General features: G+C 31.1%; 5 protein-coding genes across 8 annotated transcripts; 1 reads left to right on the forward strand and 4 right to left on the reverse strand.

The window, feature by feature from the left end:
- Nucleotides 1-2,156: 2,156 nt before the first annotated feature.
- On the reverse strand, nucleotides 2,157-6,978 carry LOC113857826 (adenylyl-sulfate kinase, chloroplastic-like). Of its 3 annotated transcripts, none has more exons than XM_027490051.1 (7): nucleotides 5,884-6,263; nucleotides 5,437-5,577; nucleotides 3,958-4,107; nucleotides 3,737-3,855; nucleotides 3,527-3,611; nucleotides 3,266-3,312; nucleotides 2,157-2,720 (listed from the first exon to the last, which is right to left on the reverse strand). In XM_027490051.1, exons 2-7 carry the CDS (start codon nucleotides 5,558-5,560, stop codon nucleotides 2,622-2,624), a joined length of 624 nt encoding a protein of 207 aa, XP_027345852.1. In that variant the 5' UTR covers nucleotides 5,561-5,577; nucleotides 5,884-6,263; the 3' UTR covers nucleotides 2,157-2,621. The 3 variants fall into 3 exon arrangements, with proteins under 3 accessions (XP_027345852.1, XP_027345851.1, XP_027345853.1); XM_027490050.1 differs by lacking the exon at nucleotides 5,884-6,263 and adding an exon at nucleotides 6,365-6,978 and having other exon boundaries at nucleotides 2,178-2,720; XM_027490052.1 differs by lacking the exon at nucleotides 5,884-6,263 and adding an exon at nucleotides 6,365-6,430 and having other exon boundaries at nucleotides 2,178-2,720; nucleotides 5,437-5,560.
- A 12,527-nt stretch (nucleotides 6,979-19,505) lies between these two features.
- Nucleotides 19,506-22,095, reverse strand: LOC113858134 (BTB/POZ domain-containing protein At3g49900-like). Its single transcript, XM_027490618.1, has 2 exons — nucleotides 21,553-22,095; nucleotides 19,506-20,171 (listed from the first exon to the last, which is right to left on the reverse strand). The coding sequence occupies exons 1-2, from the start codon at nucleotides 22,093-22,095 to the stop codon at nucleotides 19,506-19,508; spliced, it is 1,209 nt and encodes a 402-aa protein (XP_027346419.1).
- A 4,876-nt stretch (nucleotides 22,096-26,971) lies between these two features.
- Nucleotides 26,972-31,201, reverse strand: LOC113858476 (mitochondrial outer membrane protein porin 2-like). The gene is made up of 6 exons (XM_027491148.1): nucleotides 31,012-31,201; nucleotides 30,861-30,928; nucleotides 28,148-28,258; nucleotides 27,985-28,071; nucleotides 27,700-27,908; nucleotides 26,972-27,589 (listed from the first exon to the last, which is right to left on the reverse strand). Exons 1-6 carry the CDS (start codon nucleotides 31,058-31,060, stop codon nucleotides 27,283-27,285), a joined length of 831 nt encoding a protein of 276 aa, XP_027346949.1. The 5' UTR covers nucleotides 31,061-31,201; the 3' UTR covers nucleotides 26,972-27,282.
- Nucleotides 31,202-43,158: 11,957 nt separating this feature from the next.
- On the forward strand, nucleotides 43,159-48,271 carry LOC113858791 (calcium-transporting ATPase 2, plasma membrane-type-like). Of its 2 annotated transcripts, XM_027491544.1 has the most exons (8): nucleotides 43,159-43,335; nucleotides 44,594-44,648; nucleotides 44,735-46,394; nucleotides 46,617-46,677; nucleotides 46,791-46,949; nucleotides 47,207-47,378; nucleotides 47,545-47,843; nucleotides 48,032-48,271. In XM_027491544.1, the coding sequence occupies exons 1-8, from the start codon at nucleotides 43,159-43,161 to the stop codon at nucleotides 48,269-48,271; spliced, it is 2,823 nt and encodes a 940-aa protein (XP_027347345.1). The 2 variants fall into 2 exon arrangements, with proteins under 2 accessions (XP_027347345.1, XP_027347344.1); XM_027491543.1 differs by having other exon boundaries at nucleotides 44,735-46,677.
- A 5,858-nt stretch (nucleotides 48,272-54,129) lies between these two features.
- Nucleotides 54,130-58,465, reverse strand: LOC113857871 (formin-like protein 6). The gene is made up of 4 exons (XM_027490118.1): nucleotides 56,816-58,465; nucleotides 56,529-56,731; nucleotides 55,043-55,284; nucleotides 54,130-54,952 (listed from the first exon to the last, which is right to left on the reverse strand). Exons 1-4 carry the CDS (start codon nucleotides 58,243-58,245, stop codon nucleotides 54,158-54,160), a joined length of 2,670 nt encoding a protein of 889 aa, XP_027345919.1. The 5' UTR covers nucleotides 58,246-58,465; the 3' UTR covers nucleotides 54,130-54,157.
- Between the last annotated feature and the right edge of the window lie 4,907 nt (nucleotides 58,466-63,372).

Genomic DNA, 63,372 nt, shown 5'->3' on the forward strand with positions numbered 1-63,372 from the left:
TATAAAAGACTTACAAGTAAATTTTCTTTTGTTAAGATGGAAGTTCAATATCTAACATTAAATATATACAGAATGGCTTATTAAAACAAGATGCAAGGAAGCGAAATAAATATAAATAGTTGACAAAATAAATAAGAAATATTAGTCAAACGCTGTTATCTTTACGCAGTTTTTGTCGATCAATTAGTACAAATGGTTTTTGTATCACTGAGCATTTGGGTTAAAACAAATTAGAATATATTATATTAAAGTCGATGCATAATATTATCACTTCTATTTATTTCAATTTTCAATGAAATGAGTTGGCATCAAGCCTTTGCAGTTAAGGAGACGCAACGCAACCACAAAACTCTACTCTTCTGCCAAGTGCTATGGTAATTCCAGCTCGCATTCCCTTGTGGACGTGCATTGTGGGTAATTGCTGTTAAGGAGACCCCACTTTGCCCAGTCACTGACATGACATGGAAATACAACGTTGAATAAGATAAAACTTAGGAAGCATCGCGGAAGCAACCATCTCTTTATCTGCTGCCACTTCGCAACCAACCCTTCCCCTTACTGCCTTGCACTCAATAACTTTCCTCACCATTGCACTATTGCTGTTCAAACATGGCACATGTGCTGTCCCTGCTGCTAAACGGAGTTGGAGGGTTTGTCAAAACGCTTTGGGCTCTGCAAGAACGCCGTTGGTCCTACACTTTCGACTTTGTGGCCTCTGCTACCATGTCCGTAACCATGACGGTTGTGCTCTGCTTGTTGTCCATTCGTAGTAGTCATAGACAAAGACGAGGTGATATTGTATTTGCCTCTTTCTGATTTAACTATTCTTGGATATCCAATAACTATCTCTTATACATTCTGCATTTTGTTTTATCAAATTCTGAGTTAAGATATCTTGGCTGCTGCGCTGGATAACATGAAACAAGAATTAGCTCTGTTTTGCCCCTCACTTTAGCAAGCTTACACTCTTTTAGTTTGGATAATTCAGATGTCTAAATTCGTGTTTTTAATTATGTCCGTTATGGGCAAATATAGATTTGCATTCCCAGTAGAAATGTCGTGACTTTGTTAACTTGTTCTTTAGTCATTCCTCATTAGTCATATATGATCATTAATAAATCGGCAGAATCGCATACATCCACGGCATGGACATACAATGGATTAAAGGCAGTTGGTGTTTTAAGTTCATATTCGTAATTATCATCCAATAAGGTCAGGTGGTAAAGTTTGGATGAATTATTATGGAAGTATTTGTAGTTAATCCATCTGCGCATTTACTATAAAACAAATCAAGTAAACAGTACCAAAATTGTTCAACCTACTAGCCCATAGCATCTTTCAAATTAGTCAATTGCCCACTAAATTTGTTGAGTAACTGTTGTATTTTTCTAATATATCTTCCTATTAGTTTTCTTAAATACTCTATAGAATAAGTATTAAATACATTAAATGTATTCAATTGTTTCCTTTATTTAATAAATAAGATTTTATAAGATTTTACTGTTGATTTTGATTCAATTTCTAATATAATGTCTTCACATTATTAGTTTAAAACAACCTTGTTTTTACTCTACTCTGGTATTTCCTGGCTAGCTACTTCCTGCTGTACAAGCTTCAATAACACAGCTAAGCAATAAAGTCCATCAAATCAAAAGTACCCTTGTTCACCAATTCATAAGTACCCTAAACGATTCATAAGACTTTACGTTTCTTAAAAGGAAGCTTCCCATCCAGTGCATGCATTTAGAATTAATAGCTTGTCAGCTTTCCCAAGTATAACTCCTTGTTATCTTGTAAGTTAAAAGATATGGCTTTCTGGACAGTCAGTTGCTTGTTAGGTTAGCCAACGCTCGTTGCAAGTAATCATGTAGGAGTATGGGAATGAGACTAGTAGTACCACGTTTAATATATTAATACAATGTTTTTTGAAAAAAGATATAAATATGGCAAAAATATATTAAGTAAATTTTCTTTTTTGAATATATTTAATGTTTATATTAGTTTACCATATTCTACTACTATTAATCTTTAACCTCTCGAAAATTTTATTGAAAATCATGTTTATCATCAAATTTAAATAAAAATAATATATTCAAGTTATGATACTAAGCTCTTTGTTATCCAAAAAATTGTATAATCGTAAATTTAAAGGTAATGAAATAAGCTTTGGGATTGAGAGTTGTATAATATTCATACGGAGCATCTGATATGCGTACAATATGGGTACATTACCAATTTTGAAGGATTTGTGTGTCATAGCTGCACCAGAATTGGGTATCAACACAGAAATGTCAAGGGCAAGGATAGTGTTACCACCCAGTTACTATTGTGTGCTAGGATGACAGATCTTCACGGGCACTATACACTCCGCATCGACCAATAATTATTCGCTTAAAGATACAAATCAGATATAATAGGCCTGTCTTACTACGAGCTATAGCAATCAGCACTAATTCCTTAGTCCATCCTCATTGCTCCACATTATTTATTTAGTCCTGAAGCAGATGTGCAGGAAACGATGATTTCCTTGCTGCTGGAAGGAACACATTTTTATGCGCCAAAAATTACATTACACACAATAATATAACCACAGGTTACAAGGGAGGTCCTTTAAGGCGATGTCAAGCCCTAAGGTATCCATTCTCCTCCAAGTAGGATATCACTATTTCAGCCATATCACTTGGAGACTTGCAGTCATTTCCTTTCTGTTGTAATACTATCTGCAAGATAAAGAAGGCTCAATCTTTTGAAATGAAAGTGAAAGGCGGAATTGATAATATGGAAAACACAAGGGCAATGATTTAGACGATAGTTCAGCAGAAATTTCAAAGGCAAAGGAAACTATGACATCTGGCTTATATACTAAACCTATGTCCTATCCATTTAAGATCAGAAAAATGAAAGAAAAGGAAAAGAAATTAAAAAATGAATAGAATAAGCTGCCCTGTCCAGAAGACAAGTGTTCATTTCCACGGTAGAGGCAAAGAGAACTAAAATCTTTCAATTATAATCAGGATGGTATCTATTTGCTATTTGATAACAATAATTGAATGTTGAAGTTTTCATACCGTTTTTGCACGGGTTAATAATGACTCAATAATTGGTTAACATGTATAAATTAAGTTAACGGACTAATAACCTGTTCCAACTTGTCAGTGACATATTTGTTGTCCTTTATCCAAACTAAATACCTAGTTTGTCAATTATTGAGACATAATTAAGATGTAACTATACCACCAACGTACGCAATGCAACAAATACATACCTCACAAGTACACGGTGGTTCATATGGATCATCTATACCAGTGAAACCTGAACAATACCAGAAAAAGTAATTCAATCCCAATAGAAGAACTGTATTCCAGAATGATAATTAGAAAAAAGGAAAATAAGCATGATATATAGCTGAGCTGCTGATATTAACGTTGTTAAACAAAGAATCCAACAGTACATTATTGTTGCACACATGGGTACATAATATCAAATTAGATTGCAGGCAGTAATGTGAATATTTATACCAAGTTACCTTTGATCTTTCCAGCTCGAGCAAGCTTGTAGAGTCCCTTTGGGTCCCTAGCTTCACACACATGTAGTGGAACGTCTATGAAAACCTACGTGTGGGCATTGTTTTAACCATGATTTATGAAGAACCTCTTCTTGTTCAATAGTCGTACAGTACCCTATTAGCATATGCTAAACTAACTATACTATTTGGATCACCATAATAAGAATATACCTCAATAAAATCTCCTTCTGGAAGTAGTGCTCTGCAAGCATCTCTATCCTTTCGGTAGGGTGATATTAAACTAGTGATGCAAATAACACCAGCATCTGCAAAGAGTTTTGCCACCTCACCTGAAAATTTTTAAATCATGACGTGATTAAAGGGGGAAGAGCTAACAAAACGTAAGAACAAAATCTAGACATGCGTATAAATATTGTAAAAGGTAGACTCACCAATCCTTCGTATGTTTTCTGAACGATCTTCTGCTTTAAAACTAAGATCATGGTTCAGACCATGCCGCATATTGTCCCCATCAAGGATGTAAGACAGTTTTCCTCTGGAGTGTAAGCTTCGACTCAAAGCACATGCAATAGTGCTTTTTCCTGTAAACAATAAGGATGAGTCAAGAACTGAGAGCGAGGGAGGGCATAATGGTATATCCTGATATAAATACGATGTACAAACTAATCACATTATATTTCATATCTGCAATTATATCTGGCGATAAAATTGAAGTGCTTTGGCCAACACCGTGCTAAAAGTTACACATTTTCAATAAATGATGACAATATTTTTTAAATTGTATAGATTTTAATAGTCATATAGATCACCAAGAGAATAAATAAGAAACAGCTGCTCATAGGCAATCTAGCTGCTGATACTTGGACATTATGTTAACTTAGGGCTAAGTAACAGAAAGCAGGGTTCGATATGGATCTGCCCTATAATATACTTTAAATTATATAATTTGCCAGCATTGATAGGCAAAGAAAATTCATTCGGACTGGGTAGTTGATCTAGGGCTAAAGTGAGTTCAATTTTTATTCCACATGAATGTGTTAAATTAAGCTGTGCTTGAACCACAAAAATATAGATAGAGCATTGGTTGTGAGGTAGGCAAAAGAAAATCAGTAGTTTGAACTATGATGATTTCAACAGCATAACTAGCTAAGGAAGTTTTTTAGTGCCATTACATACTCCAAATAGGTGTTAAGTAAATTCTGCTGATGTAAAAATAGTAGAAGTATGCATTCTGTGACTGTAAGGGCCTATTATGGGTCCATCTAAATCTTGACCATTTAGAGTATGTTTGTTTACATTTTTAAAAGGAGTTTTCTCTTTTTAAAAATTAAAAATACATGTATTTTTAATTTTTAAAAAGAGAAAACTCTTTTTAAAAATGCAAACAAACATATCCATAGTATTTTATATTTTAATATTGTTTCACATTATATATCAAGTTCAGTAAAAAACAATTAGTCTGTAGTAATTTTGTTATGTCTTAGAAAATTTGTAAAGTAATTAGTGTTTCCTTCAGTTCATTTGTCAGGCAATATATTAACAACTGTTGTTACAATTAGGTTGAAGAAATGTAGTGCATAGTGCATAAGAAACAAGACGCTGGAACATTTTTAACTGCTCACTTATACAACAATACAAACAGTAATGAAACCGGAGCATATACCTAAATCAATGCTCATTGTTCCCGCTCATGCATTGAATTTCAGACAACAGACAACATATAAAAAGAATCATACAAAATCCATAGATACAAACGAAATCACCCTTAGAATCCTGGAGTCTTTAAGATAGAGAGATAAAGGAAGCAAGGACTCTACTCTTTCACACAATTGTGCTGTCATCTCATCTTTGCTTGATTTAAATGAACAAAAGCAGTCATTCAGAGAGAGTAACTATAAAACGCCACAAACCTGAACCACTGAGGCCAGTTAGCCATATAACACAGCCTTTTTGCTGAAGTAGATGCTGTCTATCTTGTTTCTGAATTGGACAGTCATGCCACAAAATGTTCGTCGAGTTTCCAACATTTGACATCTGGCGGAGATTTTTACCTAGTCACATAATAGATTGGTTAACAATTTGAGCCCTGATTCCCTTGAATGAAAAAAAAAAAGTCAACTTCCCATACGTATGTATCAATATTCAATCCGTACACTATAATTCAACAAAGTCAACAGATTTCCAGCTTCAACCCTTATATAACCTATAGAAGACCCAGGGTATTTCAAGTCTTAAAGCTTAAATCAAGATGAAAAAAAAAGGAAAACAAAAAACAAAAAAAAAACAGCATAACAGAAAGAACTCTACAAAACTTACCATTTTTTCTATTATTTATTAGAATCATTTATGATGCTCACCTGAAAAGTCACCTCAGCACCCTTTATCAGCTCTCAAGAGCCACTGAACAGGAATATGTGCGTTTTTATCATAGATGCATCGATCTTAAGTTGACTGTTTCGGCACAGCATAGACGTAAAAGGTTGCTATAGCTACACGGCACCGAAATATGACCCTACGTAGCTGAGTTGTACAAATTTTAAATGGCTCAACAGGAATCCCTTACTTCGCCGTCTTTTCTTCCTAATAATTATCTCGTTGAATTTGAACGTCCATGACCAATGGAAATAGTTGCCATTTTATTTTTAATTTTTTAAAAATAAAGTAAAACAAGGTTTTAGATTCCGAATGTATCTAAATAAATTCCCCGCACGGACTTCTACGGTATAACGAAGCTCGTTGAAAATTACCTATAATAATGACTCTGAGTATTTGCATTCCAGAAAAGGTATTCTAGATTCCAGATCTTGATACTGAATCTGAAAAGAAAAATAGTAGTACCAGAAAATGTAGCAGCACATTCCTCTGTCCAAGACGAGTCATAGTCCTCCTTTGCCTTAATTGGCTTGAACCAATTCCCAGAGCATTTTCGGTTACACTCGTCGATCAAAGAATTAACGGCGTCCTCCTTCGCCTTAATCGGCTTCAACAAGTTCGATCTCAAACCGTCGCCGTGGAGGACCAAGCTTCTGCGACAACGGTAAAATCCGGCGGCGACATTGATTCCGCAGAGCTTAGCGAACCCTAGCTTATCTGCTGGCGGCGACGGCAACGTCACCGACGGTCCGCATTCGATGTTGTGGAACATTCCGGAGCGACACGGCGGTCGCGGCGCGGCGGTGGTCGTAGGAAGAAGAATTAGACAGCGAAATGAAGATTGTGTTGTGAGTTTGAAAGAAAGAGAGAAGGGTGAAGAAGATTGAGTGGGTGTGGTTTGAAGTTCGGGCAGCAGAAAGTCCCTTCCGTAACCGTTTTCTGTTATGGCTAACATTTTATACTAAGCTTAGTGCGAACTCGATTTGGCATTAGTCATTGGCACCCTTTTAATAACAAAAGCCGTGCACGGGATTTGCCACCCTGTGATTCTGGCTCGTTGCTGAGAAATAAAGCTCGTCAAATCAGTATGTCTGTAACATAAATATTTATTGGTTTAGAAATTTGTTGATGTATCAACTTTTTATAAAATAGCTCTCTTGATAATTTTTAAAATTTAATTATTTATAATAATATTTTATTAATTTACATCCAACCTTTTAAAATGTTATTTTTTCTTACATTTCATTTTATTTTCACATCTTCCATTAAAAACATTAATCCTGTCATCTCCTTTTTTCCATTATAATTATAACATAGTATTTGTTGAATATTAATTTTAAGGATTAAATAATGTTTTATCTTTGAACTTCACTCAAATTTGTAAATTAGTCTTTACATGTAAAAAATTTATAAATCAGTTTTCATGCGTATATTTATTTTCAATTTAGTTCATGCCGTTAAGTTTAGAGTAAACGACATTAAATAAGAGACTAAATTAAAAATAAATATAATATAAAAATTAATTTATAAATTTTTTACATGTAAGAATTAATTTACAAAATTTTATATATAGAGATTAACTTACAAATCTGAATCAAAAGTATTTTTATAAATTTATAAAACACTTTTTGTTTGTATCTTAATTTTGCAATTCATTCACACTTTTCTTTTAATCTCTGCCTCTAACTTCACTATCTTCTTTCTCTATGTAAACTTTAACGGAGGTCATAGTCTCTTTTTCTTTTAACTTTTCCTCCTCAAAATCTAATCAACTCTTAACAATCTTTACCGAATTCTCTTATCTTCTCAATTATTTCATCATCTTCACCATCACTCTCACCCACACCACATCCATATCAACGTATCCCAAACCTCAATCCTTCATCAAAATCCTCTCCATCTTTGAATGCACCTTTATCAGTATTGCTAGTAACAGAATTACCAACGTATAGAGAATAAATTGAAAATAAATATGCGTATAAAGACTGATTTACAAATTTTTTACATGTAGAGACTAACTTATAAATTTGAGTTAAGTATAAAGATCAAAATATTATTTAAACCTAATTTTGATTTAAAATTTAAATTTTTTTTGTTGATAGCTTGCATACAGAAGCTTTTTACAAATCTCTCGCTCTCTCTCCTTTATAATAACTCACGCATATATGTTACCCATCACTTCCACATTTGTTTATATATATATGTTATATATCTATATCCATATCTATGATAGTGATATTTATAGATCATATTTTAATTTCTTTTATTAATTTTTATTCTCTCATGCAATAGTTAACTGAATACATTTTTTAAACATTTTAATAATTTAAATTTTATTATAAAATTTGATTTTTTATTAATTTAATTATTAATGTATTAATAGTAAATGATTTTTACTTGATGAATTGAATTTTTTATATAAATTACATGCCTTTGTGTATAATTAAATTGATATAGAATATTTTTACTACTGAGTCTTAATTAGACCTTAATTCAATTATTTTAGCATAGTATCTATTTTGTCATTATTTAATATTTGAGTTATAAGTTGAGTTTTAGAGCTTATTTTTAATGTGATTCTTGTTTTATAAGAAAACTAAGAAATGAGTCTATAACTCTCATGAAGAAATCAAAGATTTAATCTTAACATCTAGAGCCAAATTTGAGCCTAAACCAAAAGTGAGAGGAGATAAACATGAATTCTGATAAGTGTATAATATTTGAGTCCGATTTACAAATATCTGATTGGACTCATTTTAGTGACATTTGAAAGCTAACATACATAACTTTGATTCACCGTTAAACCACAAAGCCAAACATATGCAAATCCTAGGATGAAATCAAAGTGCAAATTATACATTCATTCTAAGATATTAGGTGGTTATCATTTAGGATACCTATTTTCTTAAATTATTGTATTTTTTCAAATTTTAGATTGGGTGCAATATGATTTTTTAAATTTTTATTAGGATTATTTATTATTAGGATTAGAATTTTTAGGATTTTGATTAATTCCTATTTTTAAATTTTGAACCTAATGAAAGGATGGAAAAAAACAAAGAAGAACAAATTTGATTTTCTTTTCTTTTGCATCTTCTTTCTTATTTTCTTAACTCCTAAATTCTGTGCTCTTCTATCTATAGAAGAGTAGTTTTTGTTATCTAATTCAAGAATCAAGAAAACACAACATTTTTTAGAATCAGTTTACAACATTTATTATCAATTCCAATTTTCTCCTCTTCTTTCTAATCTATTTAATTTCATGAATTAAAGATATTCATTCTAATTTCAATTTAGAAGTAAATGATTTATCATCATTTAGTTGAAGTGTATGAATCAATTTTTTAAAAATTAGGGTTAATTATGTGCTATGAAAATTAATATATTTTGATTAAATTCTAGAAGTTTTTGAATTTTAATTGATTTTGTGTTAATCAGATACATAAATGTTTTTATGTGATTACTTGGTTTGGATTGAAGTTTTCTTCAAATTTAACACTACTAGAAAATCTGCAAATATAGACAAATTTACAGACGAATTTTTTTATTATTATAGACAAATTTTAGCATTACAGACAGATTTATAGACGGTTACAGTCTGTCTGTAATATGTGCGTCGGTAAATAATTACAGATAGATTTGAAAATTCGTCTGTAATTCATTTATGAAATTTTTTAAAAATTGTTTCATTTTTTTATAAACCCCTAAACTAGAAAGGAGACGCAAAGCCTGATTGAAATTGTTCAAAATTGTAGACGATCTTTGAACGGACATTTTCCTTTGTTTCAAGAATTCTATGGCGCTGTGTATGCATTGAGGAGGACTTATTTTGCTCAAAATAACAGGTTCCAAACTACAAATCACAATATGAATACACACAATTAAATAATAAAAAGTAATATGAATACATCAATATAGAATATACAATAAGAAAAGGATGAAATCCCTAACCCTGTGTTATTTGATTTTCTCTTCCTTGAAGTGGTGGGCTTTACTTCATTTTTCTCCTCATTAGTGTCAGATATGAAAACTACTCTGCAAATGAATTATAACCTCTTAGATGCAAGCAATCATGCATAAATTGGACAAGAAAAAAAGAGATCAAAAACCTGAGCTCCTAGAGAGAGAGAGACGAGAGAGAAAGAGAGATTTATGAAAAATGAGGAAAGGAAAGGGGGAGGCGCGATTTTATGAGTTTCAGACATTACATACGGAAAAATCTGTCTATAAATTGTTTAATAAAATGGTGCATTTTAAAGGTCCATTTACAGACGGATTTTTCCATCTGTAAATTTGTCAAGTCCATTTACAGACAGAAAAATCCGTCTGTAAATAGCCAGATGAAAAGTCGCTTAAAAGGGGTAATATTTACAGACAAAAAAATTCATCTGTAACTCTCGCTCCCAATTTCCCTTCAATTTTCAAATTACAGAAAGAAAATTTCGTCTGTAATTTCTGTTTATATAGTTTCGCGCCAAATGACGGACAAACTACAGACAGATAAAAATCTGTCTGTATTACAGACGGATAAAAATCTATCTGTAATACAGACAGATTTTTCAAAAAAAAAATCATAAATTCATCTGTAAATCTGTCTGTATTATAGACAGATATTATCCGTCTGTAAATAGCGCTTTTCTAGTAGTGTAAGTTTTAACCATTGAATTAAAATATTATTAATTTTGAATTTAATGATTAGGTGTTCTTATTTTCTTCTTGATTCTTGAATTAAGTGTTTAATTATTTGATTAATTCCTCTTGTTTTAGATTTTGTTCTATCCATTTTATCAAATTTCCTCGTTCTAAACTTTAATTTCATAAACTGCTTTGATAATCCTTAAGAGACAATTATAGTTGCTGATGAGAATTTTGTGTACGTATGACAAGTGGACCATATCGTTCAAGTAACAAAAATAGGTGAAAATCGAGATATCGTCCACAAGGAGCTTGTTAATTTGTATTTTCTTAAAATATAAAAGATTTGAACATATTTACGGAGGAATGATTGATGAGTTTCATACTTTAAAGACTGTAAAAACATAAATTTAAAGAAAACAAAGAAAAAATGATTTTTAACCAAATTAAATACTATTGGAATTGAATATCATCATTCACCCTCTTTGTATTCTTTTGATTCAGTGATATATATATAGATTACGAAATCATAAATTCCTATACAATGCACTCAAATCATTTATAATGATTCTTTAGTTACAAAATCCTAATATAATTTCTTAAATATCGATTCCTCAAGTATTTAACAAATTATCCAGTAGTAAGATCCAACGTTTAAAGTAATTGATATATTGTTATATATTCCTAAAATAACAATATATCAAGTAATATCATTCAGATAAGATTCTAAATCATATTTTCCAATAAAAACTTAGATCCAACATTGAGAAACTAGCCACCAAATAGAATCAAACATTAAGAACAGAATGAAATTACCAAAATTTATAATAATGCCAACATCTATATATATCTGAATCAAAAGGAATACATAGAGTTAGAAGATTATATTCAATCCTAAACGTAAGAAAATTAGCCGCTCATCGCAACCATAACAACAAAAGACCAAAGGAGATCCAAGAAATTTAGTTCTAAAATTGTTTCCACAAACTTTTTTACCTTCTTTCTCTAGTTTCTCTCTCTAAAAGTATTCAAAAATGAAGAAAAGAAAAAGATACATTGCAAAACGTGTGAATCACCTTAAACAGGATTCAGGATAAGTGAATTTTCGTTGGAGTGAGAAAATCTCACTCTAGCAAGGAGAATACTTCATGCTGAAGAAAGGGGTTCTCGCTGCGCTCTAGTGAGAACAGGGGTCCCAAAATCACTGCTCTTTGTGCCCTTCTCACTCTAGCGAGATATTTTCACTCCAGCAAGATTGAGTTATCAAAAACTCCTAGTTTCTGTGGCCTTCTTGCTCCAACAAAAGATTTTTGCTCAAGCGAGGGGATCACATATTCTTCTTCTCTTATTGACTTTAACTTTTTGCTTGTTTCTTCAAAATCATTTCAATCTTTACTCTTCTCTTAGCTTAAACTTACCTACAAAATGAATATTTGGAGATCAAATGCAACTAACTTCCATTATATTCACAATTTATATATACTAATGCAACAATTCTAGATTTAAGGGAGTTTATGACAAAAATTCACCTAAATAAACACCATCAATGCTAAAAAAATACCATCAAATTAACTTAGATCTAACACTTATCAAACTCCTCCCAACTTAGAATCTTCCTTACACTAAAGCAAAGTGTTTAAGTGCAACAAAAAGGCAACAAAACATAAAAAATTCCTTTTGAAAATGGTTTGCAAACAGTCAAGCTTCACATTGTTAATGAGCAAAAGTTCCTAAAGATTTTTCAAACCGAAGAGAAATATTCATGATGAAGCACGCTGGTTCAATGATTCAAGAAAAACCAAGGTATCAATGCATGTCATGCTCATGAAAATAAAAGAACAACCATCTATTAGTCCAAGGAAAATCTCTCATCCTTACAAGGTAGGTGTTTCCTTCATCTCTTTCACTAAGCTTTTAGGTTTAGCTTTACTTTTTGTTTCTCATCAAACCATTTACATACACCAAAGGCATAGATCATAAGGCCTTTCAAAAGGGTTGTAATGTGGCTAAGTTTCGAATGAATCATTGTTTTTCTAGGAATCAAAATGAGTTAGAGCATTAAGGCAATCAAGACTATATTATTATTCACTTTGATGCTCTTTATCCTTTTTCTACCTCACCATATTATACCACAAACTCTTGATTCATTTTAGTAATCTTATCATAGTTTCATATGTTTTTCTTTTCTTTAGGTATTTTTTTTATGTTTTTCTTTTTCTTTTCACTGCGCAATGCCTATTCTATTTTACTTTTCTAAGAGAGGGTCCTATTATCTCTTTTTTAATTTGTTTCCACACATAGCCAACTTAACTCCTTCTATACAAGTCGTCAAATCTTATCATGTCCTAATGCTCCTCCTCAAAGGTATGAAAGATCAAAAGTTTATTTAGAAGCTCAAGGGACAAGAAACTTTCAAAAAACATTTGGCTCAAAAGGGCTTCCAACAAAAATTGAAATCATATTTTGCACAAAGGTCAGCTTTTGACTTTTAGGCTCTGTTTATTTTTATCTACACTATGCCTTAATCACTTCCTTGTCCTTGTGTGTTTAATAGTGATAAGAAACTTAAGCAAAATTAACCATCAAACTTTAGTGAAAATCACTCAAATGTTTAGGCTGCACACACTCACTTGGCTTTAAGTCCAAATCGCTTAACTAAGGATGTATTGTTCATTTCAATTCACCTACTTCCTAAATTTTATGGCCTAGTTGGAGAGAACTCTCACAAGCATGTAAAGAAGTTCTATATAGTATGTTCAACCATGAAGCCACAAGGAGTAGAGGAAGACCACATCAAGCTAATGATCTTTTCTTTTTCATTGTATAAGTCTGCCAAAGACTAGCTATATTATCTACATACATGTTCTATTACTTACTAGTAAGACATCAAGAGGCAATTTTTAGAGAAAATTTTCGTTGCCTCAAGAGTTGCTGCTATAAGAAAAGACATCAGTGATATAAGGTAGATAAATGGTGAGACTTTACATGAGTGTTAGAAAATATTCAAGAAGTTGTGTACTACTTGTCCACATCACTAAATAAGTGACCAGCTTCTAATCTAGTACTTTTACAAAGCACCTTTGCCTTTCAAGGAAACTAGTAGATAAACCCTATATTACAGCTAGAGAATTGATTGCTAGCATGACTGTCAATGCACAAAAATTTGGTACAAGAGCTATATATATTCTCAACTAGAGGAGTAAATGAAGCCCAGCTTTGATTGCTAACCAGTATGGAGAACCAAATTGAATACTTGACACCATTAGTCAAACAATTGGCTCTTGGTCAAAAACAACCCCAGCAAACCATGCCTTTGATATCCAATATTTGTGGAATTTACTCCTTTTCAAGCTATCTAACAGATCAATGTCAAAAACCGACAAAGACCAATGAGACAGTTGCTAAAATTTTTCCTAGTAAACTTTATTAGTAGCAACAATAAAGTTACAATCCTGGCTGGAAAGATCATCTGAACTTAAGGCATTTTAGCAACAATCTAATTAACAGTTTAGGCAAAATTTTACTGGTCCAAGCATAAGAAAATTTTCTCAAAACAACAATGCAAAACTAATATTGGCAAAATTGGTGAAGTGGATGGCAACTAACAGTGTTCAGTTCCACTAAAGAACAGAAGCTAGCATCAAATACAAATTAGCCATTTAACCACAACTGTTAATGAACTGAAGTCATAGAAATATGGAAATTTACCTTTTCAAACAGTGAACAAAATAAGGAATGTGAGTGTCATAAGCTTGAGAAGTGGAAATCATTTGCAAGAGTCAAACCAAATTGGAAAATCAAGTCCTAAAGCAAAATAATATTCAACAGAAAAATATAATTCTATAAAATAAAAAGAGATGATGTTGAACCATCTAAGACCAACAATAACAAACAATGTGAATCAAGCATCTTTCTTCCTTTCCCAAATAGAGTGACACGAAATAAGAAGATAGTAGAGGCATAGTTGGACAAAGAAATCATAGAAAAATTCAAAAAAGTGAAAATCAATATTTCACCCTTTGAAGCAATAAAATAGATTCCAAAATATGTCAAGTTTCTCAAAAACTTATGTACCTATAGGAGACTGAAAGGAAATATGAAGGTGAGTATGGATAGAAATGAATTTGTCATCATTCAACCAAACATTCCTCCTAAGTGCAAGGATCTTGAGACTTTCACCATAAGAAGCAAGCAATTTAGTCAAACTATTTGAATATAGGAACCGCAATAAATGTCATGCTAAAATTAGTATATTAGTCATTGCATATTAGAGAGCTCAAGGCAATAAGAGTGGTGATTTAACTTGCCAATCAAAGCACAACTCATCCCAGGAGACTTCTAGAAGATATATTGGTAAAAATAAATAAGTTTATTTTCTTTACAAATTTTTATGTGCTAGACATGGAAGAGGATTCACATGTTAATCAACCAACATTAATCTTAAATAGACTGTATTTTAAAAATATTAAAACTAAGATTACCGTGCATTTTGGGACATTATTCATGAAATTTGGAAACAGTAAAATATATTTTAATTTGTTTAATGCCAAAAGACATCTATCAGACGAGTATAACATATTTCATTTAAATATCATTGATTAATTAGTTGATGATGTGTATAAGAATTTCAATATTCAAATTGTGATAAAAAAATTCATGATATATATACTATTTGTATTGAAATTTATGCATGCCTATAAAGTTGAAACTTTTTTTTTTCTTTTTGCTGATGTATATGTGAACCTTGATGTTGGAATTTTAAGTTCAAAATTTGTTAGAACATATGCTGGTTGGTTGTGTGGATTCAAATTCTATTTTTTCATATTTTTCCGTTTCTAATAATTCTATTTTTACATATTCTGTTGAGTCTATAAGTTTTTCAAATTCTAATGCAGTTTCTAATTCTGGTCTTTATGTGAATTCTGCAAATAATTTTATGCTGATTTTTCCAACCTCTATTTATTTACCAAATGCTTCATTCTGCAAAAGAATTTAGTAGATTAAATCAATTTTTGCTTTTATGTTACTATGAATACATATCACTTGCCAAGTGACTAAAAAACTTTTAAATCTCTTAACAAATCATTTTATAAAGCAAAAAAAGGATTTTATTTTACAAAGCATTTTTAGCGTTACATGATGCAACAAATATTTCATGTATGTTGTTTTATTTAATTAAAAAAAACATATTTTTACTAAACACTAGAAGACAAATAGTATACATTTAAACAAGACTAACATAAATCTGTACAACATAAAATTATTCATTGCCAAAAATTGAAAACATATCATATAGTTTTAACAGGTATTACTTGTGTTGAGCTACAGTACAGTGAGTGGTTAATATTATCAAACGGTTAAGTTTTTAATTTTTTTGTTGCAGTGTTCTTTCTTTTATTTCATTATATAAATAGCTTGATATTTATGTAGCTTTTGCCGGAGAAAATAGGTCAGGCCAAGAATTTGCATCCCAAACTCTCAAAGGTTTATCGTTTGCATCCCAAGATTTTACTATATTTATACCTTGACATTTTTATGATATGCTATCATTGTTTGTTGTAGTTTTATTGTTTCAGAAACATGAATAAAAATTGTTTCAAAAGTGTGGGGCGAAAACTTGTCAAGAAATAAAAAATATTATAGCAATTTTTGTTAAATTTTCTATAATTTCTATCTCTAATTTTTTATTATTTTGAAATTATTAATATCTTTTGATTTTGAATTTTATGATTCTTACTTATATTATGATTCTCACACACATCAATAATATTAAAAAGACTTACCTAAATTCATAACTTTGACGTATTCTCTTTGTAATTTTGATGTTTTAAAATTTCTTCTAGCTTTTACTACTTTGTTTTATTTTTTCTTTAATAGTTAAGAGAAGGTAAATTTTTCTTATTACTATAAAATTGTACATTGAGTCAATATATTTACTCTTATTTTAATAACAATTCTTTTATCTAAAATGATTAGAGAATGTTTCCTTATAATTACATTTATAATTGTATTTATTTTAATTTTTTATAATTAAAAATTATTATATTAAATTCTTTAATAATAAGAATTAAGTCATAAGTTATACAAGTCATTAAATAGATTATTAAACTAATCTAACAGTTTTAATTGTAAAAATATAAAAATTTACATTAATTCAAATTTATAAAAGATATAAAATATATTAATTTAAAAACTGATGTATAAAATATTATCTTTTATATTCACTGTTTCTAGATCGGTTCAAAAATTGATATAAAATTTTAATTTTATTTAATTTAAAAAGTCTTTTTTTTAATGGTGTGATATGCAACTAAAAATTAGATTTTTCATGAAATGAGAATTGAATGATTAGTAAAATATTAGCAAAAGAAAGAGAGTAGAGTGGTGTTCCCCACTAGCATTGTAGAGTTAGGAAATATTAAAATGTGAATCTTTTAGATGTTTTTCGTATTTTTTTTTATTTTCATTTTTTATTAAATGTACATACAGGGGATTGATATCAATACAATAATTGGGATGGAATATTTAATGTTGAATTATTCAAGCAACAATTTGAAAGGAAAAAAATAAAATTTAAGAATGAGAAAATTAAGAAAATTTATTTTGACATAATTAATATATTAATTGATTGATTTAATATTTTTTATAAAATATTATGATCATTTATAAAAGATAATACAGAAGCATATAACAAGTATTGATACTAATGTTTGCGAGTTTTAAAAAAGTTGAAGTAAAGAATTTAAAAGATAAAGGAAAAGAAGTGAAAGAATGAGTAAAAGAATTAAGCTCCTCCTTTATTTGAAATTTTTTTTGAGTGGTATTAAGAAAATTTTAATGTACATGATTAAATGCTTTTAATTACTTTAAAAAATAAATATTAACTTTTTTACTTGAGTTTTAATGATAATAATAAAAAAAAAGTTATTTTAAGTCGTAATTTTTTAATTTTTTATAAATATTAAAATTTATTAATTTAACTATTGAATTAATTTTTTAAAAATATATTAAATATACAAACAATCGTATAAATAAAAATTTAATTAATAATTCACTGAATGATTTTATTAAAATTTGACATGAATATACCACTAGGCTATTGAAATTTAATTTTTATAAAGAGTTATTCTTTGGAATAACTTAATTCTTGTTAAGAATTGTTATTATCAGCAAGAAATGAAATGTTAAACAATTTTAAAATATTGAAAATTATAAAATAAAAATTTAAATTATAAGATAAATATATAATTAATACAAATAAAAAAGAGAAAGAAAAAAAGTGATTTATATTTTGCGAGAGGAAGACTTTGGCTTGGTGAGATATGAATTTTAAAAGTAAAGGTAAGGGTTTTGCTAAAAGTTGAAATAAAAAAGAATAAATATGTGTGTGTGTGTGTGTAATTTTTTGGTGCTTAATGATTCTAATTAAATTGTTCTCGAATAGATCAATTCCAAAACTAACTTAGCCAAAAATAGCCTGAACAATCAATATTTACACATCCTTATGGTCCTTAATGCAATAATGAACGTACAGTTATGGTAGAAGACAAGAGTCAAATGGAATGTAAAGAAACTCACTTTTAATAATATTTGCTTATAATAATATTTATAATACTGCTATATTTGCTTATCGAAGCATTCCTCAAATCAAGCATCAAAGGTAAACTATATTATCACACTGATAAATTACTTAAATCTTTATTCTATTTTAATGCCATTTTTTAATAAGAATAATCCTTCTATTATTAACATCTGCACAAAACTTTTTTATTTTTAAAATAAATTATTCCAACTTTTTATTTTACATTTCTTTTAAAAATCCTCTATTATATATATATATATATATATATATATATATATATATATATATATTCTCATTACTAAACAGATTTAGTTGTTTATTTTTATTTTAAAAAATAAGTTATAAATTGTTTATTAGTTTATGTTACAAATTAAACACAATCTTTCATGTTTCAAACCCCACTCTAACCATTCTAATCATTTATATATTTTCACTATGCCCTCTTTAGCTACGTCTCATTATGCGCCCATTTTGTTCCTTTGATTGCGGAATAATTGCCACATATCCCTCTCTTCCAAAGTTTTTGTTATATCAGTTGGGTTGTTATCGTATTCTCATTTATCATATCATAAAATATTATTAGTTACATATAAATATATACATATAATCATGAAAATTAAAATTAATTATCTATAAATAATTATACAAATAAAAATTATTATTCTCTTTATTATATTGAGAATAATTCTCACTTAATATTTATCTCGTGTGTGTAATTAAATTGTATTTAGATCCTAGATAGTGTGACATAAAAAAAAAAAAATGCATTGACACAAGTATTTTTTTGTGCAAAAGAGAAGTCGTCCTTCTTTTTTAAATGCACATTAAATTCGAATAGTTTTAATAAAAGAACCAGTCATATAATAAAGGTTTCTATAAGAGTCTCTTCTTATGACAGAAAATAAATACGAATATATTTATAGATCCAAAATAGATTATAAGGTCCTTAATAATGTAAATAATTATATTCCAATAAGAGTGCGATGTTGGTGACCTAACAAATTCTAAAACATTCATCAAGATGTAATTTCTAATTTAGTGCAGATCATTTTTACTGAATTTTAAAAAGTGAATGATTATTAATTCTTTTAAATAGAAAATATCAAACATATGGACTTGTACTCTTATTTTTTTATATATTAAAATTTCATCTTCCTTCCCAAAATCATAACTAATCACATTCTTGCATTAACTCCTTAAAAATCACGGGTATATATTAAATTGAACTACAGAAAATCTACAGAAACAAAACATTTTCAAGAAAAATATTATACCATAATTGAGATACCAAGTTACTAATGATCTTGACACTCGATCAACTATATACCGTAACTGCTTCGAATCTTTCGTCCAAAGAGGTCGCTAACAAAAGCAACATAATATCTTCAATCAAATTGATACCCGAAATGCATTCTTGAGTCCACTCATCAATCTCTGGCGAAAAGTCTTGGTCATCTTTGGATTCACGTTCTCATCATCAACGGAGAAAGAAGACCTACCAGCTTGATGGTTCTCCAATATTCTTGCATCAAACCGAATCCTCGAAGACGAAACAGACCATCTTTCAGCCCTCTCTATTCTACCATTCTCCCCCGACGCAAAATGGAAACTCGCCGAACGCTCTGACCCCAACACGTTCTTCTCCTCTTCCTCCTCCTCCTCCTCCTCGCGTTGATGCTCTTGCAAGACTTTGTTCATGTTGCTAAGCTCTTCTTCCAAGCTTTTAATGCGAGCGTTAGTGGAATCCATGGCTGCCTTAAGTTGTGCCGTTTGGCGCAGAGCCGCGTCGCGACGCAGGAAGTCCCCCAGTGTCATGGAACGACGTTGTCGTTCAGTGTTGCTCTGTAATTGGAGTTGATGGTGTTGAGCACCTGCTAAGGTGATGGAGTGGCGGGCGTTGAGATGTTCTACAAGCACCGCTCGCACCACCAATCTCAGTGGCATTCTTGGGTTTTGAACACAATTTACAAGGCTTCTATTTGAGAGCTTCCTACACTCTATCCAATTGCATATTCCACTTTTCTGTTCCTCCGTTAGTTTCTCAAAGTTCTTTTCCTTCACAATCACCAAATTTAATCACAAAACGTAATAGCAATAATGACTTTGTTTGATCCAATACATGGTTACTACAGTTAAAATAAAGGGCTACTTAATCACTAGTTAGCTTTCATAACCTAGATAAAATATAATGTGTAGATTCAAACTGCATTAAGTTAACATTTGTGGGGAAAAAAATAAAATCGTACAAGTTTCTTTATAACTCAAGCAAATGATATTACAAGTGTCATGCGAGTCCATTATGTTAGACAATGATAATGTGTGTCTATTTTATAATCGCGAACCAAACACTTAATTTCTTTTATAAAGTAACATGTAAATTTATTATTTAATGTTTTTCATTTTTAAAACTGTTACAAATTGTAATTAATATGATCAATACTTTCATATCATGAATTTCGTAAAATTAAATTTTGTGATTAAAATTAGAAACAAAATTCCTATGCTAGCTTGATGCTTATTGAAAAGTAATATTTGTAAATACATTTTATAAAAACAAGACAACAAAGAAAGAAACAGAAAAAAAGATAGGATAATTTAGTTGATTCATTCATGTTTTAGAAAAAAAAAATTATTATAAGTATAATATAACTTATATTTCTTCTCCCTTCTTTCTTTCTAATATATTATAAATATTAAAAAATTATCACACTCGATAATTTTTGTTTAACTAAAATCTCACGAAAAATTTAAGCAACAAAGAAATATTTAATTAATCATTTGAAGACTACACTTTATCAACGGTGAACCAATTGAGCGGTGCCTTGCAACATATTTTTAATGCTAACTAAACTAACTAAACTCTCCAAAAATAAATGCTAGTACCACTGTCTAATGTATTTTTTTTAAAGATTTATTTATTTTAAATTAAAATATTTATTTTTATAAATTAATTATTTTTTAAAATTTATTTTAATTTTTAAAAGATTTGATGAATCGTGTATTAAAGAATGTATTTAAAAAGAATTTGATTTATCTGAAATAGAAAAATGCATAAAGTGAGAAAGTAAACATTTATCTATTATTAATTTTTAAGCTAATTATATTTATTAAATACTTCAATATAAATTGAAATTAAATAAAATTTATTTTGTCACTTTACATGTTTCTTCTCCAAAAAGAAACAAACAAATAATTTTATTAACCTCAATTTTAAAGACTAAATTAAAATAAATATATTTTTATTAAAAGTATAATATTTTATATTTTTACACTATTAATATATTAAATAATTTTTTAATAAAAAATTATCACTTTTATTTATTTATTATCAACTTTAACAACTTATGTTAAAATTTTCCTTACAAGAAACAACTTATGTTAACATTCTTCAACTCTCCGAAGTCCAAAACTGAGATAAGAGTCGTGTGCTACGTACCTTAAGATACAGATCAATGATCTTATAGAGGACGTCGTGGTTCTCGTATCGTCTGCTCATGGATTCAACGACGGTTTGAAAATCTTGCGGCTGCAATTCCGTCACGACATTCAAACGACTAACGCAACACTGCTTCCACTCACCGCAAACCAGCGCTTCAATGCATCTGCTAACAAGAAACGCCGTCGTTTCGACCTCCGGAAGCAGAGACAGGCACGAACGCAGAACCATCGACGCGTACTCTTCGCTGATGCCAATAACTTCTCGGAAATGCGTTTCCGCCACGTGGCTCAGACTCTCTCCACCGTCCTTCATTCCCAGCAGCTCCGCCGCCGTTCTTATGGCAGCGACGTTGGTCAGCGTCATTTGGACTTTGCCGTCATAGCAGAATTCGGCTACGGTGGAGAAAGTCTCGGCCGTTATGTTTAACGGTGGGGATAGGATGAGGTCGGAGGTTGCCGTTAGACGGCGTTTTAGATATGAGCTTTGTGATACCACACGATCCTGAAAAGTAAAAATGAGAACATCATGAGTATCTATCATTTCATTAAGAGCGCAAAAAAGTGCAGCGCTTATTTCTATGTAATTATGAATTAGTTAAATTAAAGGCGTGTCCCAACGTGTTGGGACTTAAAAGCAGCGCCTTAAAAAGCAACATCAGTTCAGTGATCTAAAAGGGTCGTTAAAGACAAAATAGAGCACATGAAATGGATTACTGTATTATTATTATCCACTAAATTAATTAATTATATCGTTTCGTCTAATCATCTTTTGTTTCTATAATCTGTATTATTTGATTTAATCAAGACAATGTTCACGATTAAGCACAAATTAGCAGCATTTTTAAGCGAAGCCCGTTTAAGAATCATGAAAATATGTTGCGAAAACTGGCTGTTGGGTATTTATACAAAGGAAATGGATAATCTTGTGCAGTAGACAAAAAGAAAACGACTTGTTGGGGTTCCTCTAGCTTTTAGGCACAGGACAATGACAATTTTGTGTTTATGTGTTTTAAATGAGATGATACCTGTTCAACCGTAAGTTAGCTGATAGATACATGCATGTATTGAATTTTGAATATAATTAATTAATGTATGCATGTTAACAACATTTTGAGCTGAAATGTTGAAAAATAAAGGTAGATTAATTTCCCTTGTTAGGGTAGATTACATAACCTTTTGTTAGGTTTTTCCATGCAAATACGATCTTATATAATCGAAACAAAACATTAATTTCGTCTACTGTCACAGTCAATAATTAATCTAGATCGTGTTTGAAGTTTTGCTAAATTACATTACTATTGCATTTTCCAAGATTAGTGTTACAAGAAACAAACACTATTAACAACAGGCAAGATATTGTTAAAGAATGTAAAGGATTGAACAGACCCAGTACTATCTGAAGAACATAATAAACTAGCAATCACAATGGTGAATCAGCACACCTTGTGTAGACGAAAACACATTCCTTGAACGCGTATCAATACGTCTGTTTCACGCCCAGTTTTCAGAGACCTATTTGAATATATTTTTAGTATAAATGAGAAAAATACAATAATTGAAAACCATATAATATGAATAGACCCAAAAATATGTATGTGAATAATGGAGAGAAGGAATAATTACCAGGCCTCTACTCTGGAGTGGAGGGATGCAGGAGAAGAGGAAAATGAAGGTGAAGGGGAGAGAGAGGAGGTAGAGGAAAATTCGCATTCTTCCTCGTAGATGGTCTCAACCACCCCTAATTGATTCCAACCTCTCATCTGTTTTGAATTGAATCACACTCTGCAGAGTGTCCTGTTGAGTTTTCAAAAGCTTTTTCAATGCTGCTGTTATTAGTACTATTGAGTTTTGGGAGCTGTGAGAAATTCCCTGCAAGAGGTCATAAATATGGTTTGGGAAGGCAATTAATGGCACATGTGACGTCTCTTAAATGCTCACCTTAATTTCTTCTTCCTCTATCTTCTATGTCAAAAATACCGTCCAACCCCCAAATTCTCCCTAGCAGGGTAATTTGCAACTATCAAGTTCATTAATCATACTCTTTTAGTATTTAGTATCTCTCGGCTTATATAGAAAATTTCACCTACAAAACAGGAGAAAGGAAATACAAAAGAAAGAAATATAGAGATAAAAAAAATAGAATAAAAATAAAGTTAAAAAATTAATTTTTGAACGACTTAAAATAAAAAAATTTCTACTTATTTAGATGTATAAAAAACAATTATATTATATTAAAAACAACTATGTTAAATTAAAATTTAAAATTTTAATAATTTATTGTAATACTTTTTAAATTTTTTATATTAATATCTACATAAATCTCTTAGCCCCTACACTTCCTCTTCTCTTATCATTTCTTTCATTTTAATATTTTTTTTTAATTATTAATATCCTCAATGTTAACAATATACTTTTTAGTACATTTTTTTTTCTCATCTAATTTATCTGGATCATATACTTAAATGTGATTAGTAAGTTTATCATAAGAAAATTTTGTTACTTAGACTAAACTCTGTTAATAAATTATGTTAGTGTCATTTCTAAATTAATATTTTTTATATTTTTTTAATTTTTAATAAAATTTAACCAACAAAGTGAAAAGTATGTTAAAATGTCTTATTAACACTTATCTCTCTATATATTTAAATACATCAAGTTTTTTTTTTCTAGATTTTCTTTACTCTTCTCAATCTTTTTCTCATCCAAATATATGGTTGAAGTTGAACATTTATTAATAATATTTTTTATTAAAATATTATTTATTATAGTTTATTTTTTAACATAATAAGTACTGTTTATTCTTAATAAAAAATTAATTTATCTAAATATTTAAATTCGATTTAAGAGTTAAAGTTCACGGAATGAAACCGATTGGTAAATGTTGATGTCATGACAAGTTTTCCTTTTGAGGAGAGTCATACCAACAAGATTCAATAACATGAGGCAATTATTTCCCGATCTCCTACAAGGCACATGATAAATTGTTAACTAGTGCTTTTCAAATAACTAAAATAAAAAAAATTAATAAAGTATGTCTAATTTAATATCCTTAGGATACTCTTTTAAAGCCTAAAAGCCACTAATCAATGCACTGCATTCCAAAGTTGTTCACAATTAACAAGTAAACTAAAATTGATCCAACATTGCTTCAACTTGAGTTTGGAGCATGGATGTTTCCTTTTGTTTTTTTAAAGGTTTTTTAATGCGTACTCACTGTACATGTTAAGAAAATATTTAATATACTTTATTAAATATTTAAAATTATTATAAGAGTTATGTATTAATTATTGTTTATGATTTTCAGACAATAAACATTTTTATTTTTAATAAAAAAATCATTTTTAACTTGCTAATATATGCTTTTGAATACATTATAAAAATATTATTTAATAATAATATATTCTCTTACTATTTGTTTTTGTTAATCCTTCTACTTGACTACCTGGTTAAGTAAGTAACATCTTTCTTTCCATTTATTTATCTAGAGAAATAAGAATTGTATTCCTATAAATATATTTATTCATTTAATATATATATATATATATATATATATATATATAAGAAATCAATTAATATTATAAATAATTTTATAGTAAAGTATAAATTTATGACAATTATTTTTTATTGGTCTTAATAAATTAAGTATTTGTATTCATTGCTATTGTTTCATTAATATTCAATTTTGTCCACATACAATATTTATATTATTTGAGTAATTGAAGAATCAAAAGAAGGTCCATATAATTTTTTCTTTCTCTAGATAGATAAACAGGGACAAAGATATTGTTAAATAAAATTATGAATGCATTTTAATGTCTTAGAAACATAAAACGAATTTAAACGTTTCTTCATCTGACAAATAGGGAGATTTATAAAAAGAAATAGTGGAAGGATTTAGAGTTGATTTTTTTTTTTTACTTGATATGAGAAATAATTTGTGGATTAACAGGTTTTTGCATGCTTAAAAAAAACTCCTATTATTTTTTTAAAATACATATAGGTCCTTTGTTTTAAGTGAAGATCTACATTGCCAATGCAGAGATCTCCGATGTCCTGAAGAACACGATCCTCCAAGTCTCCATATGGTCCCCAACGAACTCTTCACCTACGTCTCCAACCAAAGCCACTCTGACAATTGGGTCCTCGCCAACGTCGCACCCTTCTACCCTCAAACCCTCATCTGCCACCTTGATTTGTGGGACAAGATTGAACTGATTGAGAAATACTTTGAGAATAGTTTATAAACATTAGATTTCTATACTGCATTGGAGAATTGTCTAAAGCGCGAGCTCGTAACAGCTAATTGCTTCTCCTTGTGGCTCTTCAATTGTTTGATGAGGAATCAGTGTTGGGAGACAACTACGGTGTTAAGGACATTACAAGAAATTGAAAATTTTCAAGGCTGCTGGTGACCTTGAAGAATTCTTCCAAATCTTTCAATTTGTTTACCAGTACCATACCATTCAGCATTGTCGACGACTAATACTTAAATTATTAAACGGTCATGATTAATTCTCTTGTTTCTTTTTCTTTTTTAATTTTTTTTATTAAAAGTGATATATTTATACTATTTTAGCCTTTACGATTGGCAACAGTAAGCCATTTAACAACTCCAATAAAAATATAAACTATAAAGAATTACAATAACTACTTGTTCTGTAGAGAATAGGTAGCCAGCCAATCTTGTCAATTGAATAAATTATTTTTATATCGATGGCTATAAGAACATGAATCGTGGAAGTGTGAAGCACAATAGAAAAACTATAAAGTATCCAATATCGTACCATTGTTTTAACAGTATATAATGAAATGAAAATACATTTAAAAATAAAAATAAAAAATCAAATTACTTTCAAAAAATTAATATGTGCCATTTGCAAAATCTTTTTAATTTGATATGTAAAGCAAATTTTAAAGTAATTAATTTGATATTTTTATTATTATAAACTCTTATGACCGATTTTAAACATAAAGTTGATAAACTTTTTATAAACGTTTCTTGTCAAAACAATACAAAGGAAAAAATAATAAACATTTGTTGATCCTTAACCTTGTATGTTTGGGGGACAGTTGAATTATGAACCGGAGGGAAAGCTGGAACAGAGGAAGAATCTTTGTCAGGGGAATTTGTCTACTTTGATTTAAAATGGCCTCTCTCCCTAAAATAAACTAGGGAGAAAAACATCTTTCGTTTCCCTTATTAAAAAGTTTCCATCTCAATATCATCCGAAGAATTAATCAGATGAGGGATCCCTATCGACTCATCCCTCCCTACCATCCATGAGTGTTCCCTTTCTTATTAAATAGATGGCCATCAATTAAAATTTCTAGGACCAGTCCGACCCTGCTTCCATCGTTCCACATTATTCAAAGAAAGACAACTCAAGTTAACAATAGCCGGACAGTATAGAAAGACCATACAAAAGAAAACATTCTAGCAATTAGATTTAAGAAAACAAACACATGGTTAAACTCAACCTAGAGAACATAATTACCATATCTCCCAAAACATGATGTCTACTACAACAGAGGCAAGCAGAAAATGAAAGCAAAAAGTGGGCAAACAGAAGCCAATGTTTGACCTTAAGATATCTAAATATTCATCGACAGTCATGAAGAGCCTACAAACACTCGTGCGTGGGAATAATTATTTTGCCCTTCCTTCGAGGGTCATCCAAAAAGAATTAAATTAAGTTTGGAATTCTAATTATGCACATGAAGAAGACCCTTAAGGTTTAAGGGCAATGGCCAAACCAAACCTGGGAATTTTATCCAGGGCTTTGGTGTCAACCTCACTGGATATTATCAGCACTGATTTTGGTATGACTTCATGCTGCAGGAGGGCCCCAAGCATTCCATGACTGTTGAACCTTGCTTTGACGTGAGTCAAATGGTCAACAGCTAAAGATCCTCCAACAGTAATAGTGTTCTGATTTGTCGAGAACTTCCTAGTGACCTCAGCAACAGCAGCACTCTTCTTCAATTGGTCTAGATAATGCACGTATGACGCTTTAATACTGTCTCCCTTATCACAACTGAAAGGAAAGAACAAAAACATCGTAAACAAAAATAGTGAACTATCAACATGGTTGTATTTGCTAGAATTTTGGTATATGAATCTTGCTTACAGGTACAAGAAGCTTACAGAATTATTGAAGCAGATGAATCAGGTCTTGTCACGTTAATTCCAGCAGTGTATTTAGTAAAACTACCAGATGTAGTGTCGTAGCCTGCCTCAGCACCCAATGCAATGCTTGGGGTACCAACCGTGGCAGAAACATCAATAATTGGGGATTGGTTCAATGCAATAATTGTTGTTAAGGTAGCATGGTCATGGAAGTATTGAACCTCTAACTGCCATAACACAGCCAATTTTCAGAAAGAATGCAAGCAGTAAAATTTCCAAGCCAGAAAATGCAAATTTATGTACCTTTCCAGAATTATAATCAGGTAACTTAAATGAAGCAATAGCCTTGGTAGATGGAAGAATGTCAGTGAAGGTGAGGGTTGTTGAGATCTGCCAAAAAAAGGAAGAAAATAAGATGATTTACAGAAGGACATACACAAAAAAACTGAAAATCAAAGCAACCCACATTTGATTCTGTGTCAACTTTGGCATCAAGAATTGTGTTCTTACGCCTGTACTGTGCTGCCACATCACCAATTGAGAGTCCTGATTTCTTCACAGCTGTTGAGGTAATGGGCTGAATGGAGGGAGAGAGAGGGAGGAAGAAAGAAATCAGATTCAAAAGCATATTTGGTATATTTTGCTCCATGCAAGTGACCTGAAATGATTATGTGCATAGTTGCACATTACATGGCACTACAAGACCATCATGAATTCAAGACAACTAGATATTACAATAACTAGCCACATTTTAAGATGATTAACATAGAATTAGACACAAAGATACAACTATTCAGGAATACACAGAAGATTAATAGTTTCACTCCAACTCCTAAAAGTATTTTTCACAGTTACCGGTCAAATGTAAAGCATTAGCTTTAACATGAAATTGCTACATTGAGAATAGATTATTATTCCTTATGTTAGCTTGTTATTGAACGGCCCAAAGCAGAAATGGATAATAATACAATATATATATATATATATATATATAAATTGCATTGAGATATGATGCAATTTAAGTTACCCGTCATTGCCATTAACACATCTACTTTCCCCCAAATGCTCAGACAATAAACATGCAGTTTGTATTAACCTAGAAGAAATTTGAAATACAAAGTAAATAAACCATTAACAGAAGCAGCAATCTTAAAGCTGCATTAAATTTTCTAAAAAATGTAGAACTGGACAGCACAAAAATACTTATTCCGAGTTTAATTTTTTCTGAAAAAAGGGGTCATGAGACAACAAAATGAAAGATGAAACATACAATAAAAAAAAAATTGTCACTCAACTATGAAGCATCTTTTTGTCCTACACACCCAATCCTTCCTTTCCTTGATAATCCCATTCCTTGAGCCACCTTTTCTCCCAAACAACAGAGACAAAACAACTTTGAGCTGTGACTCAGCTACTTGTCCCTCAATATGCATTCAATGAACCAGGGCGTTTCAAAGTTAATCAGTGGCCATTGCCCATATCAACCCTCTTTGTCAACTATATATTAGCATATTAGTTTACAATGGATCGAACCTATGACTATGTCCAAATCATATATCAGCTCTATCACTTGATCTCAGAGAATATTTATTTCCCCATTTCATGAACATGGCACATGACCTAAACTCCTAAAATAATTCTTTTCATTGAGATTAACTTGGACAAACATCCAAACCATGTTGAAGGGAAAAAGAATATTTTGGCTTTCTTTCAACCTCCATTTGGCAGCCAATCTTTAATCTAATCCTAAAGTAATTCATAAATCCTATTTCAACAGTTTTCTCTCAATTTATCTCAACCTCTTCAGTCTATTCTCAGCAATTCCTTCATGCTCTGTATGAGTACAAAACAAAATTTCCAGTAGTATGCTGGTAAAGCACACAGCTTGCTTTATTGTTTCTAACATCTATTTCACAATGAAATTAGCTAGTTATTTTCTAAAGAAACACTCATTAACTTCAGTGGTAATTTTTAGAACAATTCCTGATATGGAAGTGGCAGTGTGGCACAATGCCTGATATAACTTTATTTGGTTATAAGTGTATAAATATTCCCTTCAAGATTGTTTTTTTTTCATAAACTATATTCACCTTTGGATCTACATTTCTTCCAGATTCAGAACACGTATCCAATACATCAGCACTTTCACAAAAACAACCAAGTTATATAGCATAAAGTTTTTTTTTATCTTTTCCTGTAAAATGACTTAGATAATTTTTTTTTTTTAATAGGGAAAAAGAGCTTAGATAATTGATTCTTGACTATCCACACACTATGTGTTGCCGCTAAACAGACACCTGTATTTCATGTTCATATTTTGAAACTACATGCTCCATTATGATGAAGAAAACACTCTTTTGAACATACTATTCAACACAATTCTTATTATTGCTTTAATCTCTAAAAAATTAAACAGTAAACAGTCAAGTGCTTAAACTTTCTACAAAATGAACCCATCAGAAGAAGTGTGTTATAAAGTGCGTTCAAAAGAGTGTGTTACTGTCACTTTTCTTTTGATGAAGTATCAGCCTGGCACCAAGCACACAAAAAAATAGTATGTTAAGATTCTAAATTAGGTAACATAAACATCAGACAAATTTGTCTATACTCTATAGATTAATAATGAGTGAATACCCATTTTAGTCTTAACTTTATAAAATTTTCACTTCAGTCCTTATTGTTTTAAAAAACTCTCATTTTAGTCCCTTTCTACTTCATTTTTTGTTATTTTATATAAAATATGGCTAAAATAAATGTCATTTTGTACAGTCAAGGATTAAAATGAGATTTTTGTAAAGTCAGGACTAAAATAATTGATGCTTACAGCTTGAGGGCCTAAAATGAGTATTTACTCGATTAATAACGTACTAACAATCTAATCTGAAGAAGGTTATGCTTTGTTCATATCAAACAGAAAAAATATGAATCCAGATAAATCATATTTTGGTGTCAACTTTGAGTTTTATTTCAAGAGTTTCACAATATCCTCCTAACAGTCATCCTATTGCAAAAAACAATAAATAAATAAATGAAAAGCATTAAAAGAAAATCACAAAAGCTTGCAAAAAGTGAATAATAATGCTTTGACCTTGGAAGAATCCGAAGGAACTAAAAATCGCAAATCGCTGCGAGAAAGTTAAAATGGGAAACGGAAAGAGGGGAAATTGCGTAGGGCTTACGACTCCGGCGGTGCTATAGGAAGAGATGGTGAGTTTGTGATCGGAAGTGTAGTCCTTAGTCAAAAGATCTATAAGAGAGAAACAACAGATGCATTAATATTTAACGGATAGCGATCGAGAAAAGAGAACGTTGAATGAATTGTTGAGTCACCTTTGGCTTTCTTGCCAATATCGGAGAAGAGACATGGTCCTTTGCTCATCTTCGCGCGCACGAAGAAGATCTTGATTCTCCACGGTGTGGCTAGGAAATGAAGTTGAAGTCCTTTGTGCCGTGTGTAGGAGCTTGTGAACGGTGATCCCCGTCGATTTCAACCGTAGATTTTCGTATTCTACAACACTCTGCCTACTACTTCCTCCACTGCATATATGATCCGTCATTACTAATTTTAATCGCATTTTCTAATCGATGTTTAGTGCGATAATGTTTTGCTAATTTATTTTCACTTTCTCTCTCTTAAAATAAATTTTATTAAACACTATTTTATACGAATTATGAAAAATAAAATAATATTTTTTCATTAAATAAGAAAATAATAATAACAAGTTTTAAAAATGAATTAATTTTTTTTTTATAAATCTTTCTCCTTCTTTAAGCTATATTTAGTAAAATAACGATAGGTATGAACTTGTAAATTATAATTATAAAAGATGTGAATTTAGTAATTAAAAATTTATAATTATATAAATATTTTATAAATTTAAAATTGTTTGAAAAATTAATTTGTTTACATTAAATAATTTAAATGATATTAATGTAATATTATAATTAATTATTATTTATTTTATATATTTAAAATTATTTTTTTAATATTAAATATATTTGAACAGAAAAAATAGAGTAGATAAAAAAATTTAAAAAAAAAACTATTATAGAGATGAAAAGGAAAAAAATTAACTTACGTACATAAAACTTAATTATGCGTGTCTTTTAAAAAGATAAAAAATAAAAATATTACTAATTAACTTTAAAAATTTTAATATAATTTTAAATAATTTTTAAAACATATAAACTCTTTTAATTTATATTTATTCAATAATTCTACAAGATTATACACTAATAAGTCGCTCAATTCTATTAAATATCGTTTTAATCTTTATTTTATATTTTAACAAAATAAAAAAAATTATGTTATTATCAAATACTTTTACTTTAAAAAATAAATTTTATTTAACTTTAACTCTATTTTTAAATATATATATTTATATATAAAAGAATAATTTTAGCTTTAAATAATTTTAAACTATTTAATAAGAATAATTTTTTTTGTACTATTAACAAAGGACAAAACTTTATGATCAATCATATAAATTATTCTAATATTATTAGTAATTTTTAAGGTTTTGTTTGAGAGTTTGAAAAGAAAGAGAAGAGAAAGATTTAAAGGGAAGGAGAAAGGAAATTAAAATTTTTTCTTTATTTAAATGTTTAATAAGTAGAAGAAAAAGTAATAGGAGTGTTAGTAATATAAATGATATTATTACTTTCATTATTGCTCTTTATATTTTTTATTTATAATTTTTATGTTTTAAAAAGAGTTTATAAGATAAACTCTTATTTTAAAACAAGGAAAAAAATAGGCTAAACATTTGTTAACATTTGCTTGTAAGGAATTTTGTGTTCTGTAATATATTGCTGTTAGCTTTCACTGTTATGTGAATTAAATTGAAACTAAGTACTTTCATGATATTCATGATCGTAATTATTTGAGTATAAAAATAAAAATTTTAAAATTATATAAAATAAGATTAATGGAAGAATTTGATAATTGTAATTATGAAATTTAAGAAACTAAGTTTAAGTAAAAAAAAATTATTAAACGATCAAAATTATATATTAATCATAATAAAAAGGGTTATAAGTATGAATACATTTTTAATTAATTGAGTAAATGAGCAAGAAATTATTGTTATTATTTGTAAATAACTAACTTTTTTAGTATAAATAATCAATCAATCAATAAATTTCGCTGTCAAAGTTTGAGACATGACAATTTTCACCAAGAACTTTCCTGGATCCTTTCACACACCTCACCACCTAATTGCTTGTGGTTATTTTAGAGTGTTTTATAGACAAACAATTCCTTATTCGATCATGAAAAAAAATTGTGATTTTGTCGGAATTAGTTTGAATATAATATTAAATTTAATTAAAATTGATTAAGATTAAATGAAATGATTAAAATTTTATATCTTTATTTATAAACATATATGATTAATGCTAAATAAATTTAAAATTGCACAATAATTATAATAATGATTTATTTATAGTATCAACTATCACATATGAATTTAAAATATTAGTCAAAATAGTATTAAAAGTAAATACTAAAATAAATTAAATAGACATCTTACGAAGATGTAATTCAGATAGTCAAATTATGGTGAAAATTAAGTTGCTATATTGATTTTATAAATTTTACTTATAGAAATATGAGCTTTAAGTTAATTTTATAAATTAAATTATGCATGTATTCAATTCACTTTAAATTAGATTTGATCATTTTAAAATAAAATCTAAAATTCAATTGATTTTATGTATGGGTTTTTTTTTTAATTATATTCAGTTTGACAAAATTTTAATTTAATTATTTAATTCAATTTTGGTAATATATTAAATTGAACCAATTTATGAATGTTTCTAATATAAAGCTTTTATATGCTAAAAAAACAATACAAGACAGGCAATAAATAAATTTATATTTACAAATTTTAAGATTTTACATTCAAAACTGTAAAGGTAACCTTTTTATTGCTTGGATAGTAAATGTTTTGCTTATTACGTATTAAAACAATTTGCAAACAGATTTTGTAATATTCCATTTAATTTATAATTTTTTAAAAGAAATGAAAAGTATAGTTGTTATTTGCATATTTTTAATCATTTTTATAATTTATTTTATTGAACTCTAACAACTAAAGTTCTTCAAAATCATATTTAAGTACTATTTTTTTTTTTTTACTACATATTCGTCTATTTCAAGTAATAGAATCGTTAGTTCTTTATAAATACTATTTAAGTTTAGAGAAGTTAAATTAATCTTAATATATTGCAACTTACTTTTATCACAACCTTGCATAAGATGTCCTTTTTACTTTAGTCTTTAGATATTGATACTTTATTCATATTATCACCCACTTAAAGTGTCAAAATATTCTTGTAAGTATATATTCACCTTCTTCTTTTGTCCTGTTCAACTTCATCATGTAATGTTAGTTTTCATTACAAGAGTTGAATCTGAAAGAGAAAGACTAATCTCAATTAATTGTGAGTCACTTACGTTACCCTTACATACCTTTTTACTCTAGGCATGCTTAATTTTCATGGATAATAATACTTTGTTTATCACTAACTTGAGTATCAAAATATCTTTATAAATATGCATAATTTTTCTTTCAATTCTATCCAAGTCTGTTATGTAAAGTCAGTTTTCATTACAAGAGTTGAACTAATCTCAATCAAGTGTGAGCCAATTGCATCACAATCTTATATAAGAAGTTGTTCATTCTCTCATTCCTCTTAAACTCCCTTGTATAAAGTTATTTTTCAATGTGAGAGGATTTATCCGTCTTGGAGTATGCTTGTTTATATAATAGCAATGGAAGTGAGTTAATGTAGAATGTTAGTATTTTTTTTTTTTTTTACTCTTAGAACTATTAGAGACAAAGTTCTAATGGATTTTAATATTTTTATGAAGCATTTACTAATTTTATGATACAGTTTTTAATAGAAAGTTGAAACACGTACATTCTATTCATAGTTCTTTCTTCTTTGTACATTTTTTTTCTTTGCCTTTTTAGTCTACAGTTAGGACATAGGACAATATAGCACACTTTCCAACATACATACGCACACTTTAGGCTTAATGATTAAAATAAAGCTTTTTTAAAAAATAATTATGGAATTAAAACAAAATTAAAATTTATTCCCTGTCTGAGGTGTTTTTTGGCCACGTCAGCATGTATTTCGTATACCAATCAGACGAAAATAATTTTTTTCATTTTCAATTTAATCATTTCGTCTAAAAGAGGAACAAAATAAGCTATATGGTGACATCTGTCACTCAATTCGTATCTGTCATAGGCGAAACAAAGAACAAGTGTCTTAATACTACAAATTCGTCTTAATCCAGGACGAAAGTATAGGATTTGAACACGTGTTTGAATCTTATAAATTCATCCACAAATAAGACGAAAAAGGGGACTCATTTCGGCTCCTGTCAAGACAAAAAGCTATCATTTCGCCTACTTCCCAAACGAAAGCCCTTTTATCCCCCGGTCCTTCCATTTTTGCTCCACCCTTTTATCCAGCGAAAATTTTGTATATATAATGTTTGAAATCTGGTCAAAATCAGCGTGAAAGAAAGGTGGGTCGTGAAATTGAAAGGGATATCTTATTTGAAAGCAATTCCTGTAGTTTGAAGCAAATTTTGGAGGTTAGTAAATTTCAAAACTTTTTTTAATATTTTAGTTATTAAAAAGTTTTAATAATTATAAATAGAAATAGTTAAAATTTATGAATATTTAATAAAAATATTTTTGTGTATATTAAAATTAAAATTTAATATTTTAGATAATTATAAAAAATATATAAAAGTTTAGTAGATATTTAATATAAATTTTTTTAATTAAAAAATAATGTTATATTTATTGTGAATATTTTATTATATATAAGTTGAATATGTAGTAAAGATATAACATTTTTTATAATATAAAAATGATGTAAAAAATAATAATATGTTTGTGTGTTACAAATAAATTATTTATATAAATAAGTATAATTGTAAATAATTATTGATATGTTTTTTTTTTTATAAATGCAGGCTGAATGATATTATTATTATTGTACATTGGAATGGAAAAATTGTTGTTGGAAACGAAGGTGTGACATTTGAAGGTAACAAAAAAATGATAAAGATAAGAAGAGGGATAAGTTATATGAATTTAAAGAAAAAGATTCATGACAAGTTGAATCTTAGTAATAATCATGTCATATCTAGAATAATTTCTCGTTTTATGGTTGATTCAAGCGCTAAACAATACAATGCAGTGGATATATGTGATGATGAAGATATTGATTGTATGATTAGTGTGCATCAACAACAAAGTATTACAAGGTTTATTGAATTATATGTGGATATTGCATTTGGTGAAAGTTTAAGAGGTGGGTCGAATATGTTGGACTTAAGCTTATCAATGTCACCGCCTAACCTTATAGAAATGGTCAATATAAATGTTACAGAAGGTATAAATTATATTGTTATAATATTTTTTTAAATTTTTTTTAGTGACAACATATATTGAATAAGTGTTTGTATTTTGAAGGATGTGGAGATTTATGCAGTTATGAAGATGAAGATGATGAAGTCAATAGTGATGATGAGACAGATGATATTGATGAAGGGCATATTCCTTTAGACAGCTCGTCAGATACGGACATTGATGGTGATTTTGATTCAAACTTAAATTTACAACAAGAAAATGTTGGAGGTGAGATTTAAAAAGTAAATTAATTAAATTGTTTATTTTATTTTAATGAAGAATATTGTATGTTTAAATGTAGCTGTAGGTGAAATACCTTTTTGGAATGTAAGTCCACACTACAAATCTATTAATTGGGACCACTTAGACCAAGAAATTGAAGCAGAAGAAATTAGTGAAGATAATTCATGGGTTATTGGAGATTCGTTACATGTGGGTTTGTTATTTAACTCAAAAGATGAAGTTAAAAATGCCTTAAAACAACATGCAATGAGAATACATTAGAATTATTTTGTTGTTGAGTCAAAACCAATAAAGTTGCATGTGAGGTGTTTAAACTATATCAATGGTTACTCATAGAGAATAAGAGCATCATTGCTAAAAAATTCAGTGAAGTGGAAAATAACAAGGTGTGGGAGTAAGCATACATGTCTCAACCCTACAATATCTCAAGACCATACCAAACTAGATTCAGATTTGATTTCTTCATGCATAATTGGTAAGTTTTGAATAATCTCTGATTTCGTGATGTATTTTCTCTATAAAGATACTTACCAATATTTATTTTTGTTTTGTGTAGGTATGGTTAATCTTGAACCATCATTGCCTATAAGTCTAATTCAAGAAAGGATGACAACTCAATTTGGATATAAAATTTCATACAAAAAAGCTTGGAAGGCAAAACAAAAGGTGATTGTAAGAATATTTGGTGACTGGGATGAATCATATGCTACATTCCCAAGATGGTTAGAGTACATGCAATTTCATGCTCCAGGTTCTATTTATAAGATTGAAACGAAGCCATTTGTTGTTGGACATCAGGAGGACAACAGATTTAGAGTATTTGAGCGATTGTTTTGGTGTTTTCATCAATGTAAGGAAGCATTCAACTTTTGCAAACCTATTGTTCAAGTAGATTGAACATTCTTGTATGGTAAGTATCGTCACACATTGTTGATTGCAACAACACAAGATGGGAATAATTGTGTCCTACCACTTGCATTTGTCATTGTTGAAGGGGAGACTATATCAGCATGGGAATAGTTTTTGGCAATGATTCGTGTCCACGTAACAACCAAGACAGGAATATGTTTAATATCTGATAGGCATCAAAGCATCAAAAGTGTTGTTTCAAATCCACATATTGGATGGCAACCTCCTAATGCATACCATGTTTATTGCATTCGTCATATTGCGAGCAATTTCAACCATAGATTCAAGAACATTGAATTGAAAAAACAACTGATAAAATTAGGTAACATGATTTAATTCATATTTGGCTTTCTGTTACTTTATATTTATTTGAATTGTGAAGTCATGTAGAGCTTGTACATTGCAGCATATATACCTTCAAAGCTTGTATTTAAAGAGAAGTTGAGAAGATTCCGCACTGAATCACCAGAAATACAGAGGTGGATCGACAACATATCGAAGGAAAGTGGGCTTTGAGTCATGACGTCGATAGACGCCGTTATGGACATATGACCACAAATTTGTCAGAGGCTGTTAACAAGGTATTGAAGGGAGCAAGAAACTTACCTATAACTGCTCTTGTCAAATGCACTTACGGACGAATGGTTGAATATTTTGTGAAGCGTGGAGAGGACGCAATGAATGACTTGAACCATGGTAAGCGGTATTGTTCAAAACTAATGCTAAAAATGCAGAAAAATCAAGAGGAAGCATCTTCGCATCAAGTGAGACGATATGATATAGCAAGAACAATATTCGAGGTTGAAGAGGCCTTTAATCCTATCACGCAAAGGGGTGGTAATAAATGGACTGTTGTTCTGTGTAGAAGATACTGTGAATGTGGAAAATTTCAGGCATATCGATTTCCATGCTCACATGTGATTGCTGCCTGTGCATCGGTAAGTATTGACTTTTCGCAATATGTTGATGATGTTTACTCTGTGCAAAATGTCGTTCATGCATATTCATCACAATGCCCCTTGGAAAATGATGGTAATATTCTTACACGCAATGAGTGGAAGTTAGTGCCTGATGAGACAAGAATCAGAGATAAAGGAAGACCAAAATCATCTCGCATTAGGAATGAAATGGATTGGGTTGAGTCACAAAATAGAACCCAATGTAGTAATTGTCATCAAATTGGTCACAATGTACGTCAATGTACTTCTATATCACCTAATCAGTAGTATTGAAGAGTTTATGTATGAGACAACTAGTCATTTGTTAACTATCAGTATGTGGGTTTGTAGTTTATATCCTTGGCATTTATATACTTGTAGACTCTATCACCTTATTTCTTTTTATAAGAAACATGAATCACATAAGTAAATGTAAATCGTACGATGAATAACATAAGTAAATGTTCATGGAACGATGATTAATATGAAACAAACTACCATATGTTATAAAACATCTAGTAAAGGTACACAAAATATGTATAATTAGTTTATACAAAAACTCAAGCTCTATCATCGTGTGGCTGGTCGGGTTGATGTGGGGTCAATATGCACTCCCTAGGCCGATCTCTGGCTCCACGATGTGGGTTAATGCGAACCTCTGCAGGTGGAACGTCTACGGTTGCTTCGAAGTCAGCATTCAAATCTATTCCATGACTATAAGAGGTATCATATGTTGTCCCAATAACTGCATCTGGTGCTGGTGTTGGTGCTAGTGGTGTTAGAATAGGTACATCATATGGAGGCGGCGTCAAGAATGGTGATGGACATGGGATATAACACTCTGTGGTCAGGAATGGTGATTGAGGAGTCTGTGGCGAATGCTGGGTGGCCTGAGATGAGTGAAAATATGTAGGTGCACTAACAGGTTGTGTGTGGAAAGGAAACTGTGAGGGAACATAGAATACTCCATCAGGACGCTCAGGTATAGGTGGAAGAGATCAGTCTGTCGCATGTACCTCTGTGCGTCTACGCTGTAATCTCTTGCCTTCCTTACGGTCCCTCGGTTGACGAACATCTACAACTGGATCCTCACTATTGCCACTCTATATTGGAGGCTCAGATTAAGAAATAGGTTCCATAATACGGTTCAAATCATTCTTCAAAATTAGCATAGATTAACACAGGTCTCGCATCTCATCAAAGGTGAAAGAATCATGGTCATCAGTCATCAAGTAGTGGGCTATCTCAAGTCCATCGCCCTATAAAACAAAAAAAATTGTATGTTAACAATGTCATTACAAATACACATAAGTAAATGTCTTAAATAGTTTACACTTACAAGTAATGATAAGACAGCTGCGTCTCTTGTCATCCAACGTCTAGTGTGAGCTCTATACCACCGCATATACTCTGAGTTGAAACTTAGCTGACCAATCTGGCGGTTATTGGTCATGACCCAATCTCTCCTTCTCTCCCAAATGTCTAATACATCCCTCAGCTTCTCTTGTCAATTCTCTATTGCCTTCCCACGCAGAGTTAAGTCATGTAGTGCATCTGGCTGATATGGGGCACGAGGTATATGTTAAACCATACCAAATTGCCGCATTACTCGATCTGGTTGGTGCCACTCACACACCTGAAAACATATCAGAGGCACGACAGCCCTCCACAACTCCATCCCCTCACGACATATAGCTGGTAACGAATTAATCAAATCAATAGAATATGGTTGCCAAATTATCTGCACACAAATACACATATTTAGATTTGTTTTCATAATGATAACTAAATTAAAATATGACTATAACATATGGCGTGGGTGTTAATCCAGATTTACCTCTTCACCACTAAGCATGTCAAATTTATACAAAAGGTATGTTAAACATATTAAGGACATCAATATTTAATATTACCTGGTAGCATATGGAAGATGGAGTCGTGTGTGAAGCGGGTTTCCAGGAGCTACAAATAGAAATCTATCCCATGCCCACATCACAAGTAATGCAGCTAATCCATCTAAACCATGCCGATCAATATTGGTGGCAATACACAGCTCTCTATACAAAAATCTCAATACTGCAGATCCCCAACTATATTCACCAGTGACAGCAAAATCCTGAAGTAAAGGTAAGTACCTCACTGAGACTCTACTGCTGGAGTGATCACTCAACATAAAACCCCCAATCAACAACAACATATAAGCCCTAGCAAATCAGGTGATCTATAAAAGATTTTGTGCATGCATCGCCACATGGGTAAAATGTTAGTCTAGCCAACTCGTCTTCAAGAAGCTACCAACAAAATCTGCACGTGATGGTCTAATCCCTAGGCTCTCCTCAACAATATCAGCATAATTACCTCCAATAGGTGCTATCACAGGTCTTCCATCAATCCGTAAGCCTAACAATACAGATATATCCTGCAAAGTGATTGTACACTCGCCTGGAGGCAAGTGAAAAATGTGTGTCTCTGGCCTCTATCTCTCTACTAATGCTGTAATCAACGGGAGGTCTAATGGAAACTGACATACGTGAGCAATCCCAGTAAATCCCGCAAGCTCTAAATGTGGAAGGATCTCCTCTGGAACACCATCCAAACCAGCTGGAATAAATTGACTCTTCCTAACCTTCAAAATAGGATGATCCCGACCATCCCAAATATGTTCAGACCATGAATATTCTGTAAATGCAATAATGAAAGATCATCTGGTCTAGGATGAATGACCCTATTCTGTCCTGAAGATGAAGCCATCTTCACAAAATATAAAATATAACATTGTCAAAATTTTAAACTTTAATATAAATTATACAAAATAAATTTATAATTTAATCATAAATAATATTACATAATTATTATTATAATTATTTTTTCTATATTATTTTATATCACTCTAATAACTTCAATTACATTACTAAATTTCTTTTTTCTACCAAGATTATAATTTTTAATGATTAATAACTTAATCTCATCTTATTAGTATCACTCTAAAATTTAAATTCAATATATACACTTATTATTTTATCATAAATAAACTTATATAATTCTAATTATTTATTTTAAATTATTTAATATCACTCCAATAATTTAAACCATAATTAACCATAAAGAAATATATTTTCTTTTTTAATTATTTAATTAATTCAAATTTTTGCTACTATAATCTTTTTATATAAATGTATACGCTTAATTTTAATGCTCTCAATTTTGACCTTCTTAACATTTTTGTAATTATTTGTTCATTAATCATAAATCAATTTTTTAATTTATATTCTTAAATGCTGTTTAATCTAAAAAACATAATTTATGTTATAATTTTGTTACACTTTTTTCTATTTATTATTTTTTATATAATTAATCAACCATAGAACTATTTTATATTTTTCTATTTTCAATTTTATTTAACTATTTATTATTTGATTTTTAATTATTTTTAAAATTTTTACTTCAAATTCTATTTATTCTAAATGTAAACTCTAATTTTTTTCTTAATATTACTATCAAAATTTAATTATACAATTTCTGATTATGTTGATATTTCTACAAATTTTTAATCTAATATTACTGTAAAAAAAATTATTCAACCTTTTACTAATATTAATTAATATAAAATTTAAAATTTTTTCAGAAATTGAAAAACCTGGATGGATGGAGAGGGGGTGGGGGACGGCGGCAGGGGCGGACAACACCTTTTCCGACGACGGTGGGTTCTCAACAACGGCAACAACTCCACTAGACCGTAACGTCTCTCCGGCAATGACCTCCTATTCTCCGTTCTCCCAACTTTCTCCAAGTTTCAGAACAACAACACCACAAATCACTCCAAACCCAATAGATCTGGACAGTTTTGTGCAATGTATCATGAATCGCACTCAAAACTCACTCTAAAATGATAAAAAATAACCTCACCAAAGCTCTAGATCATTGTTAATGGCGGTTTGCAAGACGAAAGAGGAGAAATAAAGGAGGAGCGTCGGTGACCTCCTGCCAGAGGACACGTGGCCCAATCAACGTGTTTCGTCTCTGCATCAGATGAAAAGATGCTTTCGTCTGACACAGAGACGAAACACTTTGATTGGGCCACGTGTCCTCTGGCGAGAAACTTTATTTCAAAATATTTAACCATTTTCGTCTCATCTTATACGAAACCACTGCCACGTGTTCTGCTCCCCGTATTTCGTCTATCTTTAATACAAAATGGTCAAATAAAAAACAATCAAAAATCATTTCGTCTGACTTTTATACAAAACTATAGCTGACGTGGCCCAAAAATACTCTAGACAGAGAATTATTTTCTTTTTTACATTATTTTGATAATTATTTTTTAAAATTGTATTATTTTAATCTTTAAGCCCACTTTACAACATTCATACGACGAAACTGTATAGTTTCTACTCTTAGGAGACGAGACAGAGTTTTAAAATAATAAAACAGGACTTAAGTCAAGTCCCAAATTAGGCTAAAACAAATATTGCAAAATAATCATAAACTTGTCTGAATGAAGTCAACCGAAAATGCATTTTATATTTGGTATTTAATTTTGAGAAAAAAGGGTGCAACCGTTGACCCCGCCCAATTCGTTCATCCCCACTTTCCCGAAATAACAGATAACAACAGAAGAAATAAACCGTTATTCATTCTCAAGCACTACAAAATTTCGGATCCTCACTCATTTCCCTCTTTCCCATATCCATACATTTTCTTGGTCTAACTAACTACTAAGAAATAAGCATTTTGCCTCCAAACTCTATCCCTTTCTTTCCTCCAAGCGACATCCAAACCAAACCTTAACCTTAATTTCTAAGAATGCCACAATTGGTCGCCGTTTCGGTGTTGCTGCATATTAGCATGCCTTTCTTAACATGAATCCAGGGTTCACGAGAGTCTCCAATTCGATTTGATAACAAAGAAAGCATAAAAGAAGTAAAAGAGCAAAGCAAATTGAAAGGGTGATGGAGAGTTATTTAAATGAGAATTTTGGAGGTGTCAAGTCCAAGAACACTACTGAAGAGGCTCTTCAAAAGTGGAGGAAAGTATGTGGGGTCGTAAAGAACCCCAAAAGACGCTTTCGTTTCACTGCCAACCTCTCCAAGCGCTATGAAGCAGCTGCTATGCGTCGTACCAACCAGGTCTGTATGCTTTATGCTTTTTTAATACTTTATAAAAATATTTATTTTAAAAATATAATTTTAATATTGTTTATATAAAAAATATTATTTGAACATTATTATAATTTAATATCGTATGTACAGAAAATTATTTTTAATTTTTAACATGTATTTTTATTAAGAAATCCAAAGATTTTAAAAAATATTTTTTTTAAATTATATTAATTTCAATAAAAGAGTAATTTTATCATTTAAATATAATTGATCTTGTCTATTATTTTTTACTTATTTCAAATATAAAATAGGACGACATAGTGTCATCTGTTATATTATTTTAACATGCATCAAACAAAAAATAATTTTTTTATCATTTCTTATTTTTATCCATCTTGCTATCATATTATATAATTTTTAAGGTTTTGTAAAAAAAATTATAAAAATATATGAGTTAACTTCTTATTATACCCTTCATCCGTTATATTAACTACTTTACTAATATTAACTTTTATTAAATAAATATTAATTATTAAAAATAAAATTATAAAAATATTAACTGTTCATTAGTTTTATAAATTGACACTGAAAAGTGAAGGAAAAATTGCTGAAGTGTTAAAAAAATAAATAAAACAGAAGTAGTAATTTCTATTCTCTGAGGGCAAATATTCAAATACAATTTTGGTATTACCTTTTCCTTCGTACAAATCAAATATTAAAGGGAGTGAAGACATAAAGACAGAAATTGTTTACTTAAAAGATCTTTATTTTGCAAAATACCAAAACATGATCATCGCATAACATCCTTTTATAGATTTATTCATGGATTTCAAATTAGCATAGGTCCAGATTGCTTGTTATATCTCATTCTTTATAATTCTGATCCAGAATCTTAAGAAACACGAGCATGTATTAAGGTTTTTGCCATGTCATGTTTCTTAACGTTATCTAATAGGCTTTGGAGCAACTTTCGTGTGCTACATTTGAGAAGTACGATGAAGATTAAAATCATACTCATCAGAAATAGCAGTGCAAGCAGAAAATCATGCATTACAATAGACAATGCTTTGTTTAGTTCTGGTCTCGTGCTATTTGTTGTTAGTAAATGTCTGCTTGTAATTTTGCTTTCTCCCTTGTTCATCTCCGAAACAGTATAATAGACTATTTTTCTTTCGAAAATACTCTTGAGCATGGCTCTTCTATTGCCTTCTCAAAGTAATACCGCATAGAATGTGTGATTGTGACCTGTCCAAGTATGAATTATGATATTCTCTCCTTAATGCAGGAGAAGCTAAGGGTTGCTGTGTTGGTTTCCAAAGCTGCATTTCAATTTATTCAAGGCAAGTTTACTCAGAATTATTCTAAAATTAGAAGTCTTCATTTAAGAGTCAATTTGTTTACTTGTGAATTGTGATCATACCCGCAGGTGTTCAACCAAGCGATTACGTTGTACCTGATGAAGTTAAAGCAGCAGGATTCCAAATCTGTGCTGATGAATTGGGGTCTATTGTTGAAGGACACGATGTAAAGAAGCTTAAGTTTCATGGTGGAGTAAATGGTATTGCCGAAAAGCTTTCAACATCAACTACTAAGGGGCTTAGCGGAGATGCTGAATCACGGCACAGGAGGCAAGATATTTTTGGAGTCAATAAATTTACTGAAAGTGAAGTTCGGAGTTTCTGGGTTTTTGTTTATGAAGCCCTTCAAGACATGACTCTGATGATCCTTGGAGTGTGTGCTTTTGTGTCTCTGATAGTTGGCATATTAACAGAAGGATGGCCCAAAGGAGCTCATGATGGTCTTGGAATTGTTGCAAGTATCTTACTAGTTGTCTTGGTGACAGCAACAAGTGATTATCGCCAATCGTTGCAATTCAAGGACTTAGACAAGGAGAAGAAAAAGATATCCATGCAGGTTACAAGAAATGGTTACCGGCAGAAAATGTCAATATATAATTTACTTCCTGGTGACATTGTGCATCTTGCCATTGGAGACCAAGTCCCTGCAGATGGTTTATTTGTTTCAGGATTTTCGATGTTGATTGATGAGTCAAGTTTAACTGGTGAGAGTGAGCCAGTGATGGTGACTTCCCAAAATCCATTTCTTCTTTCTGGAACCAAGGTCCAAGATGGATCATGCACCATGTTGGTTACCACTGTTGGGATGAGGACTCAATGGGGTAAATTGATGGCAACTCTGAGTGAAGGTGGAGATGATGAAACTCCATTGCAGGTGAAACTGAATGGAGTGGCAACCATTATTGGGAAGATAGGACTGTTCTTCGCGGTGGTTACTTTTGCAGTTTTGGTGAAAGGACTCATGAGCCGTAAACTCCAACAAGGAAGATTCTGGTGGTGGTCAGCGGATGATGCAATGGAGATGTTGGAATTCTTTGCCATTGCAGTTACCATTGTTGTTGTTGCTGTTCCAGAAGGGTTACCATTAGCCGTGACATTGAGTCTTGCATTTGCAATGAAGAAGATGATGAATGACAAAGCCTTGGTAAGGCATTTGGCTGCTTGTGAAACTATGGGATCAGCCACAACTATATGTAGTGACAAGACTGGGACACTAACAACCAACCGCATGACTGTGGTGAAAACATGCATTTGTATGAATACCAAGGAAGTGACCAATGGTGATTCTAGTTTGTGTTCTGAACTCCCAGATTCTTCTTTGAAACTGTTGCTACAATCAATATTTAACAACACTGGAGGAGAGGTTGTGGTTAATAAAAGAGGTAAACGTGAGATCTTGGGGACGCCAACAGAGTCAGCAATATTGGAGTTTGGTTTATCACTTGGTGGGGATTTTCAGGCAGAGAAACAAGCATGTAAAGTTGTTAAAGTGGAGCCATTTAACTCCGAGAAGAAAAGAATGGGTGTGGTTTTGGGGCTACCTGAAGGAGGTTTAAGGGCTCATTGTAAAGGTGCTTCTGAAATCATTCTTGCTGCTTGTGACAAGGTGGTCAACGCAAATGGTGATGTTGTTTCCATTGATGAAGAATCAAGTAATTATCTTAAGAGTACAATCAACCAGTTTGCCAGTGAGGCACTTAGAACTTTGTGCCTTGCCTATATGGAATTGGAAAATGGATTCTCTGCTGAAGACCCTATTCCTGTTTCTGGCTACACTTGTATAGGAATTGTTGGTATCAAAGATCCTGTTCGTCCTGGTGTTAAGGAATCTGTTGAAGTGTGTCGTTCAGCTGGAATAATGGTAAGAATGGTTACAGGAGATAATATTAACACTGCTAAGGCCATAGCCAGGGAATGTGGGATTTTAACAGATGATGGCATAGCCATTGAGGGTCCAGATTTTAGAGAGAAGACTCAGGAGGAATTGTTTGAACTGATTCCCAAAATTCAGGTGCTTCATATTCTTTCTATACAAATAACATCTTTGGTTGATTCTATTCTTAACGAGGGAAATGGATGATGCTTTAAATAATACTGTAATAGTATGTTTAATTTTGTTTTAAGGTTATGGCTCGATCCTCACCTCTAGACAAACATACATTGGTGAAACATCTGCGTACCACGTTCGGGGAAGTTGTAGCTGTAACCGGTGATGGAACCAATGATGCCCCTGCCCTTCATGAAGCTGACATTGGACTTGCAATGGGAATTGCTGGAACTGAGGTTAGTGCAATGCAATCATATAGGGCAATGAATTAGAGATTTCAATATAAGTTATTTGTTTCATATTTTCATTCTTTCTCTTCATATGCCTGTATCAAATGAAAGTCATGATCCATTCCCTGTCAAATATTTGAAACCAAAAGAAGATAGAGTGAAATGTTAACAACAATGCACTTCATTTTGATAATGTAATTAAACTTAATCTTTTAAGCCAAGGAGAGTGCAAGAATCATGCTAATTTCAAAATTTGTGTACAGGTTGCTAAAGAAAGTGCTGATGTCATAATTCTGGATGATAATTTCTCCACAATAGTGACAGTGGCCAAATGGGGACGTTCGGTTTATATAAATATTCAAAAATTCGTACAGTTCCAGCTAACTGTTAATGTGGTTGCATTATTGGTGAACTTCTCATCAGCATGCATGACAGGTTAGAAAATTAGTCTAATAAAATTTGTCTACTTTGATTGAACTTACCTTCCTGTTTCACTCATTCATTTTTCATTCCCTTCAAAGAATGGTGAGAAAATGTGTTTATAAATAATAATAGAAAAAAAAATCCTTATCTTATGATTTTACGTGTCTTTGTTCTTCAGGCAGTGCACCCCTCACAGCTGTTCAACTTTTGTGGGTGAACATGATAATGGACACGTTGGGAGCACTTGCACTTGCAACTGAACCTCCAACTGATGATTTAATGAAGCGTGCACCAGTGGGAAGGAAAGGGGAGTTCATCAATAATGTCATGTGGAGAAATATCTTAGGACAAGCAATGTATCAGTTTGTAGTGATATGGTTTCTCCAGACAATAGGAAAATGGGTCTTCTTTCTCAGAGGCCCAAATGCTGAAGTAGTCTTAAACACACTTATTTTCAACTCATTCGTATTCTGTCAGGTAAATCTTCTGAAAAGCCCCTCTTGACAGAAGGAATTTTATTAGTCTAAGGTTCGTATAACCAATTTTCTTAGGCAGATATATATGAACATAAATTGCCAAATGAGGAAAGATTCAATTCTATTATACTACAGTTTTATTTGCTGAAAATTTGCCTTACATGATGTGGGTTGGTTTGCTTTATGCAGGTTTTCAATGAGATAAACTCTCGTGAGATGGAGGAAATAGATGTTTTTAAAGGCATATGGGATAATCATGTGTTTGTGGCTGTCCTTGGTTGCACTGTTTTCTTTCAAATTGTAATAGTTGAGTACTTGGGAACCTTTGCAAACACAACTCCTCTCAGTCTGGTACAGTGGCTCTTCTGCTTAGCTGTTGGATACATGGGCATGCCAATTGCAGTTCGCTTAAAGCAGATCCCGGTCTGAAGCATATAATGAACAGATATTTAGTTTTTAAACAAAATGTTTTCGATTTGTTATGTTACACTGCTTCGAGGTTCCCTATTCTTGTACATTCGCTAATAGGCCTGGTATTGCTCGAGGTTTTCTTGGGTCAGAACCAGAAGTTGAGAAGGAAAGTATAGTAGAAATCTGGAGTCTCGTAGCGATTCTTAAGTCAAGTATAAGTAACTACCAAATCACCACTTAACCTTTTTATTTATCACATTGTTTACTTTTTCAAGGCTAGCAGAAAGGTAGGCTGAAAAAAGAAAAATGGTAAACCTGGACTTTTTGCAGTGGACAATTTTGACTCTTTTCATCATCGGATTCGAAATTATTGTACGAGTATGGCTTCAAATACTGTAGCATAATTTCTTTGTGTAGCTGACATGTAACAACTTCATTTTCCTATTATAAAGTTATTTTCTAAGATTTCAAGTGCTACTTCCAATTTCTGAAAAACTTGTGAGAATCAATAACTAGCCTTGCAATTGTAGGAACACCTTTTCAGTTTGTTCTTATGCAACGTTGATTCTAAAAAGGCACCACGTTCCTCCCCCCTCCTCTTGAAATCTTAATCCGACCATGAGTTATGCTATTCCTAGAGAACAGTAAGCTACTCAATAATCAGTAATATGTTTATTGGAAAAGTGCATAATGCAGATTGATGGTAAGACTAGATAAGTAAGCAATTGAAGTGGTGGAGATTCTGACACTAATTTTTCGTGAATCTCATCTTCCATAGTCTATCCTCCCAATTGCTAGAAGGATCTTTCTCAAATTCATCATTTTATATATTCTGACGAAGCTGTCAACCTGTTTTGCATATTCTGTTTCTTGGTTTTTGTTTGTCATTGTTTTCCACTTCTGCATTCATTTAAAATCAAATTAGACACAGCTAATTCCTCATTCTTCAAGACTTATAAAATAAAAATTCATGTCACAACAATGGGGGAGGGGGGATTTTAAAAAGTTAAAAGTAGAAATGTCAAAAGACAAGTCAAAGAAACTAAACACTGTCGACCGATAAATAGCTTCACTCAACTTGCATGACTTGCATCTACTATGAAGAGAAACGTTTTCAACATATTTTTTTCAACATATTTTTTATAATTAGTTTTTTTTAATTAAAAGGTTAAAGTATTCTACGAAATTATGAAACAAGTATTTTAATTTTTTTAAAAATTGAACAATTAAAAAAATATTAAAATATCGCTAATCATAAAAGTAAATAAAAAAGAGAGAGCAAATTTTCATTGTCAACAACTTTATCTTATTGTAGCAGCATTAAACATGTCTGAATAATTTGGAAAAATATGTGTCCAGATTACTAAATAATTCGATCATTATCTCTCAGTTTGGTAAAAAATAATCTTAATATTATTTTATTATTTAGAATTTTGTTAGCTTGAGTTTAAGTATTAATAGATAGAAATTTTTTATAAAAAATATAAATATTTATTATATTAAAATTATAAAATATAATAAATATTTTTAATAAAATTTTATTATTATTATTTGCTTATCCTAAATTATAAGAATTTAAATTAATAAAATTTTATTATTTAGTCTCTTATGTTAATCTAATTTTAAGTTAAAAATTTTATTGTTTAACTATTTAATAATTTTAAATTTGTATTATAGTAGGGAGATTTAACGATGATGTATTTATTAAATAAAGGAAAAGGATGCTATAATGTTTAATATAATATTTGTTTGAAAAGAAGCGAGGGGAGGAAAAATATTTTAATAGGAAGAAGGGGAGGGAAGTGATTTTAATGGAAAAGAGAGATATTTTGTATGATTTGAAAAGGAGACAGGAGGAAAAATAAATAAATATTATTATATATTTAATATGGTCAAATAAAGATTAAATTAAAATTTATTTAATTACTTAGTGTTTAGTTAGAAGAATAGGCAAAAAGATTTTTATAAATTTATTATGTTTAATTAGTATTTTGTAAATGAGAATGGTGTTTTACTAGAACTTTCAAAGTGGTATTTTTAATTTCACTTCCTAGTTGTTACTTCTGGTCCACTTTAACATTAACTTTAACTTTGCAAATAAACTAGTAATGTGCTTTGCAACCTAGTATGTCATTAGATTTCAAACCTTAGTCACACTATTAAAGAATTGATAAGTGTCATATTTTAGTAGTTCTATGTATATGTTTGACATTTATTTGATTCCTTCTCACATAGCTTGTACTTAAATTTCTTTAAATTCTATGCAATTTATATTTTAACTCATTTAAGTTCTTGTTATTTAAATTCAGCAACGTTGGCCTTAATTTTGTTAAATAATAGAAGATTTTTTTATCCACTTTCTTGTGTGAATTTTTTTGAGACAAAAACTTGATGAGGTGATAACACATATTTGTTGTTTATATTTATACCTTTATTTTGTCTTCAAAACAATTTTTATGTCTTATTTTGAGAGCTTTTACCATTTTTTAATAATAGAAATGATTTGGGTTTGTTTTGCATAAATGTTGTAATTTCGTATTTTTAGCCAATCTAACCTTTGCCTACTCTTTTGGTCATAAATTTTTTATAAAGATATTATGTTTGACTAATTTCAGTTGCATTAGATTCTACACATCTAGAGATTCGAAATATATATCTAGTTTGTTGGATTTGGAGTTTTTTTTTTCTATTTTTTATGATTTTTTGTAAGATGGAGTAGATTTGCTGAAGTCGCTAGATTTTTAAGTGTTGCTCAAGTAAGAGTTTCCTGGCTTGAGCGAGAAATGCATAATTCAGACCAAATTTTTTGTTGGTTTTCTTATTTGGGTGAAAATGGCCTTCGCCTGGGAGAATTGGCTCGCCTAAGTGAGAAATCCTACAACAAACTTTTCTCTCTGGTTCTTTCTTGCCTGAGCGAGAATTATCTCGCTTGAGTGATAATTTTGGCGAGAAAGAGCGTTGATAAGTTTATATTTTGACATATTTTTCGAGCATGATCATATGCACTTATTATTGATTTGAATGAATTTTTTTTCACTAATTATTCTATTAATTGGTGTAGATGAGCATGTGTGAAGACTCACGAGATTTATGAATATTTTGAGCGCAATTTCAAGAGAATTAGGCCATTAATGATGAAACATAGCCCAGTCCTTTATTTTTAGCATGGCCATGCTTTATTATCATGTACGGCCGTGCTATTATCAAGTATGCCTATGACTCCAGAATAAGTATGGTCGTGCATTCATTTGACGCGGTCGTAATTACCTACGCAATTCACATCTACATGATTTTGAAACTTAAAAACCTTATAAAATGAGGAATAGAGGCAGTGGTTCAACATTTCATTCTTGAGACTTAATTCCTAAGTTTCTGAGTAACTCCCTCTCTCTTTTGCATGGGATTTCTGGCATGTTCTTGAAGGATTTAGATCTTCAAGCGACTGGACTTGGAGAATGAGATCTTCCCTCTAGTTTGTTTTTCACCCTTGTTTATGACTTTGTTTATGGCTTTATTTACAAATGTTTTGGTTTCTTCCTTAAACATAAGTAACTAAACTCGTAGTTAGGGTTATGAGAACTCTTGGTCATAACTTTATGGGATTTTTATAATTAAATTTAGATTTGATTTATGTTGTCATTAGTATTTCTCCTACTGCGCTTGATTATGTGTTGTGAACTGACCACTCGTAACATAATTCTAATTAATTACATCATTAAACGACCGTATATCGATTAATTAATAGATCTGTAGAATAAAATGAAACAAAGGATTAGGTAGACCAAACTGATCTTTCTCTTTTACTTGTTATTAGATTAACAAGTTCATAGGTTCTTCATACTTCCCATAATTAATATCTTGCATGATAATTGAAGATGTTAATTTAGAGGGAAAAATGTTAATACTGTATGACCATTGAGTATTAATAGCAACTGTACGAATGATTAGTAATCACACATACATCAGATTTAAAGTTAATTAGAAAAAGAACACAAAGGATTGAATGAGTAAACTCATATGCCCTAAGTTTTTCTCTTGTAATTTTCCCTAAAGCGTGTGTTGCGATTTCTACTTTGAGATCTGGTGATAATTGTTTTAAATTCTTTAACTTTAAATGTGTAATTTCACATCCATTACGTTCAAACAATTAGACTGAAAAATTCTTAGTAATTAGAAACCAATCCTTGTGGGACGATAATTTTGGGACTCATTTTTAAAACTCTTTATTACTTTTTGATGGGTACACTTGCTCACTCAACAAGTGTCTGTGCGAGAATTCACTTATTACCCTATAGAGATAGAATACTTTGCTTAAAAAGAATGAGTTGGAGAGGGCTTTGGAGCCTCAACACACAATGACCTAATTTGGCATTGCAGAGCAATGGAGGAGTTTGGGAAAAAGATCAAGAACCATTGAGGAAACTAATTTCTATCTCTTTTCTTTGCGTTTTCTTATTGTAATGTATGACATGAACGACTAGAACTCTCTAGGGATTGGATGTAATCTTCATACTTTGAATGCTTTGGTATTTTTAATGTATGTTTGTTCATTTGTCATAAGTTGGGTGTGTTTATCTTGATTATAATATTTGTTTCTACCTTACGAAGAATGATTCATAATCTAGGAATCTAAGTTGAGTGTGACAACTAACTTGGAACCCAGTTGAGGTAAACTCATGCAATAGGTTGGGGCTTTAGAAATATATTTTAATTTATTGTATACTATATAACTCTTGTTAGTAATGCTAAAGTGTTCATTGTTTAGGTAAAGAATTATTACGTAATAATTACTTTTAGAATCTCGAGTGTGAGAAATCAAAACGAATGAATATGAAGAGGGTGCATAAAATAATCTTAGTATTTGTTTAACGTATGTTAAAATCAAAATATGAAGAGGGTGATAGATGAAGTCTAATCTTCAATCTTATCATAGTAGTTTAATTTACTTTTATTTATATTTACATTTATTTTTTATGAACCAAACTATCAAAAACACAAAATTTTACTTAATTGTACATTTATAAATATTAAATATTTTTAATTTTAAATTGAATAACTAAAATTGCTTAAGTATTCATATTTTCTGTGGAGATGACAACTTTTTATATTACATCAAAAACTTAGTATATTTTTCACTGAATTAGATTGTTATAATAAATCTTAACAAGAATCTTCATCTAGGGTGGCTGAATTAGCAAAGTGCATGTTTTGTAAAAAAGCCACCTTCATATGATGTTACCAAAAATCAAAGCTACCAGCCTAGGCAACATCATAGTGCACATCAATTTCATGTAATACAAGAATTTCCTGCATTACTGATCTTCTATTCCAAATACCTATCAAATAGCGAAATTCAAAGTTTTTCTCTCCTCCCCAAAACCAACATATACAAAAAGGGATTGCCGAAAAAATTATTATTTATTATTAATAAATGGTTCAAAAAAATACATATAAAATGAAAACATTCTACAATATGAAAAGTTGTGGAACTCTAATCTAATAAAACCTACCTTAACTCTTAACTATGGCATATGGGTTCGGTTTGAATTAATAAAATGTGTGCTTGTCTTGCACTAAAGCACTTCCCATTTATAAACATATTTTGGCTTCTAATGGAATTGTGTGTGGGTCGTAAACACGGTATAGAACCTGTCAGCAGCTTATTCTCTTCCCCGCCATGCCTTTGTGTTTGATATTCAATCTCAAGGAAAGCTGTCTTCCTTCACTATTGTTTGTGGAAGGGGATTGTCTTGGTATTGGTAGAAATCCTGTTGAAGTTTATACCTATGGACCTAATCGCTGGAATGGGGGAAATTAACTTAAATTTGGGAAAACATTCATATACTCTTACTGTTATCCTGAAATACTATTATTATTTTTTATATATATTCACAAGTCACAACACTAAGGAGACAAGCTTTCCTCATCCGAACTTCTATCTTGTCTTGCATGGTACCTGTTGAGAACAGGTAATGATGCACTTGCGGCTATCCTGAAGGATCTAGCTGAACCGATTACTGTTCTATCCTGCATCCTTCCTACTTCTTTGCAAACTTGATCCAAAATATTTAGAAAGTCTCTTACAATCATAAAAATTCTGAAAGGGTGTGCTTCTTCCTTTGCTGCATCCCCATGAAAGTATTCTGTAACTTCTTTCACAAGGAATAAGGCCTTTCTCTCATCAGCCTTGATCCTAACAATTTTTTCTTCAGCATCATCCAGAAATAGTCCTGTTGAGTTAAAGAAATTCCCTTGCATATCTGGCTTTTTATGTTGCAAAACCAATCTAACTTTATCAAGACCAATTTCAAGCTTTGAGACATAGCTGCTTAAGACATCTGAATCCATTCCTGCTGCCTTTTTGACATTACCAAGGTCTCTACTCAATCCAGCCACAACCTGCAATCCTTTCTTTCTGAACTCATCCTCATTGAATTGGGAAGTTGTTTGTTTTTGAACATTCTCATTTGCAGATTCACCACCTGTACCTTCAGATCTAATGATCTCTTGGACCACAAAGTGGAGCAATGTGGTCTTTCCATCTGTGCCCTTTATATCTACAAGTTTTAGAAGTGTATCCAGTTTGAAGGATTTGGCATCGCCACGATTGGTGCCAACGTTCATTCTGTTTCCTGTCCTTAAAACAGCTTCAAGAAGTTTGAGGAATAATCGGCTGTTCCTTAATTCCTCACTTGCTTCCTGACAGACGTCAACACCTGATTGATTAGTTCATAAGGAGGCAGAACAAAATTCAATTAATTACAAGGGATGAGTATAAGCCAGCCATACCTCCAGGGTCTGAAAGGACTTCCTAAGGTAGTTGACTTCTGTTTCAAAATTAGCTCTATATAGCATGGCTTCAACTCTTTTAAAAGCTAAAGGGATATCAAGCACTGCTTTAAGAAATCTTTCTGCAGATCCAAGTTTTGAGAGGTCACCATCATAATTTTTAAGTTTTATTTCTTCCTCTTTTGTTGGAGCCATCTTTACTAGAGTCTCCAATAGCTCAGTTCCCAAACCTTCAGGATTCCCTGTGACATTCAAAAAGCAATACCACCAAAGATGAGTTTTGCGAAGTGAAAACACTGGGTGCAATTAGTTAAAGGTGAAACGTAAAAACACATGGATGCCAGGGGAACAACCAAACATGTTAGTTGATGGAAATACCAATCTTCAAAGCATTCCAATATTTTTTTAGTTTTATAACATATTTAAAGTAAAACAAACTGGAACAATGACAGCTAAATATGGCAGTAATATTTTACTGAGCCACACTGATGATGGTCATTTGAGGTGGAGCCACAAAAGAAATGTGGCTCCTCGTGCTCTATTAGAAGATATCCACAACATTGAGAATTCGTCATTAATATATTTATATTCAAATACAGAAGTGTTTCTTAGAATAATGACACGTGGATTGTATGGAAACTGTGAGGGAGAGTTGCCGGTTTATCTTTAGTCTATACATGCATCAAGGGTTTAGAAAATAGTACTATTATGCAAGTTAGATGACCCAGTTTGAACAAATGATGAACACTGACACAAGCAAGAGAAAGATTAAAAGAAAAAAAAAGCATTAAAACAGAAGAATAATATGCTTAGGAATAAAAGACAGAATACATTTGGGGTTAGAAGCATGGAATAAAAATAGTAAAATGATCTGTCTTTATCGTGAGACAATCATGACTCATGAAAAAGGGGTGCATTGCTTTTAGGGGAAGCTTGACAGTTACAGCTAAAAAAGGCAAAGCTAGGTAGTTATTGAGGATGGTTGCAGTCCTAATAGGCTGGTCCATTACGGTGGTAAGGGCAGTATCCAGTTTAACAACAGCAATTCCTCAAAAGAAGGGTTCGGTAATGAACTTAAGATCTTTCTCAGTTGGACGTGGAGAAAGAGTCAGCTTGATCATAAAATGGTGTATGTTTGGTCATTGCTCAATACTTGCAAAGAATGTTAATGACCAGACCGCACTTAGCACTACATTTCATGAGCTACGTTTGATATTACAAGACATTTTGAAATTGGCACCCTACAGTACTAGTATATTATCTCCCCTAAAATAACCGACATTAAAAAATCTAATAAAAGTAGTTTACAGAAACAGACAAGTAACGAGATCAGGGCATCGGAAACATTAAAAAGTAGAAATACAACAAACCAACGTCCACTTGCGCACCCATTAGACCTTAAGTTTTCTCCTGTGATGCAATGCAATTAAAGTCTAAAATTTGATTACCATAAAAAAAATAGGAAAAAGTGAACAAACCAACGTACCATCTAAAAGAGCTTCGGACACCTCATCTCTTGTGACATTGAGTGCCCTAAGTAGTATAGCTATATTTTGGGATTTCTTGGGGTCTAACACCCTATTCTCCTGTTCAACAGGGGGAAGAACTGATTTCCTAGGAACAGTCTCCTTAGGAGCAGAACTTGTTGAATTGCAGCCAAACAGGGTCTCCATCATATCCTCATTTAACCTACCCAAAAGAAACCAACGTGAGTTCAATCACCCTCCTAAACCACCGCAAACCCCAAAAATCAGAGTTTATTTATTTACTTACTGAAATGAGCTAGATTTTAACTGGTCCCACACAGTGGCACGGTCTGAAGTAGCACGCACTTTATCCCAATGCAGAGCCTTCAACTTGGGTTTCGCTCCATCCACGTCATCACCGTCACGTCTCTTCTCAACTTCCTCTGAATAACCTTTCCTCACACTCACACTGCAAATAGAAGCTGCTCCTTCACTTGCAGACCAAGACGTTTGCTCCTTTTTCGACACAGATGACGAGGATGTACTAATTGACGGAGACCAACCCTTTCGTGGCGGTGGCGGCGGCGGCGGAGGAGGAGGAGGAGGTTTAAGCAATGTCGTGGACCCGTTTGAATGAAGATGAGTCAAATTCGGAGCTGGGGGAGGCGATGAGAATTTCAGCCTTCTAGAAGGACCAGAATTCACTTCTTTCTCAACGTGCTGATATTTGTTTGAACCTGGTGGTGGTGACGGCGGCGACGGAGCCGGAGCATTCTTAATTGATGGTACGATTACGTGCCTGATATCCGGCGACGGAGCGGAAAATCGAGATTTCGGCGATGTTCTCTTCGAGTAAGGAACCACCGGAGCCATGGCGGCCGGCGCGGCGGCGGGGCTGCCGTTGGCCAGATAACTCTGGCGCGAAACCGGCGTGTAATAGTTATCTTCGAGGCTGAGCGATGAGCCATGCGGCGAGTGGAATGCCGTCTCGCGGCTTTCCTCATCGGAGGAGGAGGAGGAGGAGGAGGATGCCGCCGGCGGCGAGTGGCTCTCGTCCGGTGGCTTGTTGAGCGGTGGCAATGGCTGCAACTCGGGGCTGGGGCGGTAACGGTGATCGGAATTAAGCTTGATGGAATTGAGCTTGCGATAAGGGGAGCCGTTTGCTGCATTGGGTTCACTCACCGACGTTCTGGTGGGTTCCACCGTCCCAATGTAGAGGAAGCTCGATGGTTGTGGGGCCCTCGGAGAATCTTCTAGAACTATTCGAGAATTTCGACCATCACCGACGAGCTTCTGACTCTCCACTGGGTGCTTTGCCTTGTGCTTGTATAAGAAAAAGCATAGGGCAGAGAGCATACCCAGCGTCACAATTACCACAGAGATCGCAATTGCGACTTTTTTGGTGGGTTTCGTGGGCTGCGTCGCCGTTGGGTTCGCAATTACGCCGGTGGAGATTGCCGGCGGCTGGTTCTGGACCGGCGGCGGCGGTCCGACGGGATACTCGTTGAAAAAAGGAATGTCGGGAGAAGAAGGGATGTCATCTGGCGGCGGCGGCGGCGGGGTGGCTGGCGGCGGAGCAGAAGCGGCCGGGAACAAGGGCTGGTGGAGGATCCTTCTTGTTGTGTAGGACTCATTGGGAGTGTGGAATTGAATTGTGTTGAGCCCTTTTGCAGTGGGGACTTGGATGTGTAGAGACAATGATAGGATCAAAAAGAAGGTGAAATGATGAGGTTTCATGGTGAATATTTGTGGCCGCCTCTGCTTGTCCCCTTTTCTTTCTCCCAATACATCTCTGGGTTTTGTTCCCGCAAATTCCTTAGCTCCAAAGACAAACACAAAAGAAAAAGAGAGAAAGAAAGAAAGAGTATGAGTGAGTGAGAGCAAGGAAGCTTCTTCTTTCGGCTGTAAGATCTGATCTGGACGCTCTCATTTGGCTTTCGTCAGCATTTATTTTTCCTCATTTTCATTTATGGCATTGTTAAATGCTAGTTTGATGTCTTTAGTAAAATAGTACTCACCCGGGGTAAGAGAAGGGAAATATAGTGTTGTGAAGCCATCAACAACAACGATACATGGATAAAGTAAATCCTAAATAGTGAGGAATGTGACGTTGTGGTGAAACTTGGCTGTCTCGATTATGCATAACAATGATGAGGAGCTTTATCGTCTGTTCATTATTAATATCGTATTGTTCTCTTTCGTTGGTTACGAGGGCAAAGCACAAATTCTATCTTTGAGAGATGCCATTAAATCTTGTGTCCACTGGCCACTTTATCTTTTTCTTCAGCTCAGCAGTGGCTTCCCACTTCCGAGTTCAAACACCTCATGTTTACGCTTTTCAGCAAATATATAAATATTTTAACAGGAAAAATAAATAGGAAGGCCATGTCGGAATCAGCTATGCAACAAACCAATTTAAAACCGATCCGAAGAACATGCTCTAATAAGTACTGCGTCAGGTTTTCGAGGCTTATGTTTTGTCTGTTTACAAGATTAGTCCAGTGGACGGTGTGTTTATTGATGGGTATCCTTAATCACGACTACTACACGCTACCTACTCCAAGACTATGAATAGCCCAATAATATCTCATTAATTAGCGTCGAATTTAAAATGATTATATGCTTGATAGAATTTTCTTGGAGTAATATAAATATATTTTAAAGACTCAGAAAATTTTGTTGCTGATGATGATTTTATTCAACTCAAATAAAACATTTGATGCGATACTTAAATACAAGCAATCCTGATAAAAATAAAATAAAATCCTCAAAAGTAGATAGCGTGTAGTAGTGTGTGATTAAGGATTCGCATCTATTAACACACTGGCAAAATAAAATGCTTACATACTCTGGTCCTGAACACTGAACTCCCTAAATCCAAACACCTGTCATTTGTAGACAAAAAAAAAAACACCTCATTTATCCCTTAATTTATTTAAAAACAAAGAAACTTCCATTTAAAAAGCCGTGAGGCATTGAGCCTCTTTTGTGGAAAAAACCAGCATGCTTTTGGATACATGGAAAAACCAGCATGGTTATAAAAAGTGAAATAATGGTTTGTTTTCACTTTGTTGTTAATATAAATGTAATACAGCACAGGCACAACCTCTGTATCACAGCGTTAAAAATATTTTTTCTTTATAAAAAGTCCATTTTCCTAATTAAACTAATATTAATAATCTGAACCCCCTTTTGGACTCTTATTTATTTTGGCCGGGGGGTGCTAGTTAGTAATTTGGACACCATGTTGCGTTTAATTTTACGTTAATCAGAAATGTTCATGAGTTTTAAATATACAAGCTAATTGGAGTAACATTTAGAAGTTATGCACATCTGAATCTGTAGAACCTAGAGCAAACGCATAGTATATGTATATGTGTTTGAATCTATAATATATATATATATAGAACATTTCAAGAGAGATGAAAAGTGAGAAATATTAATAATAGTTATTGATAAGAAAGAAAAAAAAGTGAATAATGAGATAGTAATATTAAATATAAATTCTTTATTTTGATTCAATGAGCATTATTAATATTTTTCACCTCTCATAATAATAAATTTTTCTCATTTAAAATACTCCATTTTTATATAATAGAATGAATTTTAACTAAGTTTGTTTACATAAAAAGGAAAAGAGAAGAAAAAGTTATGCGTAGAGACAGTTTGACTGTTGTATTGTAACTCGTTACCCAGCTATACCCTACAAGTGTGAGATTCTTTTTAAGAAAAATAAATAAACTATAGTTAATTGAATTGCTTTTTGGCACGTTTCAATAGAAGAAAAGATAAAACAATCAAAGTGCTCTTTTTATAATTATAATATAAATTTAATGCTTATTATTTAAAAGTATAAATATATAAATAATTTGTTTTACAAAGAAGGAGAAAGAAGAACGAAGAGGTTGAAGTGACTGTGTGCATCACTTTTCCTACAAATTATATGCATGCAGTAACTTGAGAATGCTATGACTGAAGTGATTTGCGAAAGTAAATTAATAACTTATTAATTATTAATATGGACCTAACTACTGAGCTTCTCCTTCCCGTTGAAACTGTCGGTAGGATCAGACAAATAGTATATTCATAAAACGATACTTAAAAATGACTAGTATCAGAATTTGACAGTAATTAACTGATTAAATGACAAGACAACTATAAGGGCATTTTATTTTTCTAAAACATGTTGATAATTATTTTAATCGGGTTTGTAATGACAGTTCTTAAATGAATATTTTAGCGGAGGAATCTGCTGGCGGTAGACTTGAGTGGTGAATTTTTGCTGTCAATTTGGATGTGTCTAGCAAGTTCCAGTTCAACCTGCATAAGCATGTGCAGAAATATATTGAGGACATACTAAGGAGCATATTCCTGTGCTTAAGAATATTTAAATCAAACGCTTAACAAAAGGAAAATCCTAAACAGTCGTAACTTTAATTGAATTTCAATTCCCAGTTCCAGAATAACAAACACTCTTGCCGGTTGTTTGGAAAATTAATTTTGGAAGGACTAAAGACAAAGACAAATTTTATATTTTAAATATATATTTATTTAAAATAAATTTAATATACTAATCATATATTTATTATCATAAGTGATATATAATTATTTTAATTTAAGATTAAAAATTATATTCTCTTCTCTTTCTCCCTTTAAAACTCTTTTTCTAAACATACTTTTAATGAAAAATTCATAATTAATTACATTTAATAAGTATAAAATTATAAAATCTTTAGAGTATATTTTCTTAATTTTTATATTTATCATTAATTTTTTTTTAAATTAGAGCCAACAAAATGAAAGTATTACCTCAAAATATCTAGAAAAATAATACTTAAAATGCTAAAATTGAAGACAAAAATTTAATCTTTTTAAGGTGATATATTTAGGCTCGAACTCATACAGATTTGAAATGGCTGACGAACCATCTCTAATCCATGTTGATTTTTTTTAAGTGAATATGTTTTTTTAAGATAATATTTATTTAAAATCAAAATTATTATTTATAAAATTAAAATTATTAATTTATTTTATATTAACATTTATTAACAAAATTAATATTTAATTCTAGATTATAGTAACGAAGATGGTGAAGATGGTGAAAGTGAAGTCATTGTAATTGAAGATACAATTTTTCATAAAGTTAAATGATTAAGAGGTTAGTCAGAAATTTCTTTTAAATATTTGAAATTATTAAGTGTTTATTCTAATTTTGTTAAATAAAATAATTTCATGATAATTTGTTGTTTTAAAATTAATGGATAGATATTTTATGCTTTAAATTTTAATGTGTTTTAAAATATTTTTAAGGTAATTTTTTATCGTTAATTTGTATTAAAATAATTTTTTAAAGATTTTTCACACTTGAACTACAATTTTAAAATTTCAAAGCTCAAGCTATGATAGTTCGCTACTTGACGTGGGTTGCCTTAAACTAGTCTGAACAATCTAAATTATCAACTCTAAATTGAACATCTTTTCTAGAAAAAAAGATCTAATTTCTTAACTTTTTGTTATAACTTTTTTTATCAATAAACTTAACATATTTCACTGAGTCATATTTAAAATCTATCAATTTTTTCTTACCATTTGACATAATTCTATCAAATCGATTGAATTTTCATTAGAAACACTCGATCAAAATTGATATTAATTAATTTAATTTAATCCGTTTTAATTATTTATTTTTCTTCGTTTAGATCATTATGGTTTAGTTACAAACACTCCAATTTTACCATGTACATTACTAAATTACCATAGCCATTGGAAAGTTGGAGATAGATTGTGAATTTTGAAAAATAAATAAATGAAGTTAAGTGAAAGGTGAAAAGTACGTTTGGATAAAAATGTGAGAAAGATATTGTTATAATGTTGTCGAAAGGCCTTTTATTACATTAGACATTACATGAAAAAGTGACTATTCGTGGTTAACTTTAATTCTTTCTCATTGGTTACTACTGCATGTCTCCTTTGTTTTATCTTTTATTTTTTCCTCTCCTTTTATCCCTTCAATGTGCCCAAGCAGATGTGGAACCGGCTAACAATTTTGTAAATTTCATCATATTACTAAAGTTTAAAAATTCTTTTACTCAATTTGAATTTTTTATTTAACTTATATCTAACAACTAGTAAAATAATAAATTATAATTTGTATGTAATATCAGATAAAGATTCAGATTAAGTATAAAAAATTTTAAACTTACACTAATACAAGAAGATACAGTCTCATATATATACAATTTAGATTAATCAATTTAATTATTAATTTAAAATTTTTTACTAAGTAAATTAATTTTATAAAATTTATATAAAAATAAAATAAATATATATTTTATCACATTATTTTATTTTAATATATGATATATTTTTAAAATATAAAAATATCAAAATTTAAATAATATACTTATATATATATATATATAATATAAGATGATTTGAATTGATAATCTTATATATTTTTTTAAGAATTATTAAATAATTTAACTGTCTAAAAGGTCTTAATGGATCTAATTTTACTATTTATTGTTAATTTATAATGAAAATATTAGTTTAATCTTTCTATTAAATCATGTGTCACCATTTATATGAGGTATGAGACAAAATTTGAGAATAATTACGAATAAAATGCTATTAAAATAATATTTGATACCTATAATTACAAAACATGTAATTATAAGGTTGTGATAAAACGATATCTTTTTGTTTAAGTATAATTAAGTATAATTTTATAGATGTGGTGCGCTTAGAACTTTTAAAATATTGTATCGATCATTATGTCATACTAATATATTGTTGTAAAGATTAATAGCTTATAGACTTTTTTAGAGTATTAGGATTAGTATAAAGTGTGTAGTTTGTCGGTCA

This window comes from Abrus precatorius, unplaced genomic scaffold, assembly GCF_003935025.1.
Source record: "Abrus precatorius isolate BTA unplaced genomic scaffold, Abrus_2018 Scaffold2, whole genome shotgun sequence".
NCBI classification, from domain to species: Eukaryota; Viridiplantae; Streptophyta; class Magnoliopsida; order Fabales; family Fabaceae; genus Abrus; species Abrus precatorius.

Coding starts and splice junctions, on each gene's coding strand:
- LOC113858791 (XM_027491543.1), top strand. CDS start 43,159: ATGGAGAGTTATTTAAATGAGAATTTTGGAGGTGTCAAGTCCAAGAAC. Junction 43,336..44,593: donor CTATGCGTCGTACCAACCAG/GTCTGTATGCTT, acceptor TCCTTAATGCAG/GAGAAGCTAAGGGTTGCTGT. Junction 46,678..46,790: donor AACTGATTCCCAAAATTCAG/GTGCTTCATATT, acceptor TTTTGTTTTAAG/GTTATGGCTCGATCCTCACC.
- LOC113858134 (XM_027490618.1), bottom strand. CDS start 22,095: ATGATAGATACTCATGATGTTCTCATTTTTACTTTTCAGGATCGTGTG. Junction 20,172..21,552: donor TCATTGATCTGTATCTTAAG/GTACGTAGCACA, acceptor GTGATTGTGAAG/GAAAAGAACTTTGAGAAACT.
- LOC113858476 (XM_027491148.1), bottom strand. CDS start 31,060: ATGAGCAAAGGACCATGTCTCTTCTCCGATATTGGCAAGAAAGCCAAA. Junction 28,072..28,147: donor AAGTTGACACAGAATCAAAT/GTGGGTTGCTTT, acceptor TTTTTTTGGCAG/ATCTCAACAACCCTCACCTT. Junction 27,590..27,699: donor TCATCTGCTTCAATAATTCT/GTAAGCTTCTTG, acceptor CTTTCCTTTCAG/TTGTGATAAGGGAGACAGTA.
- LOC113857871 (XM_027490118.1), bottom strand. CDS start 58,245: ATGAAACCTCATCATTTCACCTTCTTTTTGATCCTATCATTGTCTCTA. Junction 55,285..56,528: donor GTCCGAAGCTCTTTTAGATG/GTACGTTGGTTT, acceptor TGAATGTCACAG/GGAATCCTGAAGGTTTGGGA. Junction 54,953..55,042: donor AGTCCTTTCAGACCCTGGAG/GTATGGCTGGCT, acceptor GACGTCTGTCAG/GAAGCAAGTGAGGAATTAAG.
- LOC113857826 (XM_027490050.1), bottom strand. CDS start 6,854: ATGTTAGCCATAACAGAAAACGGTTACGGAAGGGACTTTCTGCTGCCC. Junction 3,313..3,526: donor TCGAGCTGGAAAGATCAAAG/GTAACTTGGTAT, acceptor GGTATTGTTCAG/GTTTCACTGGTATAGATGAT. Junction 2,721..3,265: donor AACCACCGTGTACTTGTGAG/GTATGTATTTGT, acceptor TTTATCTTGCAG/ATAGTATTACAACAGAAAGG.